The sequence below is a fragment of the Schistocerca serialis genome, chromosome 4 (assembly GCF_023864345.2).
Source record: "Schistocerca serialis cubense isolate TAMUIC-IGC-003099 chromosome 4, iqSchSeri2.2, whole genome shotgun sequence".
NCBI lineage: Eukaryota > Metazoa > Arthropoda > Insecta > Orthoptera > Acrididae > Schistocerca > Schistocerca serialis.
In genome coordinates, this window is record NC_064641.1 from 189,980,584 (window position 1) to 190,052,672 (window position 72,089).

The following is a 72,089-nucleotide window of genomic DNA, read 5'->3' on the forward strand; positions in this document are numbered from 1 at the left end:
CCTCTAGAGGGATTTTTTGTGCTTAACTTTTCAGAGTACAGCTGTTTTGTATACGTATATTCCACTACCTGACCGGGTGAATGAAATGATCTTATGGCAGGAGACGCCATTTAGGGTAGTTCGGTCGCCGAGTTATACTTCTTTGCAGGTGACGCCACTTCGGCGACTTGAGTGGCGATGATGATGAAATGACGATGAGAAAAACCAACATCCACTCACCGAATGAAGAAAATCGCCGACCCAGCCAGGAAGCGAACCCGGACCTGCTGCTTGGCAGTCATACGGGCTGACCACTTTCTTTTTAATTTTTAAATCTCATTTTGTTCGTTATGGCTCGTTGCATTTGTCCGGGGTGGGGGAGGGGGGACATTGCATGACATCCATTCAAGTTCATCGTTGACCCATTCAGTCAGTTTTTTATTAAAGGGGGCAGCTAACCTCCGACCGAACACGCTGAGCTATCGTGCCAGCAATCACTGATCCAAGGAAAATCGTAATAGCGGCCACTACACCATAGGTATCTGCTGTAATACTATGCTTGTATGTGAGTGTTAAAAACAAGATCTCGCACAGTGTTTCTTCCCTAGTGGATGGGTCAGCTTCTTTCCCACTTGGTGGGAGGCAATGACCATAGCACCCTGAAGATGAAACCACCCTATGGGATGTTGTTTACCTGTATTCGAAAATATTAATGGTGATTTGCCATTAGTATTCATTGTGACTATACCGAGACAGAGCCAAATAGGCGAGTGAGAAGCAGGGAAACAAGTCGCCCATGTGGACGGCGTTTCGTCCCACACGAGTGAACTGCCAAGTTTGTATGCTTGCTGTTGTCTCAACCCCTGTACGTGGAGGCCGTTGGCTCAACGGCTCAGTGGCTATAACGGTTGTATATGACATTGGAGAAGCCATCTTCGCTAATGGAGTCTTGTTAAATGTTCTCGCGGTAGAATTGTTGCTTGTGCCTACGTCGTGGCGTTATAACGCCAAAATATTGTGAGTGAGCTTATGAGCGTATGAAAATAATACTCGTACTTTACATTGGGGCCAATGAAATATAATGATTAAGGACTGAAAATGCAGCACTTATAAAGTCTCAAGAGGCAGTGGTAAAGCTGAAGTATTCGGTAAGAGCGTAAAAATAAAAATTAAGAATGAACAATTCAACTGTACAGTTACACCATTGGAAGCAAAAAAATGTACTGAACTTATTCCAAAGACTTATTAATTGTAAGATGCCCAGTGATTTGCGTTTCATGAAGTCTTTTTTAAAATTCTTCACTTACGCAAGGTATGAACAAGACGATGAAATACAATTTGCTTTCCTGACTTAATTTTGCCTTTTATTTTAGGTACTTGTGGCTCTCCAGGGCCGTAATCGTAACTTATTTAGTTTCACAACAAAAAAAGTTCTTTCACACAAATACGTTCATTGAAATACAGTACCAGTTTTGCAGCCACATTGCAGAGACGTGGAAACTCAAGACGAGGAAAGCAACGTGGACATCGCGGACAGCTTTAACGTAAAATAATTTCACCAGCTGGGACATAGTCGCGTATATTAACAGTGATCCAATACTGCCAAATGTTTTTTATTCCAGTCTTTGATCGCATTTTGCAAAAATGACTGTGTGAACGATATGACCTATTCTACACCTTACTTTAGATCTATGTGACGATGCCGTGCTAAGTATATTTATACGTTTTTACGATGCTATTACGGTCATTACTGATTGAAACCGGTCATCGTCAAAAGAATTGATATTGTGATCAAAGACTGGAATAAAAAAAAAAAATTTGTAAAATAACTTGTCATTAAAATGGGAATTACCTTGTAGGACAATCAGTTGCATCTGCAGATGCGCAGGTGCTCTTCCAACTGAAACGGCAAACGGTCACAAAAACAGTTCGAAAAAAGAAGTAAGGTCGGCTGCGTTCTCAAACCGTCTAGGAAACCATCCTTCCAATTCTTGCAAGGCTGTAATGAATTATTCAAAGTCCTCGTTTTCTTCAACAGCAGTGAGATTAGGGAACTGCACTGTGCTTGTCAGACTGTGTCTCTTCTGTAAATCGATGTTCCGTTTCAATGAATCCCCATCGAATCAGAAAGATGTTTCTTACCTCGCAATGTCTTACAGCACGCTGTGTGCAGTCAGGTCAACTTAAAATGCGAGGTCGACAATCCATTCCCGATGTTCTAACTTTTGTTGATAAATAATAATTACTGCATCGAAGATCGTGTGATGAAATGTTTTTATTTCCTCAATGACTGGTTTCGACAGGAGGAAATAAAAAATTTCAACACGCAATCTTGGCTACTAAAATTCTTACTTATCAATAAAGATCTGATCGCTCCCAGCAACATGTGCAACTTACGTTCTGATTTTCTTTCCTGCGCTCCTTTTTCCTTTATAAATTCAACTACAGTGAATTTTAAATTGAAAAATCATTCCAGGCATACCTTGTACCTTAACCAACTTGTTTTGCAGTAAGGTATAAAGTCTTCATACTCTTCGTTCAGTTCCATCTAAAACTAAAAGTGAAATAATGCGTGCGGTTTCAGAAATGTTACTACCTATACCAACAATTTCTTCACCAGCTGTAATTCTGAAAATTTAGCAGGAAGTGCTTCTTGATGTATGGAATGAGGAATCCCATCTGCGGATGACTGTAATTTTTTGATCTAATTTATCTTTACATTCTTCTAGCATTACAATGCCACGCTGAAAGACTTTAAAGATAAAGTATATATATAATTCTTATCTCTCTCTTCTGTCATTCCCATCCATTTTAATGACTTATGATGGTTGCTTGCTTGGCTGCCTCTTTTTGCGCAAACAGCCACAAGACCTGTGAATGTTATTCGCACCATAAACAAATAGCGGAGGGTAAACAGAACTGTCACCACGATTCTGCTGAACAGAAGAGAGCTCCGCCGACGGAAAAGTGCCGCACCGCAATACTAAATGAAATGTCGCACTGCAGCTAGTATTTTCGGGAAGGAACGAGCAAATTGAGACAGACCGAAACTTGGCCCGCACGCAGCCTGAGTCCAGCGTGAAATCTGGCACGCCGTGGCCAGCCCCCACCAGATGCAGAACACGTGATACTAAACCATACATCACCCTCCTTCGAATATCTTTTATTCTGAATATTCCTCTGATAATCGAGGAACGTGGATGAAAGTAATATTAGGCAATAATTCTCTGCCGCCGACGAAGTTATTAGAGAAACAGCGCAAATCTGAGTTGGGGAAAGATGGTGAAGAAAGTCGGTCGCTTCCTATTTAACGGAACCATTCCGGTTTTCTCCCTCAGTCGATTTAGAGAAACCACAGCAAACCTAAATCTAGGTTATAAAATGTAAACCTACAAAACCAGAAATGTCACACTTATTAAAATACAATGAGGTATTATGCCGTTTTCGAATGAATTTCTTGTAGAAACCTTACGTTTCGTCCCATCTGCGGAGACCACCTTCATGGGGGTTGTAGCTACTACAAAGCTCTGTTTCATCTTGACTCGTTACTGACTAAAGTCCTGGCACATCGAGGCTGTACAGAGAGCCGACATAGATTACTAAATACGATGATAATTTTAATCGGAAAGAGGAGGGTATTGTACTGTACTGTGTCTGTTTCCGTACTGAAAAAAGGGCTGTCTTTCACGCTGGGGCGAAGCAATAGCGGGCGACAGGACAGGAACAGGTAACGTCCAATTGCGTTCGATTATTAAAGATACGCGACGTCACGCCTCTGTGGGGCGGCACGTAGAAACGGAAGTTGACTTCAGTCAGTATCGATCCAGTAATTGGAGCCTCGTTGTCGCTACTGCTCCACTTGAAGATGTCCTCCGCAGATGGGGTGAAGCGTTGGATTTGTCATTCAGTCACGGAATAAAAGACCGTACACAGGCGACCGAAAACAAATCACGACACCAAACAATAATTAATGTATAGTAATGAAATGTCGGGACTATATTTATCTAGGTAACATATTTAAGAGATTAACATTGCAAGATCACTAGTTAATGTAACCACATGATAAGCTTTTGCTAATGTGGAGTGCTGGTACATTAACAAGACGTGTAACCGCCAGAATTTTGTATGCAAATATGCAAACGTGTCGGATGTCGGCTTGTGGGATGGAGTTCCATGGCTGTTGCACTTAGTCGGTCAATACAGAGACGGTTAATGCTGTGTACGGATGATGCTGGAGTTGTCATCCGATGACGCCCCATATGTGCTCGACTGGAGACAGATCTGGTGATCGAGTAGGATAAGGCAACATGTCGACCCTCTGTATAGCCTCTTGGGTTATAACAGCGATATGTGGGCGACCGATATCCTACTACAACACAACCGTTGGAATGATAATCATGAGAGGCAGCACGACAGGTCGATTCATCAAACTGGCGTACAATTTTTTAGTCGGGGTGCGTGGAATAATCGCGAGAGTTCTCTGTTGTCGTACGATTTCGCACCCCAGACCATAACTCCAGGTGTGGTCCAGTGCGTCTAGCAAGGAGAAATGTTGGTTGCCGACCCTCAACTGGCCTCCCTCTAACCAACATACGACCACCTCTGGCATCGGCTCGGAAATAGCTTTCACCACGAAACACAACAGACTTCCACTCTGTACTCAGTGAGCTCTTGACTGACACCATTGAAGTCTCAAACGGCGGTGGTTTCGAGTCAATGGAACGAACGCTACAGGGCATCTGGCTCGGAGCTATCCTTGAAGTAAACCTTTTGCAACAGTTCGTTGTTTCACTGTGGTGCCAACTGCTACTGAAATTAATGCTGCAGATGCTGTATGATCCGCAAGAACCATAGACCGAAACACGATGGTCTTCCCTCTCTGTAGGGCCACCTGACCGCCCGGAGCCCGATATTTTTCCGACCGTACATTCTTGTGACCATCGCTGCCAGCGATCATGTACAGTGGTCACATAGTCGCCAAGCCTTTCTGCAATATCGCAGAAGGAACAGCCAGCCTCTCGTAGCCCTATTACATGATCTATTCATTGGACAAATATATCATACTAGAACTGACACGTGATTACATTTTCACGCAATTTGGGTGCATAGATCCTGAGAAATCAGTACCCAGAGCAACCACCTCTGGCCGTAATAACGGCCTTGATAAGCTTGGATGGCGTGTACAGGTACAGCTGCCCATGCAGCTTCAACACGATACCACAGTTCATAAAGAGTAGTGACTGGCGTATTGTGATGAGCCAGTTTCTCGGCCACAATTTAACAGACGTTTTCTGGCCACGGCAGCAGTCGAACATTTTCTGCATCCATAAAGGCCCGTGCAGGACCCGAAACATGCGGTCGTGAAATGGAGGGTTTCGCAGGGATCGAATGAATGGTAGAGCCACGCGTCATAACACATCTGAAATGTAACGTCCACTGTTCAAAGTACTGTCAATGCGAGCGAGAGTTGAACGAGACGTGTAACCAATAGCACCCCTTACCACCACGACGGGTGATACACCAGTATGGCGATGACGAATACACACTTCCAATGTGCGTTCACCGCGATGTCGCCAAACACGGATGCGACCATCATGATGCTGTAAATAGAACCTGGATTCATCCGAGAAAATGACGTTTTACCATTCGTGCACCCAGGTTCGTCGTTGAGTACACCTTCGCAGCCGCTCCTGTCTGTGATGCAGCGTCAAGGGTGACCGCAGCCATGGTCTCCGAGCTGATAGTCCATGCTGCTGCAAGCGTCGTCGAACTGTTCATGCAGATGGTTGTTGTCTTGCAAACGTCTCCATCTGTTGACTCAGGGATCGAGACGTGGCCGCACGATCCGTTACAGCCATGCGGATAAGATGCCTGTCATCTCGACTGCTAGTGATACGAGGCCGTTGGGATCCAGCACGGCGTACCGTATTACCCTCCTGAACCCACCGATTCCATATTCTGCTAACAGTCGTTGGATCTCGACCAACACGAGCAGCAATGTCACGATACGATAAACCGCAATCGCGATAGGCTACAACCCGACCTTTATCAATATCGGAAAAGTGATGGTACGCATTTCTCCTCCTTACACGAGGCATCACAACAACGTTTCACCATGCAACACCAGTCAATTGCTGTTTGTGTATGAGAAATCGGTTGGAAACTTTCCTCGTGTCAGCACGTTGTAGGTGTCGCCACTGGCGCCAACCTTGTGTGAATGCTCTGAAAAGCTAATCATTTGGATATGTAGCATCTTCTTCCTGTCGGTTAAATTTCGCGTCTGTAGCACGTCATTTTCGTTGTGTAGCAATTTTTAATGGCCAGTAGTGTAGTTCAAACTCAGTGAGGTGTTGATAATGGGGTCTTTGTCACCTTAAAGGCATTCTTGACTAACATCAACTCACCACGTCCAATCTCAAAGGCAACTGATGCTCACTACCGTTACAGTGTGTATTTAAAGCAAATTTGATTCCCATACACATAGTGGCGCTACTAGCGCCACTATGCGACTGTCGTGAAATCTGAAAGATATATTTCAGATGTAAAAATACACCAACCAGGTCACACAGCTTCTTCTTGGTGTTGCGATTTATTTTCTGTCAGTGTATTTTAATGAGTCTGACACTTCCATGTTGAGTCTAACCTTGATTTGTGGTTGTAACGGCCTGAACGTCGGTTTGATATTGTGCTATTGTTGTCTTCAGGTAGAAAACTTGGTTATAATTACTATTAAAAACAGTCTTGATCACGATTTATTTAACAAGGTGACCGGTTTCGACCACTACTGTGGTCATCTTCAGACCATTGAGTAGGAACCCCTTTCTGTTGGAGAATCACAAGACATTGATCACTGCTGTTCCCGAAATGCATTCAAAAGTAAGAAAACTTGGTTGTTCCAACTCTCCATGTTAGTCTGTCCTGTTCAAACCTTTTCATTTCTGCATGACTACTGCAACCTACAAACACGTCAGTTTCAACCTGCTTACTCTATTTCAGCCTTGTTCTCTAAAATTTTAACGCCCCTAGATTTCCCTCCATTACCAAACTGACGATTCCTTGATGCTTCACCGAGCGAGGTGGCGCAGTGGTTAGACACTGGACTCACATTTGGGAGGACGACGGTTCAATCCCGCGTCCGGCCATCCTGATTTAGGTTTTCCGTGATTTCCCTAAATCACTCCAGGTAAATGCCGGGATGGTTCCTCTGAAAGGGCACGGCCGACTTCCTTCCCCATCCTTCCCTAATCCGATGAGACCGATGACGTCGCTGTCTGGTCTGCTTCCCCAAAACAACCAACCAACAAACCTTGATGCTTCGGATGTGTCGTATTAACCAATGCCTACATTAAATAAGGCGTGCCACAAATTTCTTTTGCCTTAGTTCGATTCAGTGCCTATTCGACCTATATTTCAAAAAACCCCATCCATTTCTTGTCTGAACTGTTTCCATACAAGGTTACATCCCACAAGAATAGTGACATTGTATGTTAATACGTTTTCTTTCTCAGAAAATCTTTTCTTGCTATTGTCAGTCTGCATTTTACATCATCTCTACTTCCACCACCAAATAGCTGCTTTTAGTGTCTCATTCCCTAATCTCATTCCATCAGCGTTGCCTGTTTTAATTAGACTGCATTACACAACCTTTATTTTGCTTGTGTTGATTTTTATATTCTGTCTTGCTTTCAAGTAACTATCCATTCCTTTCAACTGCTCTTCCAAATCCTTTGCCGTCTCTGACAGTATTACATTGTCGTCGGCTAACCTCAAAGCTATTTCTTCTTCTTCAGTTTTATTTCCAATTTTCTCCTTGTTTTCCTTCAATGCTTCCTCGATTTACAGACAATAATAACGAGAATAGGCTGCAATCCTGTGTCACTCTCTTCTCAACTATGGCTCACCTTTTATGTCCTTCGACTTTTGTAACCGCAATCTGGTTTCTCCACAAGTTTTAAATCACATTTCGCTCCCCGTACTTCATCCTTGGTACGTTCAAAATTTCAAACCGTGCAGTTCAGCCAATATTGTCAAAAGCTTTCTCTAAACCTACAGATGCTATAAACGTAGCTTTGCCTTTCTTCAACTCATCTTGTAGCGTAAGTAATGCGTTCAGTATTGCCTCGCATGTTTCTGCCTTACTCCGGAACCCAAACTGATCTTTCCCTAGGTCGGACTCTGTTAATTTTTCTATTCTTCTGTAAACAATTTGTGGGAGTATTTTCAGCAATGACTTATTAAACTGATGGTACGATAACATTTACACGTATCAACACCTGCGCTATAGAGGAATTTGAGCTATTACATTCTTCTTTACCATTAAACTTGTTAAATTCTTTCCACTCGCCAACCTATCGACGACTGGAGTCTGTATGCGTTGACAATCAGTAGCGGATTAAAGCTGTCATTTACCTGACAAGGACAGAGTGAAAGCCGGCCGCTGTGGTCGAGCGGTTCTAGGCCCTTCAGTCCGGAACCACGCGGCTGCTACCGTAGCAGGTTCGAATCCTGTCTCGGGCATGGATGTGTGTGATGTCATTAGGTTAGTTAGGTTTCAGTAGTTCTACGTCTAGGGTACTGACGACCTCAGATGTTAAGTCTCATAGTCCTTAGGGCCATTTGAACCATTTTAACAGAGTACAACATATGGTGAATGCTCATACGTCGTAAAGATACTACTCGCTCACAGATAGATCTGTACCTACAGATTGTAAAATCGCGCAGATCGCACCTGTGTTTAAGAAGGGTAGTAGGAGTAATCCATCGAACTACAGACCTATATCATTGACGTCGGTTTGCAGTAAGGTTTTGGAGCATATACTGTATTCAAACATTATGAATCACCTCGAAGGGAACGATCTATTGATACGCAATCAGCATGGTTTCAGAAAACATCGTTCTTGTGCAACGCAGCTAGCTCTTTATTCGCAAGAAGTAATGGCCGCTATCGACAGGGGATCTAAAGTTGATTCCGCATTTCTAGATTTCCGCAAAGCTTTTAACACCATCCCTCACAAGAGACTTCTAATCAAGCTGCGGGCCTATGTGGTATCGTTTCGGTCGTGCGACTGGATTCGTGATTTCCTGTCAGGAAGGTCGCAGTTCGTAGTAATAGACGGCAAATCATCGAGTAAAACTGAAGTGAATCTGGTGTTCCCCAGGGAAGCGTCCTGGGACCTCTGCTGTTCCTGATCTACACTCCTGGAAATGGAAAAAAGAACACATTGACACCGGTGTGTCAGACCCACCATACTTGCTCCGGACACTGCGAGAGGGCTGTACAAGCAATGATCACACGCACGGCACAGCGGACACACCAGGAACCGCGGTGTTGGCCGTCGAATGGCGCTAGCTGCGCAGCATTTGTGCACCGCCGCCGTCAGTGTCAGCCAGTTTGCCGTGGCATACGGAGCTCCATCGCAGTCTTTAACACTGGTAGCATGCCGCGACAGCGAGGACGTGAACCGTATGTGCAGTTAACGGACTTTGAGCGAGGGCGTATAGTGGGCATGCGGGAGGCCGGGTGGACGTACCGCCGAATTACTCAACACGTGAGGCGTGAGGTCTCCACAGTACATCGATGTTGTCGCCAGTGGTCGGCGGAAGGTGCACGTGCCCGTCAACCTGGGACTGGACCGCAGCGACTCACGGATGCACGCCAAGACCGTAGGATCCTACGCAGTGCCGTAGGGGACCGCACCGCCACTTCCCAGCAAATTAGGGACACTGTTGCTCCTGGGGTATCGGCGAGGACCATTCGCAACCGCCTCCATGAAGCTGGGCTACGGTCCCGCACACCGTTAGGCCGTCTTCCGCTCACGCCCCAACATCGTGCAGCCCGCCTCCAGTGGTGGCGCGACAGGCGTGAATGGAGGGACGAATGGAGACGTGTCGTCTTCAGCGATGAGAGTGGCTTCTTCCTTGGTGCCAATGATGGTCGTATGCGTGTTTGGCGCCGTGCAGGTGAGCGCCACAATCAGGACTGCATACGACCGAGGCACACAGGGCCAACACCCGGCATCATGGTGTGGGGAGCGATTTCCTACACTGGCCGTACACTACTGGCGATCGTCGAGGGGACACTGAATAGTGCACGGTACATCCAAACCGTCATCGAACCCATCGTTCTACCATTCCTAGACCGGCAAGGGAACTTGCTGTTCCAACAGGACAATGCACGTCCGCATGTATCCCGTGCCACCCAACGTGCTCTAGAAGGTGTAAGTCAACTACCCTGGCCAGCAAGATCTCCGGATCTGTCCCCCATTGAGCATGTTTGGGACTGGATGAAGCGTCGTCTCACGCGGTCTGCACGTCCAGCACGAACGCTGGTCCAACTGAGGCGCCAGGTGGAAATGGCATGGCAAGCCGTTCCACAGGACTACATCCAGCGTCTCTACGATCGTCTCCAAGGGAGAATAGCAGCCAGCATTGCTGCGAAAAGTGGATATACACTGTACTAGTGCCGACATTGTGCATGCTCTGTTGCCTGTGTCTATGTGCCTGTGGTTCTGTCAGTGTGATCATGTGATGTATCTGACCCCAGGAATGTGTCAATAAAGTTTCCTCTTCCTGGGACAATGAATTCACGGTGTTCTTATTTCAATTTCCCGGAGTGTATATAAATGACCTGGGTGACAATCTGAGCAGTTCTCTTAGGTTGTTCGCAGATGATGCGAAGGTCATCCGAAGACCAGTATCAGTTGCAAAGCGATTTAGAAAAGATTGCTGTATGGTATGGCAGGTGGCAGTTGACGCTAAATAACGAAAAGTGTGAGGTGCTCCACATGTGTTCCAAAAGAAATCCGTTGGAATTCGATCACTCGATAAATAGTACAATTCTCAAGGCTGTCAATTCAACTGGGTGTTAAAATTACGAACAACTTCTGTTGGAAAGACCACATAGATAATATTGTGGGGAAGGCGAACCAAAGGTTGCGTTTCATTGGCAGGACACTTAGAAGATGCAACAAGTCCACTAAAGAGACAGCTTACACTATACTCGTTCGTCCTCTGTTATAATATTGCTGCGCGGTGTGGGATCCTTACCAGATGGGATTGACGGAGGACATCGAAAGGGTGCAAAAAAGGGCAGCTCGTTTTGTATTATCACGTAATAGGGGAGAGAGTGTGGCAGATATGATACGCGAGTTGGGATGGAAGTCATTAAAGCAAAGACGTTTTTCGTCGCGGCGAGATCTATTTACGAAATTTCAGTCACCAACTTTCTCTTCCGAATGCGAAAATATTTTGTTGAGCCCAACCTACATAGGTAGGAATGATCATCAAAATAAAATAAGAGAAATCAGAGCTCGAACAGAAAGGTTTAGGTGTTCGTTTTTCCCGCGCGCTGTTCGGGAGTGGAATGGTAGAGAGATAGTATGATTGTGGTTCGATGAACCCTCTGCCAAGCAGTTAAATGTCAATTGCAGAGTAATCATGTAGATGTAGATGTAGACATTGAAAAGCCTTGAAATTTGGACATATTTTTGTATTTTAATCGCTACAGGACTGTGGTCTCGTATGAGTTTTTAGAATGATTCCATTTAAGAAGAGACATGTATTAATTTCGCACCCTGAGTTGAACGAACTATAATTTTTCTGCCTTTTTTTTTCTTGGAATTCGAGATAGACTGTATTATGACATGTGTAATGTATGTAATGTGGTGTCCAAAATTTCCAGAAAATTTAATTCTGAGTAAAATGGCAAAGAGTACACTGAAATCCCTATTGAATCGGCGCGGGAAGTGTCTATAGGGTGAGTGATTTTGTGTTGTTGGTGAAAAATTTCCATTACCCTCTTTCTGTGAATTTTATGGTTTTGTGATGGCTGACTTGAAAGAACGTTGTATCTTAAAGTATAAGTTGAAACAGCTTTCCGCGTGAATTACTTTTATTTTATTACTTTACGCGTTTCGAGAGTTTACGCCCTCATCACCGCGTGGATCAGGTGATTTCATGAAAATTTCGTTTGCTGGAGGTAACTAGCTGTTGGTATTTAACTTTGTTTCGAAAATGCATCAGAAAAAGAAACATTAACGTCGTTATAAATGTTCATTTGGTCATTAAATGGCACTCAAACACGAAAGAAACGTATTTATGTTTGGCGTTTGTGTGTCATTCAGGAAGGATTGAAGCGAAGGTTGTACCGCGACTTCAAGACATCATATACGACATTGTGCGGAACTCTGCAGGAAACTTAAAGAACTGCTTCAATACGATCCAAACTTTCAGTGGTTGTCACTGGGGACACTTAATCGGTTCATGGATATGAATCTGAAACCAAGCAACAATAACCGCAATGGAAGAGACCTTTTTTTCTCTCGGCAACAGAAAGTTCAATAAACCAAGAGTATAAAAAAACAGTTTTTTGCGTCAGTCATTTATTTTGGCACCACACGTTGTAACACGCCGGGGAGTAGAAATGGCGGGGTCCCTTAATTAGTCTAAGTGCTTGCTGCTTCTTGACCGCGCGCCCTGCCCACACCACGTCCCTGATAATACCGCGGCGGTCGTATTGTTCTGCTCAGCACTGCTGACCGACCTGCCTGAAATTATGTATCTAAATATGCAAGCAGCCACTCAACGACAAACACAACACTGTACTAAGTCTGGTATGAACATCTCCAGTACTGGCCATTAAAATTACTACACCAAGAAGAAATGCAGATGATAAATGGGTATTCATTGGAAAAATATATTATACAAGAACTGACATGTGATTACATTTTCGCACAATTTGGCCGCATACATACTGAGAAATCAGTACCCAGAACAACCACCACTGGCCGTAATAACGGCCTTGATACGCCTGGGCATTGAGTCAAACAGAGCTTGGATGGCGGGTATAGGTACAGCTGCCCAAGCGGATTCGACACGATACCACAGTTCATCAAGAGTAGTGACTGGCGTATTGTGACGAGCCAGTTGCTCAGCCACCATTTACCAGACGTTTTCAATTGGTGAGAGATCTGGAGAACGTGCTAGCCAGGGCAGCTCTCGAACCTTATCTGTATCCAGGAAGGCCCGTACAGGACCTGCAACATGCGGTCGTGCATTATACTGCTGAAATGTAGGGTTTCGCGGGGATCGAATGAAGGGTAGAGCCACGGGTCGTAACACATCGGAAATGTAACGTCCACTGTTCAAGTGCTGTCAAAGCGAACAAGAGGTGACCGAGACGTGTAACCAATGGCACCCCATACCATCACGCTGGGTGATACGCCAGTATGGCGATGACGAATAGACGCTTCCAATGTACGTTCACCGCGATGTCGCCAAACACAGATGCGACCATCATGATGCTGTATACAGAACCTAGATTCATCCGAAAAAATGACGTTTTGCCATTCGTGCACCCCGGTTCGTCGTTGAGTACACCATCGCAGGCGCTCCTGTCTATGATGCATCGTCAAGGGTAACCGCAGCCATGGTCTCCGAGCTGATAGTCCATGCTGCTGCAAACGTCGTCGAACTGTTCGTGCAGATGGTTGTTGTCTTGCAAACGTCCCCGTCTGTTGACTCAGGGATCGAGACGTGGCTGCACGGTCCGTTACAGCCATGCGGATAAGATGCCTGTCATCTCGACTGCTAGTGATACGAGACCGTTGGGATCCAGCACGGCGTTCAGTGTTACCCTCCTGAACCCACCGATTCCATATTCTGCTAACAGTCATTGGATCTCGATGAACGCGAGCAGCAATGCCGCGATACGATAAACCGCAATCGCGATAGGCTACAATCCGACCTTTATCAAAGTCAGAAAAGTGATGGTATGCATTTCTCCTCCTTGCACGTGGCATCACATCAACGTTTCACCAGGCAACGCCGATCAACTGCTGTTTGTGTATGAGAAATCGGTTGGAAACTTTCCTCATGTCAGCACGTTGTAGGTGTCACCACCGGCGCCAACCTTGTGTGAATGCTCTGAAAAGCTAATCATTTGCATATCTCAGTATCTTTTTCCTGTCGGTTAAATATCGCGTCTGTAGCACGCCATCTTCGTGGTGTAGCAACTTTAATGGCCAGTAGTGTATATTCTGAGACGATATGAAAATCACAGGTTGCACTGTTTACACTCTAAGACACAAGTGTTTATGGCAACTTCTAGATAATTTTCTGTCCACAATATCACTTGGACGAGCGAACGCGTAACCGAACACGGCGCGGATGATTGTTAATGATGCGGAAGCCGAATGATCGAATACTCAACGCATACACAGATTTCTTTTGGTACCAGACCTCCTTGACTCATAATGTTAAATTACAGTTCACAGTTCACAATAATTGTACGAGCGTGCACGTAACCGTCGTGGCGCGACTGATTGTTGATGATGCTGAAACGCGATGACCGAATGCACGTTCTCACGCTCGCTACAAGACACTGGCACTTGATTGCACTCTTTTATGGTAACTAATTTTTTACTAGTTCATTCTGAGAGCCCGAACACGGCGCGGATGATTGATGCTGTGCGACACGCAACGAGAGGATACACAAATACGTTATCGGCGGCACTGCTAATTTTTAATTAAATCATTACGCTCTTTCCTCTGAATCATTTCCACATTTGATCACCTTACTGTAGTAGCACTTGTAATAACACTTGGACTTCCATAATAACAATGCCTCTCACACACAGAACTACCCACAACACAACATAACAGTTTCGACTCAGCAAAAACGTGGCCGTTCGCAAAGATACTCCGCAACCAAGCCACAGTTTTATCACCAGTAAAATACTCAACAATATCAGCCTTGCACTTGGTCTGCTGCTGTGGAACGGCGTCTGGCTCTTCACGTACACCAGTTATGTAACCTAAACAATTCTCCACCTGTAGATGATGGTGTGAACCATCGAAACACGTAGTGGCAAAATAAATGACTGTCATAGAAAACTGTGTTATTTATAGTTATCAGTAGCTACAGCCTCCACGATGCCATCCTTTGCGGACGAAATATTCAAGTAAGGGAAACACTAAATCCTTGTTGACTTCTTTTCTTTCTTAAAAGAGAGGATGTGGGGAGAGAACGTCCACGGATACGGCGTACTAACGACTGAGTACTCCTTCATGACAAACCACGACCACATATCAACTACATTATTCAGGAATTTTTGACAAAAACAAGATGCCACTTGGTTTCCATCAACCATTCTCTCTTTCCTGTGAGTTGTTTCCTCTCGCCGAGGTGAAACTCAAGTTGAAAATATTTGATACAGTTGGGGAGATGAGATGGAAACATCTAACAAAGAGACTCTAGGGATGCATTTCAAACGTGGCAGGAACTTTGAGGTCGATGTACTCATTCTCAAGAGGAATACTTCGAATGTGGTGTAGAATAAAATCTAGATAAGACGTAATGCTTTTAATTAACATACATCAGGCACTTTCGGATTTCGTCTCGTATTTACAATTATACACGAGAAAAAGAATGATCCGGTAACTCTGCATAAACGCAGCTGTATTTCGTTGATCTTGACATATAGTTTTTCTATGAATAAGAATAACAAATAACGAAAAAGGGATAATGCGTATCAGAGCTTAGGATATAATAGTACATAGAGATGAAAATATGCATTCATGCGTACATCACTTATAGTTAGAGAAGTACACAGATGACGAGGCTTCGGCAGCAGGAAGGTCTGACGTCATGAAGTCTCACCTGTTCACCTTGACTTTTGGTTAAAGACAATCTTCGCATCATTTACATATGTAAGCACATGTGTCCATGTTGTAAACCACAGACGTATTGGCAGCTGAAAGGGACAAACACTGCTGTATTATGGCGTAAGGAGCACGATAAAGAACAACAGATCAATGCCTGTATGATTACAGCTCTACATAACACGAAGCTTTCATTCAGCAGTGAATGGTAAGTGACAACATCTTCTAATGAAGTAAAAATTATTATTTGTATGTGTTAGTTCGTCTCGATTCTGTTCATCAGTGTGTATGATATTGATCTCTCATTAAATACTAGGGCCGTAGGACGAACATATGACCATCACAAACAGTTTTGAAGATTTATCTTGTTTACACTAATTTCGTATATAAGACTGTTAGCAGCTTTCATGCTGAATACAGTACAAACATATCGATTGTACTCGTCTTCATCTCCATCTGCGTGATTACTCTACAATTCACATTTAAAATTTTTTGCAGATGATTACTTTTAGACTAATTCACCATGTTCCACTCTCAACTAGCACTTGCGAGAAATGAACGCACAGATCTTTCCTTGTGAACTCCAAATTCTCTTATTTTATTAAAGTAATCGTTAGTTCTCATATAGGTGGTAGACAACAAAATATTTTCGTATTCGGAGGAGAAAGCTGGTGACTGAAATTTCCTAAAAAGGTATAGCAGCAACGAAAAGCTTCTTTGTTTTAATGAGTGCCACCCAAACTCGCTTATCATATCTGAGACTCTTTCTTCCCTATGTAAGATATACAGCAATTTAGATACCGTCCGTCACTCCTGTCGAAGAATCCCAGCAATATTCCAAAAGAGGACGGATAAGCGTAGTGTAGGTAGCATCTTTAATGAACTCGTCGCATCTCCTAAGTTTTCTGCCAATAAGACGCAGCCCTTGGATCACCTGGCCCTCAGTGTTATGTGTAAGGTTGTTCCAATTTAAGTTTTCCTTAATTGCAATTTGTAGGTATTTAGTAGAACCGACAACCATCAGATTTGTGTGATTTGTATTGTGTAATCGCAATGTAACAGAATTTTTTAGTATTCATGTGGTGGACCTCACATTATGTTGTTGTTTAAGGTCAACTGCTACGTTTGTTACCATGCAGATGCCGAGTCTAAATCATATTGAATTTAGTTTTGGTACTTTGATGTCTTTACCTGATGGTAAACGACGACATGATATGCAAACAGTCTAAAAGGGGTTCTCAGATGATTTTCGAAATCATTGTATAGATTAAGAACGGAAGTAGCCCTGTAACACAACCTGGGGAACAAAAGACATCACTTCCGTTATTGTAAGAGACTTCCCGTCATTTTTTACGAACGATGCACTTTCGGACAGGGAGTCAAGAATGCAGTCAGACAACTGAAATGATACTCATGAAAGCCGCTTATGCAGAGCCGTATTAAAAGTCTTCTGAAAGTTTACAAATATGCAATCAATGAGACCTGGGACGCAAGGAAGGCAGGATTCGGTTACGATTGTGGACGGGGCCCGGATTAGTTAATATTGGTTTGCTTTTGCAATTTCTCACATTTATTTTAAGACGATAATTCCAGACTCAGCAATAAATAAAAATATCACACGTTAATAATAGGGGAGAAACAACCGTCTGACCGAGCGAGGTGGCGCAGTGGCTAGCACACTGGACTCGCATTCGGGAGGACGACGGTTCAATCCCGCGTCCGGCCATCCTGATTTAGGTTTTCTGTGATTTCCCTAAATCACTCCAGGCAAATGCCGGGATGATTCCTCTGAAAGCACACGGCCGACTTCCTTCCCCATCCTTCCTAATCCGATGAGACCGATGACCACGCTGTCTGGTCTCCTTCCCAACCAACCAAACCAAACAACCGTCTAATAGTATTTTCAGTACATTACAATTTACCAAATGAGCATAAAATACAGACACAGTAAATAATATTTTGAGAACAAGGCAATGTGGTCGCAATTAGAATTTTAAGGCAAGTAACCGCAGTCACGGCTGAAGGCCTTTAACCCCGAGAATGGAAATTATTTAAAAAAATTAACAAACATGCATAAAATACAGACACGGCAAACAATGCTTTGAGAACAAGGCAATATGGTCGCAATTAGAATTTTAAGGCAAGTACCCACCGTCACGGCTGAAGGCCCTTAGCGCCAAGAATGGCAATTAGTAAAAAAATTTAACAAACATACATAAAATACAGCTACAGCAAATAATGTTTTGAAAGCAAGGCAATGTGGTCGCAATCAGAATTTTAAGGCAAGTAACCACAGTCACGGCTGAAGGCCTTTAACGCCAAGAATGGCAATTATTAAAAAAAATTAACAGACATACTATCAAACAGTAATGCAATAGCAAAAGTTAATTTAAAAGACAGGCAACTGATCGCCAAACAGGTGAGACAAATGATGGTAACCTGGTAATACAATAATAAAACAATAACACAACAATAAAACACAAGGGCCAGTCACAGACGGTGTTCCAGGAATCGACCTCTGAGTAGGCCAGGCCAAAAACACTTTCACGAGCGATGAGAAAGGCAGCCAGGAGTTGAATTCACATCATAAGATGGTAACTCAGATTAGTGGCAGTCTCACGAGTGACTAATGATAATCTTGGTGAGGCTACCTGACGTCCACTAAACCAAATGCAAAGATATAAAAATACGCGAAAGCCGGAACGGGCAGTCTGGACTCCGCCCGCAGAATACTGTGCTTAGAGCGCCCAGAACAAGAAAGGAATCACTACCACCGAAGTAGAAGAATCGCCAACCAATCTACAATCAAGAAAACTGAAAACTGTCAAGCAAGGAAACGTACACTGCCGTTACATACACTAACTGGGGCGTTAGCGGCCACCAGGCAGGAAAATACCGCTGGTTGAACTTAACAATAGTAACAAGCTGAAGGTAGTAAATAGTAATTAGAAGCCCAGGAAAGCTAATCAGTTCCGCCTTCCCCAAGCACTCCACTCGCTGCTCTCCGCCTGAGCAGCAATACGAACCCGTCACTGGAGAATCGCCCTGTGCGGACCTGGCTCCTCCTGCGTCCCAGCCGAACTGCTCACTCACACGACCCGGAAGAACAACGACGTCACCTCAAAGATAAGGCACAGTTACTACACATATCGATAACACCGCTGCTGCCACTAGTGGACAGGGAACGCTTGCGAAACCAAGTGGCGCCAGTCACACAAGAAGAAGACAAACAACCGCAACCATGTCAACTAAACGATACAGTCTGGCCTCCAACAGAGGACAGAATCCTACAACAGCACCAATGCGAGCCAGAGCACAGCTCAATCAACTTGAGGTCATCTGGCAATTACGTTCATTACTTTGTATGAGTAAACAACCAGTTGTGTTTCAGAAGTACAACACTTCCTGAATTCATGATTGTCCATTCGAAAACTTAACAACAAATCTCTTTCGTTAGGAGACTAAAAGGTTTGAGCTTTAGCGAAATATTTCATCGTAGTTTCAGTGTTCCAACACGTTCCTCAGCAGATTTGAACATCTACCCTGAAATCATCATAAAGAAGGACTATATCAGTAAGTTAGCTGTCTGAGGAACATTTGCTAGTGATGTAGGACGTATCAGCTTAATGTAAGGTAAATATCAATCATATTCACATACATTTGAATGTACAGCCTTGTTTAATGGGTTTAATGGGGGGAGGATAGGACAGGTGGTCGGCCGAGCCCTTGTCAAAGGAACACTCCCAGCATTTAGCTAAGGGATTCAGGTCAGGACTCTGTGCAGGCCAGTCCATTACAGGGATGTTATTATGGCGTAACCACTCCGCCAGAAGCCATGCATTATGAACAGGTGCTCGTTAGTGTTGAAAGATGCAATCGCCATTACCGAACTGCTCTTCAACAGTGGGGAAGCAAGGAGGTGCTTAAAACGTCAATCTACATCTACATCTACATCTATACTCCGCGAGCCACCTTACGGTGTGTGGCGGAGGGTACTTATTGTACCACTATCTGATCCCCCCTTCCCTGTTCCATTCACGAATTGTGCGTGGGAAGAACGACTGCTTGTAAGTCTCCGTATTTGCTCTAATTTCTCGGATCTTTTCGTTGTGATCATTACGCGAGATATGTTGCCCATCTCTTCCCGGAATGTGCTCTCTCGTAATTTCGATAATAAACCTCTCCGTATTGCGTAACGCCTTTCTTGAAGTGTCCGCCACTGGAGCTTGTTCAGCATCTCCGTAACGCTCTCGCGCTGACTAAATGTCCCCATGACGAATCGCGCTGCTTTTCGCTGGATCATGTCTATCTCTTCTATTAATCCAACCTGGTAAGGGTCCCATACTGATGAGCAATACTCAAGAATCGGACGAACAAGCGTTTTGTAAGCTACTTCTTTCGTCGATGAGTCACATTTTCTTAGAATTCTTCCTATGAATCTCAACCTGGCGCCTGCTTTTCCCACTATTTGTTTTATGTGATCATTCCACTTCAGATCGCTCCGGATAGTAACTCCTAAGTATTTTACGGTCGTTACCGCTTCCAGTGATTTACCACCTATGGCATAATCGTACTGGAATGGATTTCTGCCCCTATGTATGCGCATTATATTACATTTATCTACGTTTAGGGAAAGCTGCCAGCTGTCGCACCATGCATTAATCCTCTGCAGGTCCTCCTGGAGTACGTACGAGTCTTCTGATGTTGCTACTTTCTTGTAGACAACCGTGTCATCTGCAAATAGCCTCACGGAGCTACCGATGTTGTCAACTAAGTCATTTATGTATATTGTAAACAATAAATGTAGGCCTGTGCTGTGATAGTGCTACTCAAAATAACAAGGAGTGCAAGCTCCTCCATGAAAAACACTACTACACCATAACACCACCGCCTCCGAATTTTACTGTTGGCACTACATACGCTGGCAGATGACGCTCACCGGGCATTCGCCATACCCACACCCTGCCATCGAATCACCACTTTGTGTACCGTAATTCATCACTCCACACAATGTTTTTCCACTGTTCAATCGCCCAATGTTTATGCTCCTTACACCAAGCGAGGCGTCGTTTGGCATTTACCGGCATGATGTGTGCCTTATGAGCAGCCGCTCGACCATGAAATCCAAGTTTTCTTACCTCCCGCCTAACTGTCATAGTACTTGCATTGACTCCTGAAGCAGCATGGAATTCCTGTGTGATGGTGCTTCACGTTTCCAGTTCACTGTCACATCGGAAACAGTGGACCTATGGATGTTTAGGAGTGTGGAAATCTTGCTTAAAGACACAACTGACACCCAGTCACTTGACCACGATCGAAGTCTGCGAGTTCTGCGGAGCGCCCCATTCTGCTCTCTCACGATGTCAAGTGACTACTGAGGTCGCTGGTATAGAGTACATCGTAGTAGGTGGCAGCACAATGCACCTAATATGAAAAACGTATGTTTGTGGGGGTGTTCGGATACTTTTGATCACATAGTGTAGATGCTATCAAGAGGACTGCCCGAGTGACTGGTAAGATATGGGTGTCTTGTGCGTTCACCTTCCACTTTTTCTCAAGTATCCATGGGAAGCAGGTCTCGTGCCAATATCGGAAGTTCTTGACAAATCGAAAAATGTGGGAACTTGTCTTTGTGGTGGAGCATGAATTTAAAGTCACGTCAGAAGATATATTAATCAGTCAGCCTCCTAACTGGTTTGATGCGGCCCGCCACGAATTCTCCTGTGCCAACCTCTTCATTTCAGAGTAGCACCTGCAACCCAAGTCCTCATTTGTTTGCTGGATGTATTCCAATCTCTTTCTTCCTCTACACTTTTTACCCTCTTCTTCTTCGTCTAGTATCATGGAAGTTATTCCCCGATGTCTTAATAAATCTCCTGCCATCCTGTCCCTTGTTCTTGTCAGTGTTTTCCACATATTCCTTTCGTGCCCGATTCTCTGGAGAACCTCCTTATTCCTTACCTTATCAGTCTATCTAATTTTCAACGTTCTTCTGTAACAACAAATCTCAAATGCTTCAGTTCACTTCTGTTATGGTTTTCCCACAGTTCATGTTTCACTGCCATACAATGCTGTGCTCCAAACGTAAATTTTCAGAAATTTCTTCCTCGTATTATATCCAACATTTGATACTAGTAGGCTTCTCTTAGCCAGGAATGCCCCTTTTTCCAGTGCAAGCCTGCTTTTGATGTCCTCCTTGCTTTGTCCGTTACGGGTTATGTGCTGCCTAGGTAACAAAATTCCTTAACTTTACCTACTTCGTGATCACCAATCCTGATGTTAATTTTCTCACTGTTGTCATTTCTGCTACTTCTCATTACTTCCATTATCAACCGCAATGTCAGAATTGCCTCTCTGGTGTCTTGACTTTCCATAAAGCTAAATTGATCGTCTTTAACACGTCCTCGACTTTCTTTTCCATTCTCCTGTATGTTATTCTTGTCAGCAAGTTGGGTGCATTAGCTGAAAATCTGATTGTGCGATAATTCTCGCACTTTTAGGGTCTTGCAGTCTTCGGAATTATGTGGATGCTGCTTTTCCGAAGGCCAGATGGTATGTCGCCAAACTTACAAATTCTATACAACAACGTGAATCCTTGTCTTCTTTCCGTTTCACCTCACTGACCACTTAGAGATTGAGCCTTTGCATTTCCCTTTTCAGATTTTCTAGCTTTCCTACCATGTTAAAGCTTCTGACATTCCACTCCTCGATTCGTAGAACGCTATCATTTCCTTGGTTATTCAATCTTTTTCTCATGGTTACCTCCCTCTTAGCAGTTCCTCCCGGAGATCCTAATGGGGGACTATTCTGGAATCTTTTGGCAATGGAGAGACCATCATGACACTTTTTCAACTACAGGCCACATGTCCTGTGGGTACACGTTATGTCTTTAATGCCGTTGTTTTCATTTCCATCTGCATAGTCATGTTGTTGCTCATTGCTGATTCTTCCGCCTTTAGTGTCAGTTTCCCACCCCAAGGGCAAGAGAGTGCCCAAAACCTGTGTCCGCTCCTCCGTCCTGTTTGACAAGGCCGTTGTCAGAATTACGGAAATCTTCGGCCGCCACTGCTGAAGATTTTTATTCAAAATTTAAGCGGTGGTGAGGTTAAAACCGGGACCAAGGACGTTTTCATTAATCAAAGACGCTACCCATAGACCTGGAAAGAGTGCTCGGAGGAGATTTCCTCGGAGCAGAATTGCGATTTCACACATAGTAAGTCGGTTACTATGGAGTATAAACTTCAATAATACGTGTGCCCAGTGTGTGCTCGCCGGTTTGCGGCTGAGGGGAGATAAGTAACATCTTCGATTTCAGTACCGTCACACTCTAGTACCGCCGTACTGCTGTCTGTCTGATCACACGGTGCCATGTATGTCACATAACCATGGAAGTCCTGGAGGAATACTAAGCGCACTTCTTGTAATAAAGCAAAGCCAGTATCCCTTGCAGCAGATGGATAATCATCGTTGTTCCAATCGTATTGACATTAATTATGGCGGCAACATAAGCCTATCGTCGAATAGCGGGTGCCACGTTATTCATAAAGTCGGAAATGTCTTCTGAGTGTTAAGATGCGCCGTCGCCTTCTGGCACCCCAACGCCTCAGCCGGAACCGTCTCAAAAGTGCCGGCGGCACACCTCAGCTATCCGTACCCGCTCGCTCGACCTATCGAAACATTCATATGTCACAGTGACCATGCCCCGTGCTCGCACATCTTTTCATATGATTCCTGCACAGAGAGAGACATTGTCATTTTTGTCGCATTTCTCATGCTGGACATATACACTCCTGGAAATGGAAAAAAGAACACATTGACACCGGTGTGTCAGACCCACCATACTTGCTCCGGACACTGCGAGAGGGCTGTACAAGCAATGATCACACGCACGGCACAGCGGACACACCAGGAACCGCGGTGTTGGCCGTCGAATGGCGCTAGCTGCGCAGCATTTGTGCACCGCCGCCGTCAGTGTCAGCCAGTTTGCCGTGGCATACGGAGCTCCATCGCAGTCTTTAACACTGGTAGCATGCCGCGACAGCGTGGACGTGAACCGTATGTGCAGTTGACGGACTTTGAGCGAGGGCGTATAGTGGGCATGCGGGAGGCCGGGTGGACGTACCGCCGAATTGCTCAACACGTGGGGCGTGAGGTCTCCACAGTACATCGATGTTGTCGCCAGTGGTCGGCGGAAGGTGCACGTGCCCGTCGACCTGGGACCGGACCGCAGCGACGCACGGATGCACGCCAAGACCGTAGGATCCTACGCAGTGCCGTAGGGGACCGCACCGCCACTTCCCAGCAAATTAGGGACACTGTTGCTCCTGGGGTATCGGCGAGGACCATTCGCAACCGTCTCCATGAAGCTGGGCTACGGTCCCGCACACCGTTAGGCCGTCTTCCGCTCACGCCATAACATCGTGCAGCCCGCCTCCAGTGGTGTCGCGACAGGCGTGAATGGAGGGACGAATGGAGACGTGTCGTCTTCAGCGATGAGAGTCGCTTCTGCCTTGGTGCCAATGATGGTCGTATGCGTGTTTGGCGCCGTGCAGGTGAGCACCACAATCAGGACTGCATACGACCGAGGCACACAGGGCCAACACCCGGCATCATGGCGTGGGGAGCGATCTCCTACACTGGCCGTACACCACTGGTGATCGTCGAGCGGACACTGAATAGTGCACGGTACATCCAAACCGTCATCGAACCCATCGTTCTACCATTCCTAGACCGGCAAGGGAACTTGCTGTTCCAACAGGACAATGCACGTCCGCATGTATCCCGTGCCACCCAACGTGCTCTAGAAGGTGTACGTCAACTACCCTGGCCAGCAAGATCTCCGGATCTGTCCCCCATTGAGCATGTTTGGGACTGGATGAAGCGTCGTTTCACGCGGTCTGCACATCCAGCACGAACGCTGGTCCAACTGAGGCGCCAGGTGGAAATGGCATGGCAAGCCGTTCCACAGGACTACATCCAGCATCTCTACGATCGTCTCCATGGGAGAATAGCAGCCTGCATTGCTGCGAAAGGTGGATATACACTGTACTAGTGCCGACATTGTGCATGCTCTGTTGCCTGTGTCTATGTGCCTGTGGTTCTGTCAGTGTGATCATGTGATGTATCTGACCCCAGGAATGTGTCAATAAAGTTTCCCCTTCCTGGGACAATGAATTCACGGTGTTCTTATTTCAATTTCCAGGAGTGTAATACGGGTTTACAATGTCTGAATTTTCTGTGTCTGGGTACTACGCTTGCCCACATATCCGAAGGACATTATATAATACTATCTAAACATTGTGAATACAGGCACTGCAAACCTGTGACAAATAGATAAAAAACTGCAATCATGATTCTGTCCAGTTCTCGAGCTTTTGCTCATCAAGCGATCTAGTTACGTCTTGGGTTTTATCGCTGTAATTTATTATGGTGATAGCATTTACTCTTACTTTATCGCGATATATTTCGTTTGTTAGGCATTTAATTCTTGATTAATTTTCTTACTTGTTTCTTAATCGTGCTATTTTGTTTTCAAATTGCTTAAAATCTGATAACTTGCCTAATATATCAGGAGGGACTGAATTGCTTGTTTGTAACCTGTTTGGTGAATCATAATCACTCATAAACTAATAAAATATTATAGTGGGTTCAGTCAAGTAATAATTTTTGAGGACGACATTTTTGTCGTTGCTTGTTACCTTTACTTATAAATCAGCATAAATGTTTATATGTCCACAGATATCGGTACTGTATGACTACTCTTATTGCAAATTTCTTCAAATACAATAGGAGTTTGTGTAGTGTTAGTATTTAATGCTATATCCTCCTGTGTTTCATGAAATTGTCAAATTTTAAGCAGAGAATTAAATCAGGTGATGCTGAGGCAGTTGGGTTAGGAAGCAAGATACTTAAAGTAGTAGATGAATTTTGCTATTTGGGGAGCAAAATAACTGATGATGGTCGAAGTAGAGAGAATACAAAACGTAGACTGGCAATGGAAAGGAAAGCGTTTCTTAAGAAGAGAGGTTTGTTACCATCAATCATGGATTTAAGTATCAGGAAGTCTTTTCTGAAAGTATTTGTATGGAGTGTAGCCACGTATGGAAGTGAAACATGGACTATAAATAGTTTAGACAACAAAAGAATAGAAGCGTTCGAAATATGTTGCTACAGAAGAATGCTGAAGATTAGATGGGTATATCACGTAACTAATGAGGAACTACTAAACAGAATTGGGGAGAAGAGAAATTTGTGGCACAACGTGACTAGAAGAATGGACCGACTGGTAAGAAACGTTCTGAGGCATCAAGGGATCACCAATTTCGTACTGTAGGCAGCGTGGAGGGTAAAAATCGCAGAGGGAGACCAAAAGATGAATACACGAAGCAGATTCAGAAGGATGTAGGCTGCAGTAGGTACTGGGAGATGAAGAAGCTTGCACTGGATAAATAGCATGGAGAGCTGCATCTAACCAGTCTTTGGACTGAAGACCACAACAACAATGCCTCGTTAAATTCGTATAGCACACAAAGATTTACGACAGTTCTTTTGTGATTCAGTTGACAGTTTTAAACTCTCATGAAATCCAAAAACTGAAAAAAACTAAGATTTTTACTTCAGAAAGTTATGGTTGTAAGCCGACTCATTTTTTAAAAATTATTATAAAAATGCTGAAGAAGTTAACATATGTGAACATGATATTTCAATTCTATTGATTGTTTGTATAATAACAGGGTGTGTATGTTGAACAAAATAGAGTTCCGTTTGCCTATGAGATGTGTAACAGACAATCTCCAATAACTTTCTATTTCTTTTAAGAAACGAATCTGTTCAGATGACAGAGATCGGCTACGAAACTCTGTAGCACCACCTGTTGGAGAAACTGTATTGAATGTTTGGTGTTTCAAAAATTTTTGGCAGTCTTTAGAAGCAAAAGATGTTTTATTAAAATAACATCAAAGTCATTTTTGTTTCTCTTATAAATGTTGTCTATTTGTAGGTAAGTGATCTTCAGATTTATTACCGGGAAAAAGTAGTATGAAGGGAATTGTAGTTGAAAAAGTAAAACTTACAAATTATTGAAAAGAAGAATGGCCTCTTACTAATAAGTGATATAATATATACTTATATTTAAGGCAGTGTTTGCAGTTTTAAAGATCATTATTCGTACAACACGCGCCGTAACAACTTATTTTTGCCTCTTAGTCCTCCAGTAGGCTTCTTTTTGACATCACAACTGTTACTCCAGCTGTCTGTCTCGTACTCCCTCTTTGCAGGGATCCATTTCCAAGATATTTGTGTAGACACTCATCCAGTGATCTCTTTGTGCGCCAATACAATAACCGTTACTCCATCTGTCTGTCTCGTACGCCCTCTTTGCATGGATCCATTTCCAAGATATTTGTGTAGACATTCATCCAGTGACCTCTTCGTTCGCCAATACAATAGTAATTTCGTCCCTCAATAACATCAGAATATTCTCTTTTTTTATTTCCTTTCATCTCTCAAACTGTCATCCTAATTTAATTTCTAAAATTCACCCATCAGCATCGTCTCCAAAACTATTTTTTGGCTGTTTATCCATGATTTTAATTATTAATTGAGTAATATTTTTAAGGAGCATATCTTTTTCATGTGTTCGCTCTGCGCTTAGAGTGATCTCTGTCATGAATCCCTGACCATTTTTTTCCTAGGTCGGTTATCGCGTCTGTCACCAAGCCACCATCCACCAAATATGTTCATCCAGACATAACTTTCTATATTCGTCTGTAAGTTTCCTCACCATATCTTCTCGATCTTCAGCTAGGCCAATCCGGCCGTCAGAAAAAAAGTACGTTTCTTTCTCTACTTTTTACACTAACTTACATTGTTTCACTGATATGTATTTTGAATGGTGTTGGTAACAACTTTTTCTGAGGTCCTTATTCTCAGTGAAGCAATTTGAAACACCTGTGGATGTCATAATTCTACTCGTTATCACCGTATGATATCAGTCAAGACAGCGTCTGACTTTTGGTTGTATCATACTTTAAGACTAATGATCTGTGCAAATTTACTTCACGTATATACTGCTTGGGTCAGTATGATCCAATCCGTAATATTTGAGCCCATTTGAAACATCCATTCTTTAAATTCAAATTATTAAAAAATTGGCAAATGAATAATCTCTGTGAACAGCTGCGTACCACTTCAGTAACAATACAATTATTATGATGTATTTTCACACGATGCACTCATATTGTCACATAGGAAACTGATGGACACTTCTATAGCATACAAGTTTTTAGCGTAATATTGTTTGCAGTTTAGACAGAAGTACGTGATGTGGGTTTTACAAATATTTCTGTTATCGTATCGGCGCAACACTTTAGTGTTACTGTCCGATCGTGGCACACGCTTCTTGTTATCAGTTTATGTTCCACCTGGGGTCTTCTGAACCAATAGTACAAGCCTTGAGTGCAGAAACTTCTAGAGTACTTACAGGTGTAAGTGCAATGGTGTGCAAAAGGTAGGGACGAAATTAGTTTTCTCATGATGTGTCACTGCCAACTAACACAATTCCATGAATCTTGCACCAAACGTAGAAAGAACTGCTGTGGTATAGTACTTTACTTAAAGACAATAATTTCATGAAAGTTACTGGGATTTATGGTGGTGTGCAACATTGGCTCGGTTTTAGATAGTGCAGTTCATGACATAAGTTCATGGTTTGTAGGAAATAAACTAACGCTAAATAACAGTAAGACTCATTTTTTACAGTTTCTAACACACAGTTCAACAAAACCCGACGTTTTAATTTCACAGAATGGACTTATGATACTCCTCTGTGATACAGACAAGGGAGAGATTGAGTCAATTATTAAATCACTGACGACTAAGGACTTTCATAGATGTGATGGAGTGCCTAGCAAAATATTAAAGTACTGTGCTGCACATGTTAGCCCTGTACTTAGCCATGTTTGTAATTCTCCCTTTAGGAATGGTCGGTTTCCTGAAGAATTAAAGTACTCAATAGTAAAGCCGCTTTATTAAAAGGGGAAAGGGATAATGTAGACAATTTTAGACTTATTTCTATGACATCAGTGTTTGCTAAAGTTATTGCAAAGGCTGTGTATGTAATGATAATTGATCATTTTATATCGCATAATTTGCTATCACATGTACATTTCGGCTTTAGAAGTCATTCAACAACTGAAGATGCTATATTCTCTTTTCTCCCTGAGGTACTGGATGGGTCAAACAAAAGGTTTCGAACGGTAGGCATATTTTTTGATTTAACTAAGGCGTTTGATAGTGTTGATCACGAGATATTGCTCCAGAAGTTGGACCATTAAGGAATACAGGAAGTAGCTCACAATTGGTTCACCTCTTACTTTAACAACAGACAGCAAAAGGTCATTATTCACAGTGCTGAGAATGGCTGTGATGTATGGTCTGAGTGGGGTACAGTCAAACAGCGGGTGCCCCAGGGATCAGTGTTGGGGCCACTTCTGTTCCTTATTTATATAAATGATTTGACCTCTAGTATTACAGGTAACTACAAAATATTTCTGTTCGCTGATGACACTATCTAGGTAGTAAATTATGTTGCGTGGGACATTGGCTCGGTTTCAAATAGTGCAGTTCATGACGTAAGATCATGGGTTGTAGAAAATAAACTATAGCTAAATCACAGTAAGGCTTAATTTTTATAGTTTCTAACACACAATTCAACAACACCCGACGTTTTAATTTCTCAGTATGGGCATATGATTAGTGAAACTGAACAGTTCAAGTTTCTAGGTGTTCAGATAGATAGTAAACTGTCATGAAAGCTCACGTTCAGGATCTTGTTCAAAGACTTAATGTTGCCACTTTTACTGTTCGAACGCTATCTGAAGTAAGTAATCGTTCGACACGAAAATTAGTCTACTTTGCTTATTTTCATTCACTTATGTCGTATGGTACGAGTATTATATTTCAGGGTAACTCTTCCCATTCTAAAAGGATATTTTTGATTCAGAAACGGGCGGTTCGGGCAATAAGTGGTGTATGTTCGCGAACCTCTTGTCGGTCCCTGTTCAGTAGTCTGGGTATTTTGACATTGGTATTTCAATGTATATATTATTTACTGTCGTTTCTTGTTAACAATATCAGCTTATTCCGAAGAATAAGCAGCTTTCACCTCGCAGAAATCCAACCTGCGTTTGCATCGGACTTCTTTAATTCTTGTGCAGAAAGGTGTGCAATATACTGTTGCATCCATTTTCAATAAGCTACCATAAGTTCTGAAGGTGGCAGGAGTAAAATACAGGGCGTGAAAGGCTATTTACAATTTGCACAGAAACTGGATGGCAGTTACAAGAGTCGAGGGGCACGAAAGGAAAGCAATGGTTGAAAAGGGAGCAAGACAGAGTTGTAGCCTATCCCCGATGATATTCAATGTGTAAATTGAGCAAGGAATAAAGGGAAAAAAAAGAAAAATTGGGAGTAGGAATTAAAGTCCAGGGAGAAGAAATAAAAACTTTAAGGTTTGCCAATGACATTGTAATTCTGTCAGGTACAGCAAAGGACTTGGGAGAGTAGTTGAACGGAATGGACAGTGTCTTGAAAGGAGGATGTAAGATAAAAACATCAACAAAAGTAAAACGAGGATTAGGGAATGTAGTCGAATTAAATCAGGTGATGCTGAGTGAATCAGATTAGGAAATTAGACACTTAAAGTAGTAGATGAGTTCTACTATTTGGGAAGCAAAATAACTGATGATGTTCGAAGTAGGGGGATATAAAATGTAGACTGGCAATAGCAAGAAAAGCATTGCCGAAGAAGAGAAATTTGTTAAAATCGAGTATAGATTTAAGTGTCAAGAAGTCGTTTCTGAAAGTATTTGTATGGAATGTAGCCATGTATGGAAGTGAAACGTGGACGATAAATAGTTTAGACAAGTAGAGAATAGAAACTTTCGAATTGTGCTGCTACAGAAGAATGCTGAAGATTAGATGGGTAAATCAGATAACTAATGAGGAGGTATTGAATAGAATCGGGGAGAAGAGAAATTTATGGCATAACTTGACTAGAAGAAGGGATCGGTTGGTAGGACATGTTCTGAGGCATCAAGGGATCACCAATTTAGTATTGGAGGGCAGCGTGATGGGTAAAAATCGTAGAGGGAGACCAAGAGATGAAGACACTAAACAGATTCGGAAGGTTGGTTGGTTTGTTTTGTGGGACTGAAGGGACCAGACCAACCAACCAACCTTCTGAATCTGTTTAGTGTTATTGTGGCACGACAATTGCTGGATGGGCGTTGGTGCATGTGCACGTGCTGCCGTAGATCCCGCCAACGCATCCCACATGTGCACAAAAGGATCTCCCGAGGAGATCACGAATGTAAAATCAGAGAGATTAGAGCGCGCACGGAGGCTTTCAGACAGTCGTTCTTCCCGCGAACCATACGCGACTGGAACAGGAAAGGGAGGTAATGACAGTGGCACGTAAAGTGCCCTCCGCCACACACCGTTGGGTGGCTTGCGGAGTATAAATGTAGATGTAGATGTAGGAATGGGCCATTCCATTCGTCAAATATCCTATTGCCCCAAGAGCTCCTCCACCTGGGCGCATGCTGACGCGCATCGTCAAGCATAAAAATTAATTCAGGTCCGAATGCACGCTGGAAAGACGCACGTGGGGACGGAGTACACTGTTACAATAACTGTTACAGGAGAGTGTGGCGTGTTCAGACATTTGGAGGTGAATACGCGTCTGCAACATTATGCTTCTCCAAACCATAACGCCCGAACTACCGAAGCTATCACATTCGATAATGTCGCTGGGTGCTATATGAGGGTATGTCCAGAATTAATAACCAGACGATCTGCTCTCATCCGACCCACTCCTCGTACGTCGAATCCTTTGCTCTTTGCATCAATGCAAACAGTGCCGCAGATGTGATAGTGAGAACGTATACAACGTTAGGGCCGTCGATCAAAGAGAAAACACATCTGCAACCGCCGTACGTCTGTGGAGAGTGGGATTGCGTACCTCGCAGACCTGTTAAATGCAACTGCAGACGCGCCTGTTATTTGACGTGGATTCCTTCTCGCCTGTTGCTCAGTGTAACGGTCATGTGGTGGTGTAGTTGACCTTGGTCGACTACTTCGTCTTCTTCGGACAGTTCTGCCTGTGGTTCGGAACGCTCACCACGCACTTGAAACAATGTTGTGAGCAACACCAAAATACCGGTTTCCGCTTCGTCCTCCTTCCAGTTTCCCGATCATTCTCCCCGTGTCAAGTAAACTGAATGTTTTCTGCGAGTCTTTTTGTAATCAAAACCGCCACTACTCTGCATCGTAACTGCTCACTGATTGACACATACTTTTTCAATTACTTCAGCTGCCTCGTGTTGCGAGTCCAGCGCCATTTGGCATTATATTCACGTCCCCCTCACGCCATGTGACATCCAACTTTCTGTGTACGGCAGGGAGACCTCTGGTAACACATTCCCGCATCGTAAATCGTTCCTCTGAGTAGTTATTACGTTATGGTACTTTATCTATATGGTCCGCAATTTTTGCAGAGCAGTGTACCTGTTATTTGGTCCAGCGTGTAAACAGCCACTATAGTTCCTTTGTATGCTGCATGGTGATGGCTACAGAAAGACGACTGTCTTGCAGAAGCGGATGTAGGTGCCATTCTGTAGCACGATATCGTCAATGTATGTTGCTGGAAGAACGTTTGCTTATGAGATTCTTCAGAATCCTCGCTTTCATAACCATTACTCACTATCAGAAACATTTTCAGTCGCCTCTATCTCAGCGTCAGTTAGTAACTTGTTCATTGTGAGCACTCGCGGACTAAGCTAGCACACTAAGTGGTTAAAGAAACTACATAACTCATTACCAGCAGGATTTCAAGCGAGCAATAACGAAAAACAAGCCAGCTGTTGACAATATGTGTATTAATGTGTGTAATTAAATCCTTGACAATATTCATGTGTAACGCGGCTCTAAAGCCCATAAAAGATTTCAACGTCAGCTGATGAAGTAAAAGATTTCTTGATGTCATTACGTAGACTTTCCTGGCATAATCACCGGTGATGCAGCCGGACTACGTAGTCATCTTGACACAATATTTCAACAGATCAACTGACCGCCATCCTCAGGTGACTATACTTCTGCACATTCTCGCCATAACTGAGTTCCTAACAGAATCGGCGGCTCCTTTGCATACTACGACCGCCCCACCTTGTCTGCACAGGCAGTACAAAACGATATATAACTAGCAAAACATTAATTAAAAGAATCTGCCGGTTGTAATGGAGACCGTTGTTGTTTAATATCAGATAAAATCGGAGTACACGTGTTAAGTAAAAGGAAACCCTTATCCTTATTAATAGTATTATCAGATAATCGAATTTCCATAGATTCCTTTAGAACACATTCCCAGTAGTGGAAAGCAGGAGAAAGCGGGAGTGGTCATTTGCATCTCATTATACAGCATCTTATGTCCCTCATTAAGACCGTGTTCCGCAGCTGCGGATTTCTCCGGCTGCAGCAAACTAGTGTGATAATGGTAGCATACAAGTCCATCCTGAATAGTACGGATAGTTTATCCACTATAAGCCATCCCACAATGACAAGTAATTTTGTATACTACGGATTTTCTCAGTCCCAAGTCGTGCTTTTCTCATCTAAGAAGGGCTCTCACCTTTGTCTGTGTCACAAACAAACTTTTGATGTCATGCCTTCTTAAAATTCTTGACATTTTCGAGTGTATACTTCCAGAAAAGGTGAAAAAAAGTAACAGATTTATAAATATCCCCTGATGGTTTCTCCGGTGGTCCATCATTAAGAGCACGACGTATTTGTTGGTGAGTATAGCTATCCTGCTAAAAAACAAGTTTACGATGGCCCAATTCCTATTTCAAATTTTCTACGTCGTAAAAGGCATAGGCTGTCTTCACCAAAGTCCGCTAGACCGCCCTGTGTTGGTGTCGTTCACATTTGGTTGCCTGAAGGTAATGATCAGTATGCGTAGCTTTACGATACATCCTATTCGTCAAAGTACCATCACAGAAATGACGGATTGCTTTAGTGTTCTGCTAGCGAAATATCGTTTAACTTACTTCTCCCACTAGTGTGGTACTAGTTCATTTGCGTTTAGGGGCAGCAGCGCAGCTACTCGTGTATGCATAATGGGTCGGCCTCGGTGTGGAAAGGAGCCGCCGACAGTGTTAGAAATTCAGTTCCGGCGAGATCGTCCATCAGCAAACTCACACCTGAAGATGGCGGTCAATTGGTCTGTTGAAATATCATGTCAAGATGACTGCGCTATCCAGCTGTATACCCGAAGTGCATCATTAAAAAATTTCTTTTTGGGTCGCATTGACCTGAACACTACATACGTAACAACTACCATTGGCGGCAAAACTATTTTAGCAATTAGAAACTTTTTTTCAGTCACAAAAATCTCTAGTAATGACAGCCAAAGTCAGCCATTTTCAGAAACCTATTTCATTTTATGTGAAAGATAATAACAAGAGAGGGATATTGATTTCAGAGCCGAACTTAATAATGCAGATGAATAGGAAAAAGAATCCCGTAATGTTTGAATACTCCATTAGTAGTGTAGCGCTTGACACAGTCACGTCGATTAAATATTTGGGCGTAACATTGCAGAGCGATATGAGGTGGGACAAGCATGCAATGGCAGTTGTGGGGAAGGCGGATAGTCGTCTTCGGTTCATTGGCAGAATTTTGGGAAGATGTTGTTCATCTGTAAAGGAGACCGCTTATAAAACACTAATACGACCTGTTCTTGAGTACTGCTCGAGCGTTTGGGATCCCTATCAGGACGGATTGAGGGAGGACATAGAAGCAATTCAGAGGCGGGCTGCTAGATTTGTTACTGGTAGGTTTGATCATCACGCGAGTGTTACGGAAATGCCTCAGGAATCGGGTTGGAGCCTCTAGAAGAAAGGAGGCGTTCTTTTCGTGAATCGCCACTGAGGAAATTTAGAGAACCAGCATTTGAGGCTGACTGCAGTACAATTTTACTGCCGCCAACTTATATTCCGCGGAAAGACCACAAAGATAAGAGAGATTAGGGCTCGTACAGAGGCATCTAGGCAGTCATTTTTCCCTCGTTATGTTAGGGAGTGGTACAGGGAGAGAAGATGCTAGTTGTGGTACGAGGTACCCTCCGCCACGCACCATATGGTGGATTGCGGAGTATGTATGTAGATGTAGATGTAGATGTAGATGTAGATGTAGAAAGGGATACAGAAGTAAAGTTGGAACCTTGTATCAGGAAGAGTCTCATCTCTATCAGTTTCTTTGATACTCCTAAAGCAATTTGCCAAAACAAGACGGGCAGGCCGGAGTGGCCGAGCGGTTCTAGGCGCTTCATTCTGGAACCGCACGACCGCTACGGCCGCAGGTTCGAATCCTGCCTCGGGCATGGATGTGTGTGATGTCCTTAGGTTTAAGTAGTTCTAAGTTCTAGGGGACTGATGACCTCCGACGTTAAGTCCCATAGTGCTCAGAGCCATTTGAAACAAAACAAGACGCTTCTTGGAAGTAATTTATTTGCTAGAGCAACACCACTCTGGGAGAGTAGTGCGGCATTCACTGCAGTGAGACATTTGCGTCGGTTCATCGCGGTGCTATTTCTACATCTACATGACTACTTTGCAATTCACACTTAAGTGCTTGGCAGATGGTTCATCGAACCACAATCATACTACACTCCTGGAAATGGAAAAAAGAACACATTGACACCGGTGTGTCAGACCCACCATACTTGCTCCGGACACTGCGAGAGGGCTGTACAAGCAATGATCACACGCACGGCACAGCGGACACACCAGGAACCGCGGTGTTGGCCGTCGAATGGCGCTAGCTGCGCAGCATTTGTGCACCGCCGCCGTCGGTGTCAGCCAGTTTGCCGTGGCATACGGAGCTCCATCGCAGTCTTTAACACTGGTAGCATGCCGCGACAGCGTGGACGTGAACCGTATGTGCAGTTGACGGACTTTGAGCGAGGGCGTATAGTGGGCATGCGGGAGGCCGGGTGGACGTACCGCCGAATTGCTCAACACGTGGGGCGTGAGGTCTCCACAGTACATCGATGTTGTCGCCAGTGGTCGGCGGAAGGTGCACGTGCCCGTCGACCTGGGACCGGACCGCAGCGACGCACGGATGCACGCCAAGACCGTAGGATCCTACGCAGTGCCGTAGGGGACCGCACCGCCACTTCCCAGCAAATTAGGGACACTGTTGCTCCTGGGGTATCGGCGAGGACCATTCGCAACCGTCTCCATGAAGCTGGGCTACGGTCCCGCACACCGTTAGGCCGTCTTCCGCTCACGCCCCAACATCGTGCAGCCCGCCTCCAGTGGTGTCGCGACAGGCGTGAATGGAGGGACGAATGGAGACGTGTCGTCTTCAGCGATGAGAGTCGCTTCTGCCTTGGTGCAAATGATGGTCGTATGCGTGTTTGGCGCCGTGCAGGTGAGCGCCACAATCAGGACTGCATACGACCGAGGCACACAGGGCCAACACCCGGCATCATGGTGTGGGGAGCGATCTCCTACACTGGCCGTACACCACTGGTGATCGTCGAGGGGACACTGAATAGTGCACGGTACATCCAAACCGTCATCGAACCCATCGTTCTACCATTCCTAGACCGGCAAGGGAACTTGCTGTTCCAACAGGACAATGCACGTCCGCATGTATCCCGTGCCACCCAACGTGCTCTAGAAGGTGTAAGTCAACTACCCTGGCCAGCAAGATCTCCGGATCTGTCCACCATTGAGCATGTTTGGGACTGGATGAAGCGTCGTCTCACGCGGTCTGCACGTCCAGCACGAACGCTGGTCCAACTGAGGCGCCAGGTGGAAATGGCATGGCAAGCCGTTCCACAGGACTACATCCAGCATCTCTACGATCGTCTCCATGGGAGAATAGCAGCCTGCATTGCTGCGAAAGGTGGATATACACTGTACTAGTGCCGACATTGTGCATGCTCTGTTGCCTGTGTCTATGTGCCTGTGGTTCTGTCAGTGTGATCATGTGATGTATCTGACCCCAGGAATGTGTCAATAAAGTTTCCCCTTCCTGGGACAATGAATTCACGGTGTTCTTATTTCAATTTCCAGGAGTGTATCTCTCCACCATTCCACACCCGAACAGCGCACGGGAAAAACGAACACCTAAACCTTTCTGTTCGAGCTCTGATTTCTCTTATTTTATTTTGATGATCATTTCTACCTATGTAGGTTGGGCTCAACAAAATATTTTCGCATTCGGAAGAGAAAGTTGGTGACTGAAATTTCGTAAATAGATCTCGCCGCGACGAAAAACGTCTTTGCTTTAATGACTTCCATCCCAACTCGCGTATCATATCTGCCACACTCTCTCCCCTATTACGTGATAATACAAAACGAACTGCCCTTTTTTGCACCCTTTCGATGTCCTCCGTCAATCCCACCTGGTAAGGATCCCACACCGCGCAGCAATATTCTAACAGAGGACGAACGAGTGTAGTGTAAGCTGTCTCTTTAGTGGACTTGTTGCATCTTTTAAGTGCCCTGCCAATGAAACGCAACCTTTGGCTCACCTTCCCCACAATATTATCTATGTGGTCTTTCCAACTGAAGTTGTTCGTAATTTTAGTTGAATTTACAGCCTTGAGAATTGTACTATTTATCGAGTAATCGAATTCCAACGGATTTCTTTTGGAACTTTGCGTTATTTAGCGTCAACTGCCACCTGCCACACCATATAGCAATCTTTTCTAAATCGCTTTGCAACTGATACTGGTCTTCGGATGACCTTACTATACGGTAAATTACAGCATCATCAGCGAACAACCTAAGAGAACTGCTCAGATTGTCACCCAGGTCATTTATATAGATCAGGAACAGCAGAGGTCCCAGGACGCTTCCCTGGGAACACCTGTTATCACTTAAGTTTTACTCGATGATTTGCCGTCTATTACTACGAACTGCGACCTTCCTGACAGGAAATCACGAATCCAGTGTGTGGTGCACGAATAAGGAGACTCATCTGGTCGGAGGCGCGTGGCGGGACGCCTCTTAGTCGCCGACAGCACGACTGCCGAAGAACGGCCAGCACGTTCCCCAGATTCGTTTTCCCGATTTCCACGGAACGCCGCTGATTGAATGGAATGCGGTATTCCAGGCGTGAGGGGCGCAGCTGAGCTGACTCATCGCAGCACACCGCAGCAGCGCTCCGGGTCGTCTGAGGAGGCGACGGGTTCCCCGCTAAGGGCATAGAGTGACTCTGTGCGCCCGACACACTGCCAGTGTTTTGCTTGTTCCGAGCGTCACACGCGGTGATTTGGCTTGATGTAATGGAACAAGTCAGTCTGTCACGAGCCAGTGCATTCAAGCGCTTCAACTGCCTACGAGGTAAGCATCTTTGATTACAACAACATTACTTCTACGCTGCAATGATTTCATTCTAAGTGTGTATCTCAAGTTCTTTGTGACGATATCTCTACTGTTCACTTATTTCAATTTTGGCTCAATAAATATTAATTATAAAGTCGATTTTATTCTGAAAGACAAAAATTTATGTTTGCTGCGCGTTTATCTTCATGTGAGAATGAGAAGAACATAATTAGTACACTTATTTGATTGTTGATTCAGATGGCAACATTATTGTTGTCGAAATATGTTCCGCAGTTTCTTCTTTACCATGGATTTGCTTGTACAACCATTACGTGAATTGGCTGTGTTTTCGGCAATAATTACGAAGCATTATTTTCTGATTTCAGTGGCCGAAATAATTATTAACAAACTGCACTGCTGTGTACGTGATACAACACGAGCTACTCTTACTGCTTGCTAACCTTTACTGACTACACACATTAACACTGATGGCGCCTCCAAAAATTTTATGCTATGTTTTTGAAATTTTAGATGGCTTCAACACAACATTGTTTCCATATTATAATAAATAATTTACTTTAATTGATTATATTTCCAGTATATAATGGGTACGCTCATTTACATGTTTTTCTAATCGTACCCAATGTAATGCAGGTACAATTTCGTATAAGTTACTCTTTTCATATATGAGGTGTGCGTGGTCTTCATCCCGAAGACTAGTTTTAGTCTCTATGGCACCAAATGACTGCTGCAACCACTCAAATCTGCTTACTGTATTAATTCCACTGCTTTAGTTTCATGCTCTTTGACTCTTATTACCCCAGTCTGGTGCCTGTACAAATTGTAAATAAACTTTCGCTCTCTGTACTTTATCTATGCTACCTTCAAAGTTCAGAGTATATCCCAGTCAACATCGTCAACAGCTCACTCTAAATCTACAAACGCTATAAACGTAGATGTTCCCTTCGTAAACCAATCTTCTAAAATAAGTGGTAGGGTTAATATTACATCGCGAGTTCCTCCGTTTCTCTTCAACACAAACTGATCTTCTCTGACGTTGGCTTCTACCAGTTTTTTCATTTTTCTATAAATAATTCTTGTCAGTATTGTGGAACCAATACTTATTAAACTGATGGTTCGTTAGTATTGGTAACGGCTGCCTTCTGTGTAGCTGGGATTATTAAATTCTTCTCTTGTCGGTAGCCATTTCACCTGTTCCTATATTTTACACAACAAGTGGAGTAGTTTTGTCATGGCTGGTTCTCCCAAAAGTCTCAATAAATCTGAAGTAATGTCGTCTAATTCAGCGATCTTGATTCGACTTTGGTCTTCCAGTTCTCTGACAAATTCTTCTCACAGTGTTACATCTCCCAGTTCATCTACATTTACTTCCACTTCCCTTCCTATGACATTACCTACAAGTTCCTTTGTTTTATATGGCCCTTCTTTGGAGGTGAGTTTTTTTTTATCTTGAGACCCCCCCGCCCCCCAGGAGGTGAGTAGAGGAGCAACTTTGAAATTTTAAATAGGAACTTCCCCCTTTTATTGTAGAATCGGATACTACAGTAGAAAAGCATTTAACTTTTGTGCGTAAAACTTTTGTCGTTGCACGGTAGATGATGCTTAATCAACAAACAACACAATTAAGATCCAAGACGTTACTATCTCGAGAAAAAACATTGGATCAAAAATATTAACAGAAACCTGTTTGACAAGACTTCATATTTTGTAGTATTTTCGATATAGCTGTTTGGAAACATTCATTAATTATCTGACTTGATCTCATTGCGTGCACGTCGGACCTCATTTCTTTAATATGTTCCTTCATAACCTGACTGTGTTACTGGTTAGAATACAGGCTGTTGCGATATAAGAGAAAATTCGAATGACCTACATTTTTGGAAAAAGCGTCAAGAATGTCGATAATGCTGTAACCACTTATGCTCAACGTTTTCCAAACCGGGTGCGATTGCGCGTGCTTTTTGGGAGGGGAAGGAGAGAGTTTTTTATTTGACAGTTATCCATGGAGGGACTCTACATCCAAGTGAAAGGTGTGGGATTTTGCCCACTCGTCGCTAATATGATGCCTAATGGATGCAGCGTTCTCGGAATGCTATACAACACATATGCAAAAGCAAATGACATATAAAGCAAATGACAATACTTAACTTTGGAGATACATCGGTGTCACAAGTAACATGCAAACAATAATAGTCCTCGTTATAGATAAAGTCCAGACAAGTAACTGATAAGGATCACAACTAGTTGTTCTTGTAGCACCCTCCACAAATGTGTTCCACTAATGTCAGTACTCTGAGGCGATCTGAGTCCAGAGGCTGGCTGGAGCGGCGCTTGAATCACTTCTTCCAGGCGTCGCTGCTGGCGCCTCTCGCTCTTTCTCAGCGGCCTATTGACTGACGTTTCCTCACCGCCTTCTCTGGTCTTGGCGTTCGTCCTCTTCATTCCGGCGCTTGTGATTACGCCAGAACAAAAGGCGCCGTTGAACCACTGGAAAATAGTTGCTGGAAAGATAATGAAACTACGACTTAAGCTGCAATCACTCATAATCCCCACATCAGCACTCCCCAGTTAAATTGTGAATCGGGAATTAGACTACTGTTTGTCGAATTTTGAAACATAGAAAACAGCGTCCGTTTCATACAGGGTGGGGCAAATAAATCTGATCCAGACATCAGAGTTCCAGGCTACAAAGAAACGCAGCAGAGGAAAGGAAATACACAACCTTCTACCACGAGTTTTAAACTAAGTATTAGTGATGATTAAATCGTGCTCTGTGCGAAACTCTACCAGGTGGCTTATGGTTTCATTCATTTTCCGCAGTCCATGTACTCCTATTGTTTATTTTCTCTCTTCGTTTTCTTCCTATCGAATTCCACATCAGAATTAAACTGTCGTCTCCCTTAACTATCTGAATAATTTATTTTATATCATCATAATATGTTCTTTCTATCTCTTTGTCATCTGCAAAGCTTATAGTCACATGATCTGGAACGATTGTGATCTGTGCTGCCTAGAGCTACCAGACTGAATTCGTGGCAGCCCCGGAGACCAACAACGGACCATGGACATTTGTGTAATGGGATACAGAATTTGTTAAACAGTTTTTTGTGCATTATTACGATTACAATTTTTACTAACGAAGTGAAATTAACTGCTACTAATAATATTATTGGTACGACTATTAATCGCCTACTAATTCTGCCATTACCGCTAACCGAATCTACCCCAAGCAAAATAAAAATATTAATATTAAAAATTATGCTATAAATCTTATGATTCATATTTTGTTGAGGACGTCGCTGCAGTCAGAAGAGTCTTGTTTTCAAAAACAACGCTGTAGACATTTACACATGTTATTTTCAAATTCATTTGTGCACATATCTCAGCTTTTACAAGTTCAACGGACATTTTGTTTCTAGCATCCGATCATAACGCACTCATTACATTAAACACTAAACGTGCTCGTAACTGACAGGAACTGCGGGGACATGCTGCACTATTTTGCTTGTTTGGTGCATTTCCTTTTTCTAAAGACTCGTTCCACATTTTACAACAAAAATTATTATCTTTTCTACAAAGATTTGGTACTCCCGATTTCAAAATAGAAAACTCATGATACAATTCGTTTCCACAGAAACTAATTTTCAATTTCTTTCTCACTCTGGTCAAGACATTAAACGCAAATAGTTTTGATTGACTAAAAACTTGCCCGGGAACAATTTTATACATTTCATACTTCCCACTAAAGTCGTACCATTTATGAAGATAGTCTAATAATCAGTCGTAAACAAGTGTGCACTCCTTTACTAGAATATTCTTTTATTCTTTTGTAATGTGTTCTAAACACATATTAACTTCAAATCCATAAAACGCGTCCTCCTTAAGACCCTTTATTTGTTTCTTCAGTTACAACATAGTCTCGTTTACAGCTGTGGAAAGTGTGTCCCTTTCCGAAAAGTCTAACTGCTTTAGAAAATACAGGAAAGCTGCTTTTAAGAATGCAGTAAACACTCTGGTAGTATTAGTGAATATTCGTTTATTTCGTCATGTTGTGAGTTAATAAATTTCAAAATTTGAGGCTATGTTTTTCCTTTACTCCGTGCTACATAATAAGTCTCTAAAACTCGGCACGCCCTAACAAGACCTGCCACAGGCTACTGAAACGACAGCCACCGCGCAACAGTTCGTCGCAATAGCTTACCAAAACCAAACTCAGCAAACTTGCAGAGTGTTTGTAGTTCCTCGGAATTTTTTGACGATAAAGGAAAGCCTGAACATGTATTAAGAACTAGACATTATGTTTTAGGAGCGTGAATACAAATTCAATTTAGTTACGTAATACATGATAACAAATGATTTTGATAACGTTTGTATTATCTTCTTTTAATCTAGTAAATGCGCAATTATGTTTATCAGAATTAAATTAGCATTGTCGGCTGGATAAGAAGCTAAGGTGTTTACAGCTGTCCATTTCCCAATTACATAGATTTTAGTTTATCTGGGATGGCTTCTGCAAATTCGTTTACATCTTCACAGAAATCAAGAACTTCGTTACATTTTCCATCTTTGGAGATGCACGTTACAGCTATTGGGTGATGTTTTTTATTGTCCTTATTTGAAGCGTTTGAACCTGATGAAAACGGAACATTTGAATTCGCTTAGTATCTTCTCTTTAGCATAAGGCAGAAGCACAATTTTTACTAACGCCTCACATTTAGTTCGGCAGAATCTTCCTTTCGTTGCTGCAGTGGAGTCCCTGCAAACAAGTGGACATAATTGCCACAACCTCCAGAATTATTAACAATTGTGGTATTTCACATCATGATATGTCAAAGTTAATTACATTGCAGTGATTTTATCGCTGTCGCATAAAATTGTTTTGACAAGAATTTTAGAACAAACTAATTTCTCTTACGTGTGATAATATTCGTCTTGTGTCTTTCCGATTGTAAATGTATATTCACGGTTTTCACAGCGTCATATTTAACAGTAAATGAGATTATGCAAATTCTGCGTTTGCACGTACACTCACCACTATCAACTTTTGTGCCCACCCTTCATAATTTTCATCCTGCTACCATTCTTACAGGAACGAATTGAAATATGTCTCTTCATTTTAAGGCACTTTACTACTCACTACTCTGAATTACGAAAACTAGTTTGTACAGGCACGATCCGAGCATTCAAACAATTACTGGTAAACCTGTAACTGACAATGAAAAACGGACACAAAAAAATAAATGTTGTCAGAGGACAAGTTGCCGCGATTTATCAGCGTTTCTTTAGTAACGTGACAGCCGAATATTACAGACACAATAACGAACAGTTGTTACAATAACAATGGAAATGTAGCGTTTTGTTACAATCAGAAATAAAAATTAGAACTAAATCATTCAAAATGATCAAAGAGCGAGATTACATTCTAGCTCGTAGATTTAAGTCATTAGGCCGTATACCCGGAGAATCTTGGCTACGATAATGCCTTCACTATTCTTTTCATAGTAGCTTGCACGCATTCCCGTTTTCTTATTCATTATTAGACCTACTCGTCAATGAGACCTATTTGATTTTGTGCTGATAACCTTTTGCTCGCCTTACCAAAAGTTCCATTTTTCCTGTATATCTAACTTCAATCTATCCGTTACCCGTTTCAAATTCTGTAACCTATCCATATATTAATGGATCTAACATTCTACACTCTGATCCATAGAACGTCAGTTTTGTTTTACCAGATTTTTACCTAATTTCTAGAAATATCGCTGTTTACGTCTTCATGTTACAATCTACACCTAATTAGAAAACTGAAACTATGTTTCTCCTTATTATACTTAACAAGTACAGCAAAACTGGAGAACATTGTGATACTTTTAGCACTTTTCGTAACATAATCTTATTCCAATATGTACTGTGACATTTAATTTCCACACATACAAAATTCCCCCCCCCCCCCCCCCCCCCGTTTACCCCAGCCCAAGCTCAGGACAACATTGTGACATGAAGTCCAAGAAGGGGAACGTGGAGTTAACTTCATCTGTCGCAAAGATGAGCCGACCCAATATTTCGTCAAGACACACGATTATAACTGTGTTACAAATCTGCCCATACTTATGAGTCCTGTTTTATCTATAAACAGAATAACATTTGTTACAAAATTTACCAATTTGGTGAGATCTACTTTTATAATTTTCTTGAGTTCTGAATAATTATAGGTGTATTCTTACTGAAACAAAAAAGAATGGAAAAAAGCTCAACTGCATTAAGCAAGGTAATTAAATAAAACTGTTGCACACTTATTTATGAGTCTTTCAGTGGAACCGTATGAGATTAAAACAGCCTCATACGGTTCAACTGAAAGCCGCGTAAATAAGTGTGCCCTTACATTAACAGAATATTTTCCAAGCAAGGTTAATTAGTTAAAACTGTTAGTAGCTTGCTTCAAATTCAGTGCCATGAGATAAACCAAAGCCGTGATACATTTAATACAGTATTCTGAGCAACTGTGTGTTATATTTAGGATCAAAGTTACCGCTAACACGAAATAAAACTTTTTCTTCTTGGCTGAACCATTCGCAAATGTCTCTAATTTCATTAATGAAACTTGTTTTCCATAATTTCGATTACTACACTTGTTTCTGTAGCCATGTTTGCTGTCACAAAGTTGAAGAATATTTTTATAAAATTTAACTGTCATGCAGAATGGTCACACAAATACGTAACTTATTTACAATCACTTGCCTTCAGTTAGTCAGCTAATCAAAGTTAAGAGCAGTAACAGAAAATTTGCAAGAAATTTACAAACACGTTTTTCGACTTGCAAGCAAAATGTGGTACTTCAATGTACATATTTGCAGTTTCCATTAGTTATGGCAACGCTATAGAAGAACACACTACAGCAGAGCTATATGTTGAATGTTGACCCGAGGTACATCGCATAAGAATAAAAAGCTAAAACACGCTTTTTTCTCAAAGTTATACCTCAGCCACAAAGTTGCACAGTTATACGGTGAATTTTATCTGAAATATTCCTGTAATCAAGATAACGTTTCTTTAGCAATTTCTATATAACTTCAGTATTTTTAATAAATCCAGTCAGACTGATAAAGCACACTAAAAGACTTACCAACTCTACTTCCGACAGAATAAGACAGTAAAATTTTTACGAGGTTCATTTTTATCGAATTGAACACTATCAGTACACACGAATACGTTACTGAACATGTAACAGCAGTGAAGTTTACCGAATTAGTTAGGACAATTACACCACCACTGTCAAAGTGGACTCTCATTTTAGAGCAACTACGAAGTCATATATAGATCGATTTATTGTGTCTACACAGTGAAGGCCTCTGAAAAGGGTTCATTACGCTGGACAATGACGACACTGATGAGCGTGAATGGGCACTGTTCGGTAGTTGGAGAGACCTGACACTTGTTATTCATTACCAGATACGTGATAGTGTACAGTAGACGAGAGCAGAGCTCTGATCAGGGATACAGTTTTTTGAAAGATTCTCGGAGATGCACTGGCAAATTAAGCGTACTGGGGAATTCATTTCACGAAAATACTTTTGCTTGGTATGTGTTTTTGAACAGGAAAAATTGAAACAGCAAGTGTTACAAAATAGAAAAAAACTCGAGCTCGCCATATTTTGGGGAAGGATTATGTCTCTAGCAAACACCAGTTTCTTCTACACCTGTACACGTATCAGTGAAGTATCACTGTCGTCAGCGGATTAATTTCATATTCTGCTGAATAACAGGTAAGAGTTGCTTTATGAATATACCTACAATTAATGGATTATGGTCACTCTGTTTATATTATTTTAACAAAATATGTACTTTTGTATGAAACACAGATGTTGATATAGCTGTGTCTAGTCGGCAGCGCAGCTGATATTTTGGTACAGTTCGTCACCTGGCGCTAATAAAGATTGATCAATAGTGGACTACTTATACTGAACGAAAATGTTGACCCTAAGATGAAGCTATTGGTGTTTCAGATACGTTACGTTTTCTTTTTTTATATACTTCTTTCGGCTGTCAACAGTGATATTTTAATTATCTTGTGACGTTTGTTTCCTCGGTTATTGTTGTTGTTTTCGAAAATTTTCTACTAATTGTTCGTGACGACGTGTTGTTTGTGATGGGTTTTGTAAACTGACGAGTGCGGCTGTACGTAAATTACACTCCTGGAAATGGAAAAAAGAACACATTGACACCGGTGTGTCAGACCCACCATACTTGCTCTGGCCACTGCGAGAGGGCTGTACAAGCAATGATCACACGCACGGCACAGCGGGCACACCAGGAACCGCGGTGTTGGCCGTCGAATGGCGCTAGCTGCGCAGCATTTGTGCACCGCCGCCGTCAGTGTCAGCCAGTTTGCCGTGACATACGGAGCTCCATCGCAGTCTTTAACACTGGTAGCATGCCGCGACAGCGTGGACGTGAACCGTATGTGCAGTTGACGGACTTTGAGCGAGGGCGTATAGTGGGCATGCGGGAGGCCGGGTGGACGTACCGCCGAATTGCTCAACACGTGGGGCGTGAGGTCTCCACAGTACATCGATGTTGTCGCCAGTGGTCGGCGGAAGGTGCACGTGCCCGTCGACCTGGGACCGGACCGCAGCGACGCACGGATGCACGCCAAGACCGTAGGATCCTACGCAGTGCCGTAGGGGACCGCACCGCCACTTCCCAGCAAATTAGGGACACTGTTGCTCCTGGGGTATCGGCGAGGACCATTCGCAACCGTCTCCATGAAGCTGGGCTACGGTCCCGCACACCGTTAGGCCGTCTTCCGCTCACGCCCCAACATCGTGCAGCCCGCCTCCAGTGGTGTCGCGACAGGCGTGAATGGAGGGACGAATGGAGACGTGTCGTCTTCAGCGATGAGAGTCGCTTCTGCCTTGGTGCCAATGATGGTCGTATGCGTGTTTGGCGCCGTGCAGGTGAGCGCCACAATCAGGACTTCATACGACCGAGGCACACAGGGCCAACACCCGGCATCATGGCGTGGGGAGCGATCTCCTACACTGGCCGTACACCACTGGTGATCGTCGAGGGGACACTGAATAGTGCACGGTACATCCAAACCGTCATCGAACCCATCGTTCTACCATTCCTAGACTGGCAAGGGAACTTGCTGTTCCAACAGGACAATGCACGTCCGCATGTATCCCGTGCCACCCAACGTGCTCTAGAAGGTGTAAGTCAACTACCCTGGCCAGCAGATCTCCGGATCTGTCCCCCATTGAGCATGTTTGGGACTGGATGAAGTGTCGTCTCACGCGGTCTGCACGTCCAGCACGAACGCTGGTCCAACTGAGGCGCCAGGTGGAAATGGCATGGCAAGCCGTTCCACAGGACTACATCCAGCATCTCTACGATCGTCTCCATGGGAGAATAGCAGCCTGCATTGCTGCGAAAGGTGGATATACACTGTACTAGTGCCGACATTGTGCATGCTCTGTTGCCTGTGTCTATGTGCCTGTGGTTCTGTCAGTGTGATCATGTGATGTATCTGACCCCAGGAATGTGTCAATAAAGTTTCCCCTTCCAGGGACAATGAATTCACGGTGTTCTTATTTCAATTTCCAGGAGTGTATTTTTACGTGTTTCTTGTGGTTTCCTCGTTGTCACTCGAAACTGTACTAGCAAATACACCCCCTGTGCCACTGTTTAGGAAATATTCAATTGTTTCACCTTTTTCTTTGTTTTCTGGGCGGGAATTTCATACTTAGTTTTGACTTCAGAGTTTTAGGCATATGTGTGTGAGTGTGTGTGTGTGTGTGTGTGTGTGTGTGTGTGTGTGTGTGTGTGTGTGTGTGTGTAAAATCTTTTTACATTTTAAACCAAATACGGACAAAAAGAGCATTTTAATCTCAAGATGAATATGAAGCTGGACAATCACAAGTAAGAATACAATCTGGAGTCTTTCGCACAATACCAGAGCAGACAAGATAGACTATACAGTCCTACGAGGGGAGACTTTACTGTAGGGTTAACTGCCTTATGCTCAGAGCATGGAAACCAGGCTACACCCGTCACCAGTCCGCCGGTCACGGCTTGCTACTAAAATGCACCACCGTACCGCAGTGAAAGTTTACCTGCCAATGTCCCGTCACTACAAATAACACCCACAAAAGCCACATCGAGATAATTGTTAAGAGGACAAACTTGTTAAAGATCTTAAATATTTCTTTTTGTTGGAAAAAAATTTATTACTTTGGTTTGAAACTATAGGAAATTTTGTAAATAGTACAGGACAGAACTTGGATTGAGAGTAAACCGAAGGAAGACGAAAATATTGATAAGCAGCGAAAATTAAATTTTCGACAAATCACGTCACAGACAAAGTTCAAAAGCATAACAAACGCATAGTAAACCGAGCAAGGAGAAGATAAAAAGTAGATTGACATAGGCAAAGAAGGCATTTCTCGTCCAAATCTCCTGGTAGCAAAAATAAGCATTAATAAAGAGAACGAAATTTCTGATGTCGTAAGTCTGCAGCAAAGCATTGTATGAAAATGAATCGCTGACGTGGCAATACTGGAAAAGAAGAGAATCGATGGGTATAAAATGTGGGGTTACAGAAGGATGCTGCGAACTACTCTGAGGTGGCAAAAGACATGAGGTGCCTCCTATTGTCTTGTCGGACCTCCTTTTGTCCGCCGTAGCGCAACAACTCGACGTACCACAGACTCAAGTCGTTGGTGTCCCCTATAGAAATATTTAGCCATGCTACCTTTATAGCCGTCCCTAACTGCGGATGTGTTGATGGTGGAAGACTTTGTGCACGAACTGGCCTCTCAGTTATGTTCCATAAATGTCCGACGAAATTCATGACAGGTGATCTCGGTGGCCATGTTACGCGCTCGAGTTGTGCGCAATGTTCTTCAAACCAATCGCGAACACAGTGGCCTCGTGACGTGGTGCACTGTCATGATTGGTTGCAAATGGTGTCCAAACAGCCGATCACAACCATTTCCAATCAATATTCGGTTCAGCTGGACTACAGGACCCACTCCAGTTCATGTAAAAAGAGCTCACACCGTTATGGAGCCACCAGCAGCTTGCACAGTGCCTTGTTGACAACCTGAGTCGATGGCTTCGTGAGGTCTGCGCCACACTCGAACCCTAACATGAGCTCTTACCAACTGAAATCGGCACTCAACTGACGATGCCACGGTTTTCCAGTCATCTAGGGTCCAACCAAAATGGTCACAATTCCAGGAGAGGCGCTGCATGTGATGTACTATTACCAAAGGCTTTCGCTTTGGTTGTCTGCTGCTACAGCCCATTAACGCCACGCTTCACCGCACTGTTTACGCCGACTTCTGCGGTTAAAAAAATGGCTCTAAGCACTATGGGACTTAATATCTGAGGTCATCAGTCCCATAAACTTAGAACTACTTAAACCTAACTAACCTAAGGACATCACACACATCCATACCCGAGGCAGGATTCGAACTTGCGACCGTAGCAGCGACAGCAGCACGGTTCCTGACTGAAGCGCCTAGAACCGCTCGGCCAATGTTGTTTGTTAACAATGACAACTCTAGTCAAACTGCTCTGCTCTCGGGTCTTAAGTGAATGCCAACGGCCACTGCGTTGTCCATAGTGGCAGGTAATGCCTGAAATTTTGTATTCTTTGAATATTTTTGACACAGTGAATCTCGGAATGTTGAATTCCCTAACGATTTCCGAAATGGAATGTCTCATGCGTATGGATCCATCTAACATTTCGCGTTCGAAGTGTGTTAATTCGCGTCGTGTGGCCATAATCACGTCGGAAACCTTTTCACATGATAGCAACGCCAATACACTGCCCTTTTATACCTTGTGTACAAGATACTACAGCAATCTGTATATGTGCATATTGCTATGCGATGACTTTTATCACTTCAGTGTGTGTGGAAGCATGAAATAAGAAATGAGGAGGGAATCCACAGAATCGGCAATGAAGGGAACATGTGAATAACACTGATCAGGGTAATGGACCGGATGATAAGGAATGTTTCAAGCCCTGAGGAAATCCTTTCTACTGGAAGAAGTTGCAAATGACAGAAATTATAGGGAAAAATAGAAATTGGATAAAACATACGAAATAACTGAGTATGTCTGGCGGAAATGCTATTCGAAATTCGCACACGGGAAGAAATAGTGGTGGGCCGCATGAAACGTGTTGGAAGAATAATAACCCCACAAAAAAGGAACAGTACATTCTTGTTGGTGCACCTAGTCCTATAACTTTATTGCCTGCATCTGCAGCACTAGAACGCACTTTTTTCTGTGAGACATCAGCCATCTGACTTGTTTGATGTGGTTAGCCACGAGTTACTCCCTGTGTCAAACTTTACATTTCAGAGTAGCAATTTCAACTTACGTTCTCAATTATTTGCTGAACGAATTCCAGTGTCTTTGGGTCTCTACAGCTCCCTCTAGTACCAAGGAAATTATTTCCTGATATCTTAAAAGATGTTCTATCATCCTGTCCCTTCTTCTTGTCAGTGTTTTCCATATGTTTCTTTCCGCGGAGAACCTGCTCACTCCTTACCTTATGAGTCCACCACATCTCAGAGTCTTCGATTCTCTTGTGTTCTCTTTTTCCCACAGAGAGCATTACGGTAGTTTAATTGCTCCGTTTGATGGCAATTTACCCTACTCAGGTGTAAGATTTGTATATAATGAAAGTATTTTGGATTTCTTAACTGGAGAGCATACATGACTGACTGAGTATCGCATAATAAGAAGTACATTACATCATTTACTGTCATTGTGGCCTCTCATCTGAGCGCTACCTCACAAGGAGCAAGTACGAGATCATACTCAATTCTGTCGGTACATAAGGTAGACGAGTCAGCAAATTCTGCAGGCAAATTGAAGAAAAAAGCCCTAACAGATTAAAACTTTGTGCCGTACTGGGACTCGAACCCGGAAACTTTGAGTATTAAAATAATGTGCCCAAACTATAGAATTCCGCAGTCGACAGCCAATGTCTCTCCTTCCTGAGGGGTGAAATAAATCAGACTTAAGGAGTGAGCTTCAGGTTTAATCTCTGAGCTGGGTAACTGAGGCGTGCGGAAACATAACGCATAGAGATCATGGCATGCCGTCCTCTTACCGCTGGGAAGCATCACGGCTGAACAGTTCCAGTCTGCAGTCGATGATAAGCGCAAGTTTCGGACACGAGATTAGCACTGTCACGGGCTGTAAATTCGTTTTGTATTGACTGTAACGCGGCTATTGCATGATATAACGATCTTAAGCTTTTATTACCAAGTTAGTTGCACGAGAAACATTTATCAATAGTTCATTAACTGAAATCTTGCAGCTAGCAGGCATAAAACACAGAGAGCGTATGGTTGTCTGTAACTTACATGGAAACCAGGCTGCAGTTATTAGCGAGGAAGAACATGAAAGGGAAGCAGTAGTTGAGAAGAGAATGAGACAGGTTTTTAGTCTGTCGCGCCTGTTATTCGATCTGTAAATTGAGAAAGCAGTAACAGAAATCAGAGAGAGGTTCAGGAAAGGATTTAAAGTTTAGGGAGAAGAAATGAAAACTTAGAGGTTTGACGATGAGACTGCAATTTTGTCAGGGACAGCAAAACACTTAGAAGGCCAGATGAACGAAATGGATAGCGCCTCAAAAAGAAGTTATAACACGAGCATCATCGCAGGAGATCGTATAGATATACCAGCGTTTGACCGTTGCACAGACCTCAGTATGAAGGATATAGAACTAAGCGCTGAGAAGCAACTGAAGGAGTTGGAAAAAAGAAGTCGCTAGGTCCGGATGGAATCGCAGTTCGGCTTCACAGAGTGTATTTACGCCACTGGCTCCTAGTTTAGTTTGCATTCATCGCAAATCTCTCTTCCAGCGCAAAGTCCAAAGCGACTGGGAAAAAGCTCAGGTGACCCCCGTACGTAAGAAGGTTAAAGGAACGGACCCGCAAAATTACAGAATCAATATCGTTAACGTGGATTTGCTACAGAATTCTGGAGCATGTTGCAAGTTCGAACTTAACAAATTTCTTTGAGACAGAAGAGCGTCTGCCCACAAACCACCACGTATTTAGAAAACATCGCTCGTACGAAACTCAGCTTGTCCCCAAAAGAGGAACTGCTGCATTTGACTTTCGTGAAATACCAACACCTGCTCCATTCGCCAAAAACGCCTCCCATCATGGTATGAGGATCTAAGGATGGTCAAAAACTGACCTAAACAGGTTATCATCGAAATAAATTTTTTGCGGTCGAGGTTGGTTGTGTTCATTTTTAAAGAATTTTTATCCAGACCGCTGTTTCTCCACGAAAAATGTTCTCAAAAATTACCATTTTAATTATTGCGTAATTGAAAGCGAAGATCTCAAGCCATGCAAAAAGACAGCAGGTACCACCCGGATCCGTGGTGAACGGTACCTGCCACATGTTGTCCAGGTAATCGACAGATTTACACGGTTCTGTAATGTTTTGGGGATGCTTCAGTGTTGACAGTCATAGAGATCTTGTCGTTATCCATGGTCGCCTAGCGCCAGGTAGTACACTGAGCAGATTCTGTTGGACCATGTGGTGGCTGCAGAATACGGTGGTGGCTCTGAATTCCTTCTAATACCAGGGACCATTTGGAGTGCGTCAGGAGGGATGTCCTGTGAGGCCTGGACATTAAAATAATCGATGGCCGACGGTGAGCCCCGACCTAAACCCCATAGTGCCTATGTGGGACAGGCCTTACAGACGTTTTCGTTGTCATCGTGATCCACCACAGACGCTACAAGAACTCTTATGGGCTCTCACTGAAGGATGGGAACGGATACCACAGGATGACCTTCGTAGACTTAGTGATAATAGCTCACGAAGATCACACACTTCACTGAAGCTCTCAAAGTCCAATGAAAAGTGTCCAGGATGATGGGATGAATAAATGTTTCCACTTTGTCTTCGACACCTGTCGAACATTTCAGTCCTCTTTATGTTAACGGTAGAAGTTGCAATTATGTTTTTCCTGTGTACTTAAGGTGTGAAAGATAAAGGTATAAAGCCTTCACAAAAGATGACGAAGTAAACATTCCAGAATTCGAATCCAGAACAGCTGCCAACATGAGTAACGTAGAAGTAAGTCTTCTGGTCCAGACGGTATACCAATTAGGTTCCTTTAGGAATATACTGATGCATTAACTCCATACTTAACACTCATATACAACCGTTCGCTCGACGAAAGATCCGTACCCAAAGACTGGAAAGTTGCAGAGGTCACACCAATATTCAAGAAAGGTAGTAGGAGTAATCCACTAAATTACACGTCCATATCGTAAACGTCGATTTTCAGCAGGATTTTAGAACATATATTGTGTTCAAACATTATGAATTGCCTCGAACGAACCGGTCTTCTGACACAGTCAACATGGGTTTAGAAAACATCGTTCTTGTGAATCACAACTAGCTCTTTATTCACATGAAGTGCTGAGTGCTATTCACAAGGAATTTCAGATCGATTCCGTATTTCTGGATTTCCAGAAGGCTTTTCTCATTGTACTACACAAGCGGCTCGTAGTAAAATTGCGTCTCAGTTATGTGACTGGATTTGCGATTTCCTGTCAGAGTGGTTACAGTTCGTAGTAATTGACGGAAAGTCATCGAGTAAAACAGAAGTGATTTCAGGCGTTCCCCAAGGTAGTGTTATAGGCCCTTTGCTGTTCCTTGTCTATATAAACGATTTGGGAGACAATCTGAGCAGCCGTATTCGGTTGTTTGCAGATGACACTGTCGTTTATCGACTAATAAAGTCATCAGAAGATCAAAACAAACTGGAAAAATATTTAGAAGAAATATATGACTGGTGCGGAAAGTGGCAGTTGACCCTAAATAACGTAAAGTGTGAGGTCATCCACATGAGTAGCTAAAAGGAACTCGTTAAGCTTCGGTTACACGATAAATCAGTCTAATCTAAAAGCCGTAAATTCAACTAAATACCTGGGTATTACAATTACGAACAACTTAAATTGGAAAGAACACGTAGAAAATGTTGTGGGTAAGGCTAACCAAAGGCTGCGGTTTATTGGCAGGACACTTAGAAAATGTAACAGACCTACTAAGGAGACTGCCTACACTACGTTTGTCCGTCCTCTTTTAGAATACTGCTGCGCGGTGTGGGATCCTTACCAGGTAGGACTGACGGAGTACATGGAAAAAGTTCAAAGAAAGGCAGCACGTTCTGTATTATCGCGAAATATGGGAGAGAGTGTCACAGAAATGATACAGGATTTGGGCTGGAAATCATTTAAAAAAACGGCGTTTTCCGTTGCGACGGAATCTTCTCACGAAATCCCAATCACCAACTTTCTCCTCCGAATGCGAAAATATTTTGTCGACACTGACCTACATAGAGCGGAACCATCATCACGATAAAATAAGGGAAATCAGAGCTCGTACGGAAAGATATAGATGTTCATTCTTTCCGCGCGCTATACGAGATTGGAATAATAGAGAATTGTGAAGGTGGTTCGATGAACCCTCTGCCATTCACTTAAATGTGATTTTTAGAGTATCCATGTAGATGTAGGTGTAGATGTAGAATCTAGTAACATACCCCGTCCTCTGTTATTACTCAGTGATGTATGGCGACATTCAAACTCACGTTTCCCTAATATTTTTGAGCTGTGTATTACATCTACATCTACATCCATTCTCCGCAAGCCACCTGACGGTCTGTGGCGGAGGGTACGTTGAGTACCTCTATCGGTTCTCCCTTCTATTCCATTCTCGTATTGTTCGTGGAAAGAAGGATTGTCGGTATGCCTCTGTGTGGGCTCTTATCTCTCTGATTTTGTCCTCATGGTCTCTTCGCGAGATATACGTAGGAGGGAGCAATATACTGCTTGACTCCTCAGTGAAGGTATGTTCTCGAAACTTCAACAAAAGCCCGTATGGAGCTACTGAGCGTCTCTCCTGCAGAGCCTTCTACTGGAGTTTATCTATCATCTCTGTAACGCTTTCGCGATTACTGAATGATCCTGTAACGAAGCGCGCTGCTCTCCGTTGGATCTTCTCTATATCTTCTATCAACCCTATCTGGTACGGATCCCACACTGGTGAGCAGTATTCAAGCAGTGGGCGAACAAGTGTACTGTAACCTACTTCCTTTGTTTTCGGATTGCATTTCCTTAGGATTCTTCCAATGAATCTCAGTCTGGCATCTGCTTTACCGACGATCAACTTTATATGATCATTCCATTTTAAATCACTCCTAATGTGTACTCCCAGATAATTTACGGAATTAATTGCTTCCAGTTGCTGACCTGCTATATTGTAGCTAAATGATATGGGATCTATCTTTCTATGTACTCGCAGCACATTACACTTGTCTACATTGAGATTCAATTGCCATTCCCTGCACAATGCGTCAATTCCCTGCAGATCCTCCTGCATTTCAGTACAATTTTCCATTGTTACAACCTCTCGATATAGTACAGCATCATCTACATCTACATCTACATTTATACTCCGCAAGCCACCCAACGGTGTGTGGCGGAGGGCACTTTACGTGCCACTGTCATTACCTCCCTTTCCTGTTCCAGTCGCGTATGGTTCGCGGGAAGAACGACTGTCTGAAAGCCTCCGTGCGCGCTCTAATCTCTCTAATTTTACATTCGTGATCTCCTCGGGAGGTATAAGTAGGGGGAAGCAATATATTCGATACCTCATCCAGAAACGCACCCTCTCGAAACCTGGCGAGCAAACTACACCGCGATGCAGAGCGCCTCTCTTGCAGAGTCTGCTACTTGAGTTTATTAAACATCTCCGTAACGCTATCACGGTTACCAAATAACCCTGTGACGAAACGCGCCGCTCTTCTTTGGATCTTCTCTATCTCCTCCGTCAAACCGATCTGGTACGGATCCCACACTGATGAGCAATACTCATCATCCGCAAAAAGCCTCAGTGAACTTCCGATGTCATCCACAAGGTCATTTATGTATATTGTGAATAGCAACGGTACTACGACACTCGCCTGCGGCACGAGTCAAGTATCGCTATAATTCTCTACGTCATTCAAAAGGGGTTTAGCTACATGGCTAACGGACTTTAATATACTTAACACACTACGACGACCACGGCAATTATAGTTCGAGCTCTAGGTGTTCTTGTTCACAAGATGTAGGAAGCCCCCTCACTCTGCAGTTCATCGTCGGTTACGAGTCGCACTAATGGTCACTCTCGCGTAAAAGCAAAGTACGTGAATTGCCTTCCCGGTAGTTGTGTGATTAGCGCGTGGGGCTGCCGCCGCTGACGTTTCGCCCGCTCTTTGCAGAGCCCACCGGCAACAAGTCCGCCCGGTCTGCAACAGCTAGAGCACCCGACTAGCGCCACCTTACCTTAATGGATAAGGGACGGCCGGCAGTAGCGGTACGTGCCATCAGCGGCGTCAGCGATGAATAGCGCAGCCGCAGTGCAGCGCAGGCCGCGAGCGTTTTTGCGCGCGGGATGTGCCGTTACGGCTAAGTGGCCGTAAAACTCTGGTGGGGAATGCGGACCAGTCTGTGGCGCCCGGGGATAACAGTGATTAATTTCCCTGCGCACCCGACAGCCGAGCAAGAGGTGCGCAGCCGATCTGATGCGGGCAGGCACTGATAGCGCGGCCGCCAATCCCTCAAACTTCACCCGTGTCCGCTTCTAGATCCTCGATAAGCATCCTGATAATGCATACCAGTTTTACTTGGCAGCTTCTGTCACGTAGTCTGAGATCGAAGATCGGTTCTATACCTTACAGTGCGTACGTCAGCAAGATGAAACTTGTTGGTAGTACGAGGCGTGTTTTTTAAGTAAGTTCCATTTTGAAATTAGAAAAAAATACGTGCTAAGATATCTCAATAATTTTAGTACCTTAATCTACGCACTGACGCCATTGCAGTCTGATTCTTCCTTGTTTGCGTTGTGTACTGAGTGTTTAAGTTGCCTCCGATAATCGTGAGTCCCGCCGACTATGAAGTACTGGCTGCCAATCCCTCAAACTTCACCCGTGTCCGCTTCTAGATCCTCGATAAGCATCCTGATAATGCATACCAGTTTTACTTGGCAGCTTCTGTCACGTAGTCTGAGATCGAAGATCGGTTCTATACCTTACAGTGCGTACGTCAGCAAGATGAAACTTGTTGGTAGTACGAGGCGTGTTTTTTAAGTAAGTTCCATTTTGAAATTAGAAAAAAAATACGTGCTAAGATATCTCAATAATTTTAGTACCTTAATCTACGCACTAACGCCATTGCAGTCTGATTCTTCCTTGTTTGCGTTGTGTACTGAGTGTTTAAGTTGCCTCCGATAATCGTGAGTCCCGCCGACTATGAAGTACTGGCTGTTAGAAGATTTCTTTGTGCTAAAGGCCTAGAAGCGATCGATATTCATCGTGAGATCTGTGCAGTTTACGGAGAAAACATTATGAGTGATGGAATGGTAAGAAAGTGGGTGAGGGCGTTTAAAGATGGCCGCACAAATGTGCATGATCTACATCTACATCTACATACACACTCCTCAATCCACCATACGGTGCGTGGCGGAGCGTACCTCGTCCCACGACTAGCATCTTCTCTCCCTGTTCCACTCCCAAACAGAATGAGGGAAAAATGACTGCCTATATGCCTCTGTGTCCGCCCCTCGTGGTCTCGCGGTAGCGTTCTCGCTTCCCGAGCACGGGGTCCCGGGTTCGATTCCCGGCGGGGTTAGGGATTTTTCCTGCCTCGAGATGACTGGGTGTTGTTGTCCTATCTTCATCATCATCATTCATCCCCATTACGGTCGGAGGAAGGACCTTGCCTAGTAAGGCGGTGCTGGTCTCCCGCATCCTTCCCCTACGCTCTCTAAAGAAGCATGGGACTTCATTTCATTTCCACATATGCCTCTGTACGAGCCCTAATCTCTCTTGTCTTATCTTTGTGGTCTTTCCGCGTAATGTAAGTTGGTGGCAGTAAAATTGTACTGCAGTCAGCCTCAAATGCTGGTTCTCTAAATTTTCTCAGTAGCGAGTCACGAAAAGAACGCCTCTTTTCCTCTAGAGAACCCCACCCGAGTTCCTGAAGCATTTCCGTAACACTCGCACAAATCTACCAGCCCGCCTCTGAATTGCTTCTATGTCCTCCCTCAATCCGACCTGATAGGGATCCCAAACGCTCGAGCAGTACTCAAGAATAGGTCGTATTAGTGTTTTATAAGCGGTGTCCTTTACAGATGAACCACATCTTCCCAAAATTCTACCAATGAACCGAAGACGACTATCCGCCTTCCCCACAACTGTCATTACATGCTTGTCCCACTTCATATCGCTCTGCAATGTTACGCCCAAATATTTAATCGACGTGACTGTGTCAAGCGCTACACTACTAACGGAGTATTCAAACATTACAGGATTCTTTTCCCTATTCATCTGCATTAATTTACATTTATCTATATTTAGACTTAGCGGCAATTCTTTACACCAATCACAAATCCTGTCCAAGTCATCTTGTATCCTGCTACAGTCACTCAACGACGACACCTACCCGTACACCACAGCATCATCAGCAAACAGCCGCACATTGCTATCCACCCTATCCAAAAGATCATTTATGTAGATAGAAAACAACAGCGGACCTACCACACTTCCCTGTGGCACTCCAGATGATACCCTCACCTCCGATGAACACTCACCATCGATGACAACGTACTGGATTCTATTACTTAAGAAGTCTTCGAGCCATTCACATACTTGGGAACCAATCCCATATGCTCGTACCTTAGTTAGGAGTCTACAGTGGGGCACCGAGTCAAACGCTTTCTGGAAGTCAAGGAATATGGCATCCGTCTGATACCCTTCATTCGTGGTTCGCAAGATGATATGTGAAGAAAGGGCGAGTAGCGTTTCGCAGGAACGATGCTTTCTAAAGCCGTGCTGATGCATGGACAGCAACTTCTCTGTCTCAAAGAAATTCATTATACTCGAACTGACAATATGTTCGAGAATCCTGCAACAAACCGATGTTAAGGATATTGGTCTGCAATTTTGAGGATCCGTCCTTCCAACCTTCTTATATACAGGCGTCACCTGCACTTTCTCCCAATCGCTCGGGACTTTACGTTGGGCAAAAGATTCGCGATAAATGCAAGCTAAGTAAGGAGCCAATGCAGTAGAGTACTCCCTGTAAAACCGAATTGGAATCCCATCAGGACCTGGCGATTTATTTATTTTCAACCCGTTCAGCTGCTTCACAACCCCAGGGATGTCTATCACTATGTCCTCCATACGGGAATCTGTACGAAACTCAAACGGCGGTATGTTTGTACGATCCTCCTGCGTGAAAGATTTCTCAAATGAACAACGGAGTGGGCGTCCTTCGGTCGTTAATGAAAGTTTGGTGCAGGAAGTGGACAAAAAGGTGAGAGAAAACAGATGCTTTGCAATTTCCTCCTTGCTAGATGGTTTTCCTAATGTTTCTCGTAGTGTTTTGTATGGCATTGTGACCGAGCACTTGAATTACCGAAAATTGTGCGCACTTTGGGTACCGAAAATGTTGACGGATGTGCACAAAAGCAAACGTTTAGACAGTGCATTGACTTTTCTTGAGCGGTACCACACAACGACGGTGATGATTTCTTAAGCCAAACTGTTACGGACGATGAAACATGGGTGGCCTACATCACACCAGAATCAAAGCAACAGTCCATGGAAGTTGAGCAAGGGCATCGTTTTGCTGCAAGACAATGCCCGTCCGCATGTGGCGAATCAGACCAAAGATCTCATCACGTCTTTTCGATGGGAAACTCTAGATCTCCCTCCGTACAGCTCCGATTTTGCGCCCAGTGACAACCATCTGCTCCTGCGCGTGAAGAAACACCTGGGGGGCCACAGTATTGAAGACGCTGACGAAGTCAAAACAGTGGCGATGCAGTGGTTAACAAGTCAGGCGGCAGACTTCTATGAGGAGGGTATTCAAAAACTGGTACAACGTTATGACAAGTGCCTCAATATTGACGGAAATTATGTAGAAAAGTTGATTAAGGTACAGGCTCTCATGTAAAAATAAAATTATAGATATATCTTAGCACGTCTTTTTTAAATTTCAAACCGGTACTTATTTAAAAAACAAGCCTCGTACAGGCTGAGGAATGGATTCGTCTCACGTTTGGATTCTCCTGAAATAGCACGCTATCTTCCTGCGTGACACCAGTCTTGCAGTTAGTTATGTCATATCACAGCACAGGGTGCAAATTATTATAAAGCTCAAAAAAAAAAAAAAAAAAAAAAAAAAAAAGAAAGAAAGAAAGAAAGAAAGAAAACTACTCGCACCCGAAGAAATTACCAAATGAGACGGAAATCGGTAGGAGTGACGTACATGTAAAGGCAAAGAAATAATTACGATTTCAGAAAATTTATTCAAGAGCTTCACAAATTAAGCAGCTTTTCCACTTTTCATTGTCTGATAAATTAGCTGGTTGTCCTACATCTACATCTACACGGTTACTCTGCAATTCACACGTAAGTGCCTGGCAGAGGGTTCATCGAACCATTTTTATATTACTTCTCTACCATTCCACTCTCGAATGGCGCATGGGAAAAAGGAACACCTAAATCTTTCCGTTCGGACTCTGATTTCTCTTATTTTATTATGATGATCATTTCTTCCTACGTAGGTGGGTGTCAACAAAATATTTTCGTTTTCGGAAGAGAAAGTTGGTGATTGAAATTTCGTAAATAGATCTCGCCGCAAAGAAAACCGCCTTTGTTTCAGTGACTGCCATCCCAACTCGCGTATCTTATCAGTGACTCTCTCACCCCTGTTGCGCGATAACACGAAACGAGCTACCCTTCTTTGCACTTTTTCGATGTCCTCCGTCAATCCCACCTGGTAAGGACCCCAAACCGCGCAGCAATACTCTAGCAGAGGTCCAACAACTGTAATGTAGGCTGTCTCTTTAGTGGGTTTGTCCCATCTTCTAAGTGTTCTGCCAACAAACCGTAGTCTTTGTTATGCCCTCCCCACAATATTATCTATCCAATTCAAGTTCCTAGATATTTAAGTTCCTAGATATTTAGTCGAATTAACAGCCCTTAGATTTGTGCAATTTATCGTATACCCAAAATTTATGGCATTCCTTTTAGTACCTATGTGAATGACCTCGCACTTTTCTTTGTTTAGTGCCAATGGCCACTTTTCGCACCGTACAGAAATTCTCTCTAGATCATTATCATTATGTAATTGGAATTGCCCGTCTGATGATTTTACTGGACGGTAAATTACAGCAAACAATCTAAGAGGGCTGCTCAGATTGTCACCTAGATCATTTAAGTGAATCAGGAGCAGCAGAGGGCCTATCACACTACCTTGCGGAACGCCAGATATCAGTTCTGTTCTGCTCGATGATTTACCGTCTGCCACTACGAACTGTCACCTCTCTGAGAGTAAATCACGAATCCAGTCGCACAACTGAGACGATACTCCATATGCACGGAATTTGATTAATAGTCGCTTGTGAGGAACGGTATCAAAAGCTTTCTAGAAATCTAGGAATATGGAATCACTCTGAGATCGGTTGTCGACAGCACTCATTACTTCATGGGAATAAAGAGCTAGCTGTGTTGCACAAGAACGATATTTTCCTAATTCGTGTTGGTTATGTATCAATAAGTCATTTTCTTCAAGGTGATTCATAATTTTCGAGAACATTATATGCTCCAAAATCCTACTGCAAATTGAGGTCAGTGATATGGGTCTGTAATTCAATAGGTTACTCCCATTTCCTTTCTTCATTATGGGTGTGATCTGTGCTACTTTCCAGTCTTTAGAAACAGACCTTTCGTCAAGTGAGCGGTTGTATATGATTGCTAAGAAAGGCACTATTGTGTCTGCATGCTCTGAAAGGAAGACTTGCCTTTCTTAATGAGTTGAATTGTTTCGCAACACCTAAGATATCTACTTTTGTGTCACTCATGCTAACAGCTGTACTGGTTTCGAATTCTGGAATACTTACTTCGTCTTCTTTCGTGATGTATTACGGAAAACTGTATTTTGTAACTCCGCCTTAGTGGCACCGTCGTCAGTAACATTTCCATCGTTATCACGCAGTGACGGTATTGACTGTTTTTTTGTGACTGGTGTACTCTACATACTACCAGAATCTCTTTGGGTTTTCTACTGTCTCCTGAGGGATATCATGCTAAATTCTGTCCAATTACGAGGGCAGTTCAATAAGTAATGCAACACATTTTTTTCTGAAACAGGGGTTGTTTTATTCAGCATTGAAATACACCAGGTTATTCCCCAATCTTTTAGCTACACAACACTATTTTTCAACGTAATCTCCATTCAATGCTACGGCCTTACGCCACCTTGAAATGAGGGCCTGTATGCCTGTACGGTACCATTCCACTGGTCGATGTCGGAGCCAACGTCGTACTGCATCAATAACTACTTCATCATCCGCGTAGTGCCTCCCACGGATTGCGTCCTTCATTGGGCCAAACATATGGAAATCCGACGGTGCGAGATCGGGGCTGTAGGGTGCATGAGGAAGAACAGTCCACTGAAGTTTTGTGAGCTCCTCTCGGGTGCGAAGACTTGTGTGAGGTCTTGCGTTGTCGTGAAGAAGGAGAAGTTCGTTCAGATTTTTGTGCCTACGAACACGCTGAAGTCGTTTCTTCAATTTCTGAAGAGTAGCACAATACACTTCAGAGTTGATCGTTTGATCATGGGGAAGGACATCGAACAGAATAACCCCTTCAGCGTCCCAGAAGACTGTAACCATGACTTTACCGGCTGAGGGTATGGCTTTAAACTTTTTCTTGGTAGGGGAGCGGGTGTGGCGCCACTCCATTGATTGCCGTTTTGTTTCAGGTTCGAAGTGATGAACCCATGTTTCATCGCCTGTAACAATCTTTGACGCGAAATTGTCACCCTCAGCCACATGACGAGCAAGCAATTCCGCACAGATGGTTCTCCTTTGCTCTTTATGGTGTTTGGTTAGACAACGAGGGACCCAGCGGGAACAAACCTTTGAATATCCCAACTGGTGAACAATTGTGACAGCACTACCAACAGAGATGTCAAGTTGAGCACTGAGTTGTTTGATGGTGATCCGTCGATCATCTCGAACGAGTGTGTTCGCACGCTCCACCATTGCAGGAGTCACAGCTGTGCACGGCCGGCCCGCACGCGGGAGATCAGACAGTCTTGCTTGACCTTGCGGCGATGATGACACACGCTTTGCCCAACGACTCACCGTGCTTTTGTTCACTGCCAGATCACCGTAGACATTCTGCAAGCGCCTATGAATATCTGAGATGCCCTGGTTTTCCGCCAAAAGAAACTCGATCACTGCCCGTTGTTTGCAACGCACATCCGTTACAGACGCCATTTTAACAGCTCTGTACAGCGCTGCCACCTGTCGGAAGTCAATGAAAGTATACGAGACGAACCGGGAATGTTTGAAAATATTCCACAAGAAATTTCCGGTTTTTTCAACCAAAATTGGCCGAGAAAAAAAATGTGTTGCATTACTTATTGAACTGCCCTCGTAGAATGTAAGATCGTCAAAATCCTGAGCCGGTTGGAGGGTCCGGCCCATAATTTCTCAAACAATCTCATTTTGGGGAGAGAAGCGCAACATTTGCTGACCAGGGTAGACAAACAATAGAAACTTTCGTCATTTGCGGGCGGTAATTATCTTGTTGAAACGTAAGCCCCGGATGGTATGCCATGAAGGGTGACAAAACGGCGCGTGTAACACTGCCGCCGTACAGTTGTAGTGTAAGGGTGCCGCGGATGACAACCAAAGGGGTCCTGCTTTGAAATGAAATGCGACCCTACGCCACCACTTATGGCTGGCAGTCGACAGTCTGGGTTGGTAACTCACCGTTGTCCAGGACGCCCCCAGATAGGCTTTCGCTGGTTATGAAGGTGGAATCTCACTGACTGGAGTAGAATTGTATACTGAAATAAGGCCCGCTTCGAATGGAGCCCTCTGTGTTGTATGCCAACATCACTGTCGCCAGCCGTATAGCCCGACAAATGGACTTGCATTCGATTTCATTTCACATCAAGACCCTTTGGTTTTCACCGTCGGCACCTTTACAGCACAGATGTACGTCGTAGACATTCAACGCACCGTTTTGTTACCATTCATGTAAATCCATACTGGGCTTACATTTCAGCAAAGTAACGCCCGTCCGTACACGATGGAAGACTCTGTTGCTTGTCTTCATGCTTGCTAAACCCAACCTTGATCAACAAGGCTGCCCAAGTGAGATCGTTTGAGGTATTATGGGGAGGCTCTTCAGCCAGCTCGGGATTTTGACGATGTAACGCACCAGTTGGACAGATTTTGGCAAGATATCCCTTAGGAGGACGCCCAACAACTCTATCAATCAATGCCAAGCGCAATAAATGCTTGCATAAGGGCCAAAGGTGGACCTACGTGTTATTGACTTGCTCAATTTGTGAAGCTCTTTCCCTTGATTCATCCAATTTTTCTGAAACTGTAATCATTTATTTGTCTCTACATGTACATCACATCTACCAATTAGAGTCCCTTTCAGACAATTCCTGCAAGGTTGCGTTTTTCTTTATTTTGTCTTCTTGTCTTAGAGAGTACTTAGAAAGCTGTTTTTAGAATTTGGAGAGCAATTAAAGGAAAACAAAATCTGATATCTTGCAAGGATTGTTAGGCCGGCCGGAGTGGCCGAGCGGTTAAAGGCGCTACAGTCTGGAACCGCACGACCGCTACGGTCGCAGGTTCGAATCCTGCCTCGGGCATGGATGTGTGTGATGTTCTTAGGTTAGTTAGGTTTAAGTAGTTCTAAGTTCTAAGGGACTGATGACCACAGCAGTTAAGTCCCATAGTGCTCAGAGCCATTTGAACCATTTGAAGGATTGTTACTGAAGGGTGAAGAAGAAGGATTATGTTTTAAAGTCACATCGACGATGACCTCATCAGAGATAGAACAGAAGCTAGGATAGGACAAGGAAATCAGACATATCCTTTCAACGGGACCATCCGCGCATTGCTTTAGGCGATTAAGGGAAACCACAGAAAACTTCCCTCTCTATGGTTCGGCGGAGAACAAAACTGCTATCATCTAAATGCGTCCAAGATCTTACCACTGTGTCGTGTCGCCCTGTAAAAGGATTCGATGTAAATTATTTAGTGCTGAAAGTCATCTGTTAGACAACGTCTGCGTGTCATTTATCTTTACGTGAGTTTCAAGTCACTGGTGTGGTGCAAAGACACTCTACACACAGTTTTCGTCTGCTGGGAATGTCACAGTCCTTGCAGAACCAAATCTTCGCGAAGTATTTCAGCAGCCGTACCCAACTGACCAGTGCGGTGTCAGGGAAGTTGAGATTTGAGTTAGATGTGTCCAGTTGGACAAAGCGCACTTGTGTCTCCGTGGACCGCTAGGGTAGTCGCATCGCGAAGACGTGACCGAGGTTCAATACGTTCTTTTGGGAGAGAGTTATTGTTCCATAATCAAGGATCAATGTCGGTCTTTCATTAATTCATCCACGAATACAGGTCGTAGCTCGCCATACCACCCCGTTTATTTAATATAACTTTTAATCTCCCAGGAACTTTTATATCAGCGAACACATCACTGCAGTGCGAAAAATTCACTCTGAGTACACAGTTACATTGTTTACGGTTTATCACTCGTTCTTGAAAACAGGAACGTAGAAATGTCCATTTAATAAACACTGCAGCGTGTTCTGGTCGGGTCGTTGTACAGAGAATACTTCCGTAACAGAAGTAACTGTAACCGGAAATTTGTCGCTACCAATGGAAAATCACGAGAAACTTTGTCTTTCAAGCTATATAGCGTTGTCTCAGACAAAGAACTATTCGCGCTTAAGAGTTTGAGGAAGCAGTGTTGGGGCGTGTGCGAGAATATTCATCAGTAAGAACCCGTCAACGTGTACGTTACAGAGAGGAGAATACTGGTCGAGCAGTAATTACTCCCATAGCGTGAATAACGCGTGGAAGAGATGGAATGTGGCATCAAGGATAAAATGAAAATACACTCCTGGAAATTGAAATAAGAACACCGTGAATTCATTGTCCCAGGAAGGGGAAACTTTATTGACACATTCCTGGGGTCAGATACATCACATGATCACACTGACAGAACCACAGGCACATAGACACAGGCAACAGAGCATGCACAATGTCGGCACTAGTACAGTGTATATCCACCTTTCGCAGCAATGCAGGCTGCTATTCTCCCATGGAGACGATCGTAGAGATGCTGGATGTAGTCCTGTGGAACGGCTTGCCATGCCATTTCCACCTGGCGCCTCAGTTGGACCAGCGTTCGTGCTGGACGTGCAGACCGCGTGAGACGACGCTTCATCCAGTCCCGAACATGCTCAATGGGGGACAGATCCGGAGATCTTGCTGGCCAGGGTAGTTGACTTACACCTTCTAGAGCACGTTGGGTGGCACGGGATACATGCGGACGTGCATTGTCCTGTTGGAACAGCAAGTTCCCTTGCCGGTCTAGGAATGGTAGAACGATGAGTTCGATGACGGTTTGGATGTACCGTGCACTATTCAGTGTCCCCTCGACGATCACCAGTGGTGTACGGCCAGTGTAGGAGATTGCTCCCCACACCATGATGCCGGGTGTTGGCTCTGTGTGCCTCGGTCGTATGCAGTCCTGATTGTGGCGCTCACCTGCACGGCGCCAAACACGCATACGACCATCATTGGCACCAAGGCAGAAGCGACTCTCATCGCTGAAGACGACACGTCTCCATTCGTCCCTCCATTCACGCCTGTCGTGACACCACTGGAGGCGGGCTGCACGATGTTGGGGCGTGAGCGGAAGACGGCCTAACGGTGTGCGGGACCGTAGCCCAGCTTCATGGAGACGGTTGCGAATGGTCCTCGCCGATACCCCAGGAGCAACAGTGTCCCTAATTTGCTGGGAAGTGGCGGTGCGGTCCCCTAAGGCACTGTGTAGGATCCTACGATCTTGGCGTGCATCCGTGCGTCGCTGTGGTCTGGTCCCAGGTCGACGGGCACGTGCACCTTCCGCCGACCACTGGCGACAACATCGATGTACTGTGGAGACCTCACGCCCCACGTGTTGAGCAATTCGGCGGTACGTCCACCCGGCCTCCCGCATGCCCACTATACGCCCTCTCTCAAAGTCCGTCAACTGCACATACGGTTCACGTCCACGCTGTCGCGGCATGCTACCAGTGTTAAAGACTGCGATGGAGCTCCGTATGCCACGGCAAACTGGCTGACACTGACGGCGGCGGTGCACAAATGCTGCGCAGCTAGAGCCATTCGACAGCCAACACCGCGGTTCCTGGTGTGTCCGCTGTGCCGTGCGTGTGATCATTGCTTGTACAGCCCTCTCGCAGTGTCCGGAGCAAGTATGGTGGGTCTGACACACCGGTGTCAATGTGTTCTTTTTTCCATTTCCAGGAGTGTACCTTCTCGAAATGTCTCGAGTTGATGCAGTGATTGAAATAATGAATTCATATTTCCACAGAATAATGTTCAGTTGCCTGTCCCGCCACTTTGATATTGCCATGTGGTGTATAATGCGATGGCAACGCCGGATTTCGTTCCCAGTACTCAGGCAGGTAGTACCCCTGGTCCTGTTTGACGTCACGGAAAAAAAGACGAGGCTTTATCTCGACGGAAACAGCTCCAACTGAACGTCGCAGTGGCCACGAGGATGTGACAATACGATGAGTACGCGAGCATCTACCAGCACCACCGTTCGAAGGACGAATGACTAGAACCGTATCCGGGAAGCTACGTCTGCACCGAAACAGCGCGTTGCTGTTTCCTCGAGAGGGAAATCAAAGCTGTGGCCAGTGCGCGGGCATGGATAGCGAATTTGCAACCGCGGAAATATGGAAACTTTGCCGTTGAGTTGTGTACTGTAAAAATAATGGATAAAGTGTATTTTAATGCTAGGCGTTCAGGATTACCTTTCCAAGCAATAATATGAAGGCTGCGACTTTGGAATAGTGCAGAGACACGTGTATTAACCCGACACTGACTAACATGATGAAATGCCATCGTGTCGAAGTACTCCTTACCGTGAACTGTTATTTTCTGGAGTAGTAGGAAGGCAGCGACCGTGCAAAGACAGGTTTACACAGCGAAGTGATTTCTTTATTGAAACCGTATACCGAACTTTGGACCACACACAAACACTTCAGCATAGAAGCTGTTTACAAGTACTGATCGCGTGTAGTGACGTTGGCAACCGTTACGTCGTTCTATATGGTTTACGTTTGGTCTGCATTGTCGACCATCAACGTACCCGTCAAAAGAAGACGGGGTACGTCCTTCACTGCATCTTCATACTACAACTTCCAAGTGGAAAGCTGCAGCGGCATTATATACCAGTGATTACAATCGTGGAATATGTTTTGGTGCCGCCATTGTAAATCTTAGGAAATGCCATTCTCGCAATTATTTTTTATATCATTTGTTAAATAAACCATAATTTTGTTTCGCCGAATCCCTACGAAGGTTTTCTCCTTGTTTTATGCACTCCGTGGTACTAGTAATTCTTGGGTGCATGCTGTTACATAAAATATACTTTTATTTTTCTGCTTTTTCTCTTTATATATAAATCAACATTTGCAGTGTTTATACTTGTTTCTGCTTCTTGTGTATGTTTGGCGATATTTGCAGTGGATTACGCAATATTTCATTCGAAGTTCAAACAAAATATGTGCATCGTGATATATGCGCCATTATGCCACTTAGCTTCGACCAATTACAGCAGAGTAGACAGATTTTCATTGGTTGAATGTTTAGACAGCAGGAAACCTTTAAAACTGGATAGTTTCGTACTGAATAAAGGTTGTCTGCACGTAAGTTTGCGTAGTGCAGTGTTACAGAGTTACCCAGGGAACGTATTTGCGTGTGTTGGGGAGTATTAATGATTAATCTTCTGCCAGTGAGACTACTATTCAATTAATTCAGCGAACAGTGTCATTTTATAATTCTTTTAGATATTCCAAAATTAAATACGATAAGCTTTTTACTCTTTTTGGAAGAGGGTAGTGAGGTTTGTTTCCCATTGGATCATAATTCATTTTTGTTTAAGAGATCAATTAAAATTTTGTAAGATTTTTGCATGAACGTGGTCATTACTAATAGGAAGAATAATTCAGGGAGGAGTCGCTACGCACTATGATTAGTTTCGCAATGTACTTAATGACACCAAATTTTCATGGATACCGTAAATGATTTTTGATTACCACATTGTCTAATAACAGGACGACAACAGTAAAACAATGCATAATGCCAAGACTTAAATTGTACGAAAATTGCACACAGCAGGCCTAATGCATGTGTATAGAAAACTGGATAATAGGGACCCACCCCAGGTAATAATGGCTCTGGTCAGTTACATACTACAGACAAACAAGGCTTACAAGAAAAGACTGTATTCTGAATAATACTTGATCACAAGACCACTGGGATTTACAAGTGAGACTGTTGTACCACTTTGCGCAGCATTTGTAACTATTTCACGTTCTTCTTACTTAAGTGCCATATAATATATGGAAGATATTCGGAATGTATTGTGAGTTCTTCAGTTACAGAATTTTACGGTAAATAAAACGCTGTATATTTTTAGAATTATTTATTTGACATTTGGTCAGCGTAGTCGTACTTCGTCGGTCTATTTAGAAATATAAGAATGTCTTTTTTCATAGAAGTGTATTACTTGCAAATAAAATGTATTACTTGCAAATAAATTAAGTTTCTTTAATTTCATAACAATTTTACCTGTTTCGAAAGTGGAAATTTATGTTAGTTTCCAATAACTTCTATTTCAGAATGTATTAAAGTTGTGACTGGTTCTTGATAATACATTGCCGGACAAAACGTTAGTACACATTTCCAAAATTTATTGTTGCGACAGTGCATAAGAAGAACATGAAATGATTACATTTACAGATCAATAGCACAAGTGGTTCTGAGATACCACGTATCGAACCCATGGTGAAACACCCGTATTAGTACGTGGTGTAGTCTCCATGGGCGAAAGCCCGGTGAACATCATCTGCCAGCGTGTGTAGTGCCAACAGTAAAATTCGGAGGCAGTGGAGTTACGGTGTGGTCGTGCTTTTCACGGAGGGAGCCTTGCACCCCTTGTTTCGCACTGGCCTTCACTGGTCTTTTATGCATTCTTGCTTCCCACTGTTGAAGAGCAAGAGCAATTCGGGGATGGCGATTGCATCTTTCAACACGATCGAGCACCCGTTCATAAAGCACTACCCGTGGCGGAATGGTTACACGACGCTAACATCACTGTAATGGACGGGTCTGCACGGAGTCCCCATCTGAATCCTATAGAACACCTTTGTGATGTTTTGGAATGCTGACTTCGTGCCAGGCCTCACTGACCGACATCGATACCTCTCCACAGTGTAGCACTCCGTGAAGAATGGGCTGCCATTCCCCAAGAAAACTTCCAGCACTCGATTGAACGTATGCATGTTTCAGAGGAAGCTGTCATCAAGGCCAAGGGTGGGCCAACACCATACTGAATTCCAGTATTACCGATGGAGGGCGCTACGAAATTGTAAGTCATTTTCAGCCAGGTGTCCGGATACTTTTGATCACATAGTGTATGTCATTGAAAAGGTTTAGATTTTTGACTCGTTGTATCAGGTTTCACACAATCCATACGTGGGAAGAAAGAAAAGCACAAGAGAATATTGCTGCCATAAGATCCATTCGTCACGTGTTTGTTCCCAACTGCAATACATGTTTTGCTCCGCCACAGAATGTTACTTTGGATGGAATGCTCGATCCATACAGAGGCAGGTGCAGGTTCAGGATATATATCCCAAATAAACCAAGTAGGGGATCAAGATTTTCATCCTGGCTTGTTCTAAAACGTACTTGGTAAAACATCTGGAAATATACGCACGTGCGCAACCACAAGGACCGAAGAAAATCAGCAATAAGGTCGACGATGTTGTTTTGTGTCTTGTAGGCTCATTAATAGGGTCTGGAAGAAATCTGACAATAGATGATTGGTTTATTTCTTACCAAGTCGTCAGAGAAGTACTACAAGAAAAGACTATTACTGTTGTTGGTACGTTAAAAGAAAGATCCTGAAATTCCAGTTGAGTTTGTACCCAAAAAATCTAAAAAAGAGTACTCAACTATGTTTGGATTTCAACAAGACATACATTACTCTCATACAGGGTGTTTCCAAAATGACCGGTATATTTCAAACGGCAATAAAAACTAAACGAGCAGCGATAGAAATACACCGTTTGTTGCAATATGCTTGGGACAACAGTACATTTTCAGGCGGACAAACTTTCGAAATTACAGTAGTTACAGTTTTCAACAATAGTTGGTGCTGCAAGTGATGTGAAAGATATAGAAGACAACGCAGTCTGTGGGTGCGCCATTCTGTACGTCGTCTTTCTGCTGTAAGCGTGTGCTGTTTACAACGTGCAAGTGTGCTGTAGACAACATGGTTTATTCCTTAGAACAGAGGATTTTTCTGGTGTTGGAATTCCACCGCATAGAACACAGTGTTGTTGCAACAAGACGAAGTTTTCAACAGAGGTTTAATGTAACCAAAGGACCGAAAAGCGATACAATAAAGGATCTGTTTGAAAAATTTCAACGGACTGGGAACATGACGGATGAACGTGCTGGAAAGGTAGGGCGACCACAGAGGGCAACGCGCAGCTAGTGCAGCAGGTGATCCAACAACGGCCTCGGGTTTCCGTTCGCCGTGTTGCAGCTGCGGTCCAAATGACGCCAACGTCCACGTATCGTCTCATGCGCCAGAGTTTACACATCTATCCATACAAAATTCAAACGCGGCAACCCCTCAGCGCCGCTACCATTGCTGCACGAGAGACATTCGCTAACGATATAGTGCACAGGATTGATGACGGCGATATGCATGTGGGCAGCATTTGGTTTACTGACGAAGCTTATTTTTACCTGGACGGCTTCGTCAATAAACAGAACTGGCGCATATGGGGAACCGAA